General features: G+C 43.2%; 1 non-coding gene across 1 annotated transcript; it reads left to right on the top strand.

Annotated features, from left to right (window-relative positions):
- The first annotated feature begins 30,853 nt into the window (after nucleotides 1-30,853).
- LOC114816043 lies at nucleotides 30,854-30,991 on the top strand. Its single transcript, XR_003763822.1, has one exon. It is a non-coding gene; the product is annotated as a small nucleolar RNA SNORA7 (small nucleolar RNA).
- The last annotated feature ends 41,098 nt before the right edge of the window (nucleotides 30,992-72,089 follow it).

Below are 72,089 nucleotides of genomic sequence, written 5' to 3'. Positions count from 1 at the left end.
ACAAGGTTATCCGACTGGTCATTCATTCCTTCAATCATATTTATTGAGCACTTACTTCGAGCAGAACACTGTACTAAGAACTTGGGAGAGTACAATACAACAATAAACAGACACGTTCTGGGGCCATGATGAGCTTACCGAATCCCTGTCTCACACAGGGTCTACAATCTATCTTATTCCCATTTCACAAATGATAATAATAATATTGGTGTTAAAGCAGCTACTGTGTGCCAGGCACTGTACTAAGCAATGGGGTAGATACAAGATAATCGGGTTGGACATAGTCCCTGCCCCACATAAGGCTCCCAGTCTCAATCCCCATTTTACAGACGAGGTAACTGAGGCTCAGAGAAGTTAAGTGACTTGCCCAAGGTCACACAGGAGACAAGTGGTGGAGCCGGAATTGGAACCCAGGGCCTTGTGACTCCCAGCCCCGTAATCTATCCACTAGGCCACACTGCTTTTCCAGATGAGGAAAAGAGGCTCAGACGGGCAGGGAACATATCTACCGACATTATTGTTTTGTATGCTCCCAAGGGCTGAGACAGTAAGTGCTCAATAAATACCACTGGTTGATTGACTGCCCAAGGTCACTCAGTGGGCCAGTGGCAGAGCTGGAACTAAAACCCTTGTGTCCTGACACCCAAACTCCTGCTCTGTATCAGTTTCCATCTCCTTAGTGGCAAGACAATTACTACTGACTGAATGAAAGAATGAACGCAGTGGAGAGTGGGAGGTGAAGCCCCCACTGACTTTGGAGCACTTCATCACCTTACCTCCTCCTACCTCACCTTGCTTCTCTCCTACTTCAACTCAACCCACACACTTGGCTTCTCTAATGTCAACTTTCTCACTGTACCTTGATTCAATAGTATTTATTGAGCGCTTACTACGTGCAGAGCACTGTACTAGGCGCTTGGAATGTACAATTCGGCAACAGATAGAGACAATCCCTGCCCATTGTTGGGCTTACAGTCTAATCGATCTCACCTGTCTCGCCACTGACCCCTCATCCACATCCCCTCTGGAACGCCCTCCTTCCTCAAATCCGACAGCCAATTACTCTCCCCCACTTCAAAGTCTTACTGAAGGCACATCTCCTCCAGGAGGCCTTCTCATTCAATAGTATTTATTAAGCACTTACTATGTGCAGAGCACTGTACTAAACACTTGGAATGTGCAATTCGGCAACAGATAGAGACAATCCCTGCCCAATGACAGGCTAAGCCCTCCTTTTCTCTTCTCCCACTCCCCTCTATTTCACCCTGACTTGCTCCCTTTGCTCTTCCCCCCTCCCAGCCCGACAGCACTTATGTACATATCGGCAATTTATTTATTTATATTAATGTCTTTCTCTCCCTTCTAGACTGTAAGCTCATTGTGGGCAGGGAATGTGTCTGTTTATTGTTCTATTGTGCTCTCCCAAGCGCTTAGTACAGTGCTCTGCAAATAGTAAGCGCTCAATAAATACGATCGAATGAATGAGTGAACAATGGTCATATATCTGTGAATGCCTCAAGGGCGAGGCAGAAGTAGTGGCAGGGAAAATCAGTCAGTCATATCTGATGAGCGCTTACTGTATGTAGAGCACTGTACTAAACACTTGGGAGAGTACAATATACCAGTAAATAAACACATTCCCTGCCCACAACAAGTTTACAGGCTAGAGGGGGAGACAGACATTAATGTTAATAATTAATTACAGATATAAATGAGGGGTGCAGGCTATAGTGTTTCGCACATCTCGGATCAGTGTGTTCGCATGGACGACTTTTACTTGAGCAAACAGCGTAAACTTCATAAACGTTGAATGTGATTTGGAGGAGTTCCAATCAATGTTTTCTGGAGTTGCACACCGACCGCTCGACTTGGAAAAGAGCCAGTGGGCAGGCCAATGAGAGGCAGGAAATAGGGAAGGAGATGAGTCAGTTTTATGACCATTCCTCAGTGCAGAGAAACATATTTCTGCTTTTTCTTTTAGAATGAGTTATTGCTAGATGTTATCTACCGACTATAAGTATATGTATGTGTCTACCTTTATTGATTAATATCTATCAAGACATGACACTGATATATAATCAGTAGATTTGGCCTGAGATGGTAGATATCATTAATATAGAAACATATATGCCCTTTAGACTTTCGGGATATATATGTAATTACACATTATACTTTGGAGTTGTGTGTGTGTGTTTGTGTTTATAAACTTTATACATTTGGCACTGTGTCAGTTCCACATGAATAATGACCCCAGAGAGACACCCACCGATCTGACTTTCCTCACTAACATGAAGGTTTTGGCACACAAAGGGGCAGAATGCCAAGCTCCATTGTTTGCAAGGATTTCCCTTCTTTATTTAATCCAGACTCCTCAAATTCCTTGAGGTCAGTCATTATGGGATATGAATCCCTCAGGCAATGCTACTGACAGAGCTCAGCTCAAGGCAAGCCCGACACTATTGAAATTCACAGAAAACCTTCTCAATTATATCTCTAATCAAATTTAATCTCCGGTGGCAGCAGCAGCATTTGCCTAGAAAAATAATCCAGACCAATCAAATCAATGGTATTTAATGAGCACTTTCTGTGGAAAGAACCCTGTTCTAACCACTTGGGAGAGTAGAGGCAGTAGGTTTAGCAGATAGAGAATGGGCCTGGGAGTCAGAAGGACCTGGGTTCTAATCCTGGCTCCACCACTTGTCTGCCTGTGACTTTGGGCAATTCACTTCACTTCTCTGGCCCTCCGTTACCTCATCTGTAAAATGGGGATTAAGAGTGTGAACTCCATGTGGGACAGGGACTGTGTCCAGTCTGATTCTCTTGTATCATTGCCAGCGCTTACTACAGTGCCTGGTACAGAGTAAGAGCTTAACAAATACCATAATTATTACCATATACTACAGCAGGTAGACACATAATCTGACCTCAAGAAGCTCACGCTCTATAGGGGAAGACAAACATTAAAACAAATTACAGGGGAAATGACAATGTATAAGGGTAGGTAGGTAAATAGGAAGCAGCATGGCTTAGTGGAAGGAGCGTGGGCCTGGGAATCAGAAGGACGTGGGTTCTAACTCTGGCTTTGCCACTTTGCTGTGTGACCTTATGCAAGTCATTTAACTGCTCTGTGCCTCAATTCCCTCATCTGTAAAATGGGGATTAAGGCTGTGACCCCTATGTGGTACAGGGACTGTTTCCATTCTATCTTGCATCTAGTACTTAGTACAGTGCCTGGTAAATGTCACTAAAAAAAAAAAAAAGAAGGTTATGTAGGGCTATAGAGAGGGTTCAAAGGCCCCTGGATGGGAATTGATTTCAAATTGCTCTATATAACAGGTGAAGAGATACTCACATTGTTTTCCTGTGGGTTGACACCTTTTTCATTCATCATGCTAGAACTCTTTCACACCTAAAGATAAAATCCCCAGAGTTTCAGAAAACAGCAGTCTCCTCACAGAAAGGCACTGCTAATAATTTTGCCTAAGAGCAGAATTTCGTCTAATTAAGGGTGCTACTCATTCTGCCAATCTGAACTAGACAGAGCACACAGGTTTGAGTGAAAACCATGTTGTCGAATTCTTTTATTTATGGTATCTGTTAAGCGTTTACTGTGTGCCAGGCACTGTATGAAGGACTGGGGTAGATACGAAGTAATGAGGTCAGACGCAGTCCCTGTTCCTCTGGAGCTCACAGTTTTAATCTCCAGTTAACAGATGAGATAACCGAGGCCCAGAGAAGTTAAATAACTTGCCCAAGGCCACACAGCTGATAAGTGACAGAGCTGGAATTAGAACTCAGGTCCTTCTGACTCCCAGGTCAATGCTCTATCCACTAAGCAATGTTGCTTCTCATTTAATCAGTCAATCATATTTATTGATCACTTACTGTGTGCAAAGCACTGTACTCAGCCCTTGGGAGAGTACAATATAACAGAGTGGATCAACACATTACTTCTCCACAGTGAGCTCACAGTCTAAAGGGGGAGACAGAAAATAATATAAATAAATTACAAATATGTACATACGTGCTGTGGGGCTGGAGGGGGGAGGGGTGTGAATAAAGGGAGCAAATCAGGGGGACACAGAAGGGAGTAGGAAAAGAGGAAATGAGAGCTTAGTTGGGGAAGGCTTCTTGGAGGAGATGTGCCTTCAATAGGGCTTTGAAGGTGGAGAGACTAATTTTCTGTCGGCCATGAAAAGGACGTTCCAGGCCAGAGGCAGGACGTGGGCAAGAGGGGGCAAGCTAGGCGAGATCGAGGTACAGTGAATTGGTTGGCACTAGAAGAGCGAAGTGTGTGGGCTGGGTTGTAATAGGAGAGTAGCAAGGTGATTGATTGTTTTAAAGTTAGTGGCAAGGAGTTCCTGTTGATGTGAAACTAATGTGAAACTTTAAGAGAAGCCGCGTGGTTTAGTGGAAAGAGCACGGGCTTGGGAGTCAGAAGACATGGGTTCTAATTTTGGCACCGCCACTTGTCTGCTGTGTGACTTTGGGCAAGCCACTTAACTTCTCTCTGCCTCAGTTACCTCATCTGTAAAATGTAAAATGTAAAATCTGTAGAGAAGCAACGTGGCTCAGTGGAAAGAGCACGGGCTTTGGAGTCAGGGCTCATGAGTTCGAATCCCAGCTCTGCCACTTGTCGGCTGTGTGACTGTGGGCAAGTCACTTAACTTCTCTGTGCCTCAGTTCCCTCATCTGTAAAATGGGGATTAAGACTGTGAGCCCCACGTGGGACAACCTGATTCCCCTATGTCTACCCCAGCGCTTAGAACAGTGCTCAGCACATAGTAAGCGCTTAACAAATACCAACATTATTATTATTAAAATGGGAATTAATACCGTGACCCCCACGTGGGACAACCTGATCACTTTGTGTGTGTCCCAGGGCTCAGATCAGTGCTTGGCATGTAGTAAGTGCTTAACAAATACCATTATTATTATTATTATTATTTGGAGGTGGATGGGCAATCACTAAAGGTTCTTGAGGAGTGGGGAAACATGGACTGAGTGTTTTTGAAGAAAAATAATCCAGGCAGGAGAAGTAACTTTGGACTGGAGTGGGGAGAGGCAGGAGGCAGGGAGGTCAGCAAGGAGGCTGCTGTTGTTATTAAGGTGGGATAGGCTAAATGCTTGGATTAACTTGGTAGCAGTTTGGATGAAGAGGAAAAGGCTGTTTTAGTGATGTTGTGGAGATTGAACCAACAGGATTTAGTGACAGATTGAATATGTGTGTTGATGATAGAGAGATTAGTCAAGGATTATGCCAAGGTTACAGACTTGTGAGACAGGAAGGATGATGGTGCTCTCTACGGTGACAGGAAATCAGGGACAGGACTGTATTTGGTGATTTAAGGCTGATGTCTCTTCAGATCCCCAGTGAAATTTTAGTTCAAAATAGCAAGCAGTTGACTACGAGGACTGCACCTTCCCCCTCTTTTTCCTACATCCCCCTAGAAAAACCCTTCTCCCCCCCCCCCCCCCCCCGAGATTAAAGCAATCTTCCAATTTCACATCCTCCGGACGTAGTGTATGTCAAGTTCTAACTGGCATCCTCCTGTGGTTTTGAGTGTTGGGACTGTTTTTCAAGTTTTCTGAACAAGAAAACTGCTGATAGAGAACAAAGAGGTGTCTAGGGAAAAAAACTCTGAAGGTTGCAAAGTAATTTAGCAGGCCGAAGTCTGCCTTGACCACACTATTTAGCGGCAGGGACATGATGGTGAAAATGAACGGGGTCAGCTCTGCCCAGGGAGAAAACACTGGAGACTGAGTAAGCTCAAGAAGAGAATTCTAGCCAGATATAAGGGTTTAGAAGTTTGCTCCTGAAACAGCAGAGCCTCATAACCCAGGAGAAAACTATGAATTTTGCTCATTGGGGGTGATTGTTCTGTTTTAGAGAAAAAGGAGGGAGTAAATTGTTTGGCAGCAGATTAAGGGAGAAAGCTCTAGATTCCTTTGAGGTAGCTGCAGAAAGCTGGCCTAAAATGAAAGCTGCAGGGTTATATTTTGCAGATTTTTTTTTTTAAACTAACAATTTTCTACCTGCTCTCCGGCTTTAGAGAGAAAACAATTTAAGGAACAAGGAATCCAAACACTACATTTTTGCTTAGACACATCATGCAGGGAAAAATGCAAATCGAATCTCTACAGACTGAAGTTGGGGTGATTCTTGGAGCATTCATGGGGCGTGACTGTTCCCTGATGCTGACTCACCCTGAGTAATAATAATAGGGATATTTGTTAAGTGCTTACTATATGCCAGGCACCGGACTAAGCTCTGGGGTAGTTACAAGCAAATAGGGATGGGCACAGTCCCTGTCCCACATGGGGTTCACAGCCTTAATCCCCATTTTCCAGATGAGGTAACAGAGGCCCAGAGAAGTGAAATGACTTGTCTAAGATCCCACAGCAGACAAGTGGCAGAGCTGGGATTAGAACTCAGGTGCTTCTGACTCCCCAGTCTGTGCTCTATCCACTTGGCCACACTGCTTCACAATGACAATGTGGTCGGAGAAAGGGGGAAAAATGTTCCTACCAAGGGGCATCTGTTCCTTCCATGTGATGGCGAGAGGTTCAGTGATGAGGGGCAAGTGGCACTTCAGTTGCCCATTGCTTTTTTGTCCTTCGTCCACCTGCATTCTAGGGCCCAAGGAGTCAGTTGAGGCCCAACATTGCCTCAGGCTTTATCACCTGCTCAGTTCCACTTTCATTCAATCATAATTAATCAATCCTATTTATTAAGCACTTTATGTGTGCAGAACACAGTAATAAGCATTCATTCAATCGTATCTGTTGAGCGCTTAGTGCATGTAGAGCACTGCACTAAGCGCTTGGGAGAGTACATTACAGCAATAAAACAGACACATCCCCTGGCCACAACGAGATCAAGTCATTAAGAGAAATAAATGAATTACAGATCTGTATTTAAGTGCTGTGGGGCTGAGGGAGGGGTGAATAAAGGGAGCAAATCAGAGTGACACAGGAGGGAATGGGAGAAAAGGAAATTAGGGCTTAGGGAAGGCCTCTTGGAGAAGATCTACCTTCAATAAAGTTTTGAAGGTGGGGAGAGTAATTGTAGGATATGAAGAGGGAAGGCATTCCTGGGCAGAAGCAGGAAGTGCACGAGAGGTCAGGGGCGAGATAGATGAGATCAAGGAAAAGTGAGTAGGTTGGCACAAGATGAGCAAAGTGTGTGGGCTGGGTTCTAATAGTACAGCGATGTTCCACACAGCCTCAGCCTTGATAGAAAGGGCACGAATGGGGCAAGTGAAGATGCTCAGAACTCAACAAGAGCAAAAATCATTTTCCCCCTTTGCCCTGAGTTCCACCATCATCTTTGCCTAGTAGTAAAGCCCTTTTGTTCTACAACTAACTCTTGCCTTCTGCATTAAGTCATTCAAAATAATGAGCAGATATGGATGTTCCTGTGGGAGTGTTAGAAAAGAGCCTAGTCTAGACTCTTGTAGGAAAATATACTGGGAAAATTCCAAATTTTCTCATGTGTACAGCTCTTTTAAGTATCTTCAGAGTGGCGGGAAGAACTAAGTGGAAGATAAGGGGGCAAAGGAAGAAAATAGAAGGAACAAGGGCACAGAGGGAGAATTTGAAGGTTGAAGAAAAAAAGTCATCCAGAACATCCGGTGGTATTCAAATTTACAGGAAGGTAGTGTTCTCATGATCTTATTTCCTGCATGAGACTATGCTTTTTAAAAGGAGGAAAGTGATCGTGGGACCAAGTTTCTAGTATCTAAAGCACTGAGAGTTATGTTTAGCAACTCTTTGGTGCCACAAAGAACTGTCAATTTAGAAGTGCCTTGTAATTTTCTCATACCTTTCTTAAAAGGAATTTCAGTTTCTCTGTTTGGAGACAAATAAAAATGCACTTTCCTCCGTAAAGTTATCTGGTTCTGTTAATGTCTAAATATCTTACTCATACTTGCTTGCATGATCTGTGCAAAAGACCAAGTTTAGCGAAAACACTTGTCTCCCCTCATTTTCTTTGTGTTATTCGGTGTTCAACAAATTCCCTCTACTGAATCTTCTTTTCATTCTCCCTCCTCATAATATGTTTATTCTTCAGTCCTTTTTTTTGATCATCAATTAACCAAATAATTGAAGGTATTTCCTGAGGGTTTACTGTGAGCAGAGCACTATATTTAGTGCTTGGAGGGCACAATACAATAGAGTTGGTAGACGCAATCCCTGCCTTCAAGGACCCTATAGACCATCATCTAGTACTGATTAGAGAAAACAGTATTCAAGTTATTTACCTCATGCTCAGAGGAAGAATGATGCCCAAAGTGGATGAAATCTTCCTGTCCACTGTATTTGAAGAAGATGACACTGACCGTGAAAATGGAAGAAATACAGCAGGGTAGAAAAACAAGGAAAATATAACCCAAATACTCCACTTCCTGACAGAGGATAACATAGGTAGCCACATTTAAGAGCCATGGAGAAATGGAGAAATGATTAAGACCAAGCTCTTTGTGAAGGAAGTCTACGTCCATTTGCTAAGATTGGATTTTTGAAGGATCCCTCTCTCAGAGGGTAGTCGGCAAGGGTTCCAGTAAAGAACCCACAGAAGCGATATGCCATTTCCCAAGCAGTAAGTGAAGTGGCAGAGTACAACCTACCTCATTAATAATTATGGTATTTCTTCTAAGTGCTAGGGTAGATACAAGGCAATCAGGCTGTCCCACGTAGGGCTCACGGTCTTAATTCTCATTTTACAGATGAGGTAACTGAGGCACAGAGAAGTTAAGTGGCTTGCCTAAGGTCACACAGCAGACAAATGGCAGAGGTGGGATTACAACCCATGTCTTCTGACACCCAAGCCCGTGCTCTTGCCACTAAGCCACGCTGCATTACGGAATGATTTCACAGTAGCAACAGCTGGAAACCAAAAGGGTAAAAAAAAAATAATAAATACTAGGCAGATTTCAGGTAGAAGCCCTACCTTGAGAACCAAATATCATCAATACCAGACCAAGTTTTTTTTTCTTTTAATGTCTAAAATATGTCAGCCTGTTAAAGCTAGCTTTATCCTCACTTTATAGCAACCTTCATTCAGTCAGTCATATTTATTGAGTGCTCACCGTGTGCAGAGCACTGTAGTAAGCGCTTGGGAAAGTACAATATAGCAATAAAGAGAGACAATCTCTGTGAAGCAGCTTGGTGTATTGGATAGAGCATGAGCCTTGGAGTCAGACAATCACCGAGGAGAAGCGTGGCATAGTGGAGAGAGCACAGGCCTGGGAGTCAGCATGGCTTCAAAATCTATTCTGCCACTTGTCTGCTGTGTGACCTTGGGTAGGTCACTTCACTTCTCTGGGCCTCAGTTACCTCATCTGTAAAATGGGGATTGAGTCCGAGAGCCCCACATGGGACAGGGACTGTGTCCAACTTGATTTGCTTGTATCCACCCCAGCGCTTAGTACAGTGTCTGACATAGTAAGTGCTTAACAAATACCATCATTATTATTGGGGGCGGAGGGGTGGAGACAGACATCAGTACAAGTAAACAGACCTCAATAGAAATAAATATTGGGATCCTTCAAGCACTTGTGGCTTATCTTGTGCAAAATATTTATGTATTGGGAGCTTGTGTTCTTATGCATGTGTGTGTCTGTTGAAAATGTACATTTCTGGTATCTAGAAAATGATAATGCAAGAGAACTTGTTTTTTTGAATGGTATTTATTGAGCGCTTACTAAGTGCATAGCATTGTATTTCAGTGCTTGGGAGAATTCAGTACACCAGAGTTGGTACACTGGTTCCCTGCCCACAACGCGCTTACAGTCCAGTGGCGCAGAGAACTTAGACTGTAAGCCCGTCAAACGGCAGGGACTGTCTCTATCCGTTGCCGACTTGTTCATCCCAAGCGCTTAGTACAGTGCTCTGCACATAGTAAGCGCTCAGTAAATACTATTGAATGAATAGTTTTTGATAGCACAGTTTTCGATGATATAATTGAGACTTTCTCCATCCACTTTCAAGTACCAGGTGGTGACTCCCTTGGCCTCTGGTTTTCAAAGCATTGTTGAAAACTTAGTAAGGGGGGTGGCTTTCAGCCGGAAACGGAGACTTAAAATCATGATCACGACAAGTCATTTTCCTCAAAAATGTGGCCATATCATGAATACTGCACTTTGGGGAACAATGAGAAGCAGCATGGCCTAGTGGATAGAGCACGGGCCTGGGAGTCAGAAGGACCTAGGTTCTAATTCCGACACTGCCAGTTCTCTGCCGTGTGACCTTGGGCAAAATAATTCACTACTCTGTGTCTCGTCTGTAAAATGGGGATCAAGAGTTGTAGATTGTGAACCCATTGTTGGGTAGGGATTGTCTCTATTTGCTGCTGAATTGAACTTTCCCATGCGCTTAGTACAGTGCTCTGAACACAGTAAGCACTCAATAAATACTATTGAATGGATGACGGGGACTGTGTCCAACTGGATTTGCTTCTATTTCTGCAGCATGGCATAATGGACAGAGCACGGCCTAGAAGTCAGAAGGTCATGGGTTCTTACCCCAGCTCCTCCAGTTGTCTGCTGTGTGGCCTTGGGAAAGTCACTTCACTTCTCTGGGCCTCAGTTACCTCATCTGGAAAATGGGGATTAAGACTGTGATTCCCATGCGGGGCAGGGACTGTGTTCAACCCCATTTGTTTGCATCCACCCCAACACTTAGTACAGTGCCTGGCACATAGAAAGCGCTTAAGAAATATCATCATCATCATCATCAATGTCCCACATAGACTTCCATGCATTTGGTTGGATTCTTAATCAATCTATCGATGGAATTTGTTGCATCCTTGATGTTTAAAGAGGACCGTGAGGACAATACAATATAATTGGTAGTCATGATCTCTTCCCTCCTCTGGACTTCTCCTCTAGATCACTAGGTCTCTCTACTAGAATGTAAGCTCATGGCAGGCCGGGAATGTGTCTACCAACTGTGCTATACTGTACTCTCCCAAGCACTTAGTACAGTACTCGTCCCGTGGTAAATGCTCGATAAATTGTGGCCAGAGATTATCTCTCTTTACTGCCGCATTATATGTACCCAAGCACTTACTACAGTGCTCTGCACATAGTAAATGCTCAATAAATACGATTGAATGAATGATTGATTTACCAATTGATGACCCACAAGAAGCTTACAGTCTAAAGGGGGAGATAGACAAAGTAGATTAAGGATGGGGGGAATATTTATCAATGTATTGTGTGGCTGGGCTGCGTATCAAGTGCTTAAGAGGTCCACAGCCAAGTACTGCTCCAGAACCAGCCCCCACATGATGGCCAAACCTACAGGCAAGTAATAATTACCCTATAAATCTCTCCCTGCTTCACCTCCTCCATTTCCTCACCCTTATTCCTACCATCCCACCCCCCAAAACCTAGCCCTCTTCTCTTCTTCCCTTGTCTCCATCCCCAACCCTCTGCCTCCCGGCACTTTTTTTTAAATTTCAATCATAGGGATAGCTGTTGCTGCCAATGCCAATGAAGCATGTAGATTCTCCCCCCTTTCCTTCACTCTCCTGGCTCATAATCTCCCCCCACCTCCCTACAGCAGCCCCAAACTGGGAAGGCAAAAGGAAAGGGCCTGGGGGAGGGGAGAAGGGAGGAACCATCTGGACAGACAGCCATGCCCACAGCAACAGCTGTTCCCCTTATCCTGCCCCGGTCGGCACCTGTCCCCATTCGCACCCGGAGGGCCGGGCAGGGGAGGTGGGGCTAGAAGGAGGAAAGAGGAGGATGGCTGGGTGGGGGGTGCTCCTCATGGGCTTCAAGACGGTGGTATTGGAATCAGCATGGGAACAGGGTCTCATGTGTGGCTTACAGCAGCGGTCTCTGTGTCAGTGTGGTGTAGAGAAGGGAGATGGGAAACAGCTGGGAACAGGGGAGAGCAGGAAAAGAGGGAAATGAGGGCACAAGGGTTGGGGAGGGAATTGATGCCAGGGAAGCAGTGTGGGCTAGTGGAAAGAGCACAGGCTTGGGAGACAGAAGTCTTGGGTTCCAAGGCAGAGGTCCTAGGTTCTAATAATAATAATAATTATTATTGGGAAAGTGAGGAAAGTTATTATTATTAATTTTTTATTGGGAAAGTAATACATAATTATTATTGAGAAAAGAATTCTTCTTATTATTATAAATCCTATCTCTGTCACTTGTCTGCTGTGTGACCTTGGGCAAGTCACTTAATTTCTCGGTGCCTCCGTTTTCTCTTCTGTAAAATGGGGATTAAATCCTCCTCCCTCCTACCTAGATAGAGAGTCCCACGTGGGACAAGGACTCTGTCCAACCTGATTATCTTGTATCTACCTCAGCAATGGGTACGGTGCTTGGCACCTACTATCCGCTTTTAATACTAAACATGGTATTGGTTCAGTGCTTGGTGTACTAAACAATGGGGTTGGTAGAAGATGATCAGGTACGAGATCATCAGTGGAGCTCACAGTCTAAGTAAAAAGGAAAAGAGGTATTGAATCCCCATTTTACAGATGAGGGAACTGAGGCACAGAGAAGTGAAGTGACTTTCCCAAGGTCACACAGCAGACAAGTGGCAGACCCACTTGTATAATAATAATTATGACTATTATTACTATTAATAATAATTACAATTATCATTAGGGACGGGATATATGGTGCTGGGGATGATTACAAGCAGAGGAGGGCATAGCCTTGGGTCTCAAAAACTGCTTCAGGTGGCCAAAAACCACCCACACCTGTTTGTTTTCCAAAGTAGTAAAACACTATGTAGTTCCAAAAGAAAGTTTTCCAGAGATGATGACTGAGCAGAAAGTAAACATTGATTGACTAATGGCAGGTGATGACCCCACCCAGAACAATCAATTGAACATGGTATAAATAACTCATCCTCAGAATGGAAATTCTCCCTACTGAATTAATAAGGAAGTTCACTTTTCATTACTGGTGTGATGAATAAAATCTCTCATTACATTTTGGTTTGAGCCAAGATAATTATAAAGGAAGCAGATATAGAAAAGTATGCCACATCATCCATTTTATTTACATTCTGAGGTCACCAGCCTGGGCATTCATTCATTCATTCAGTTGTATTTATTGAGCCCTTACTGTGCGCAGAGCACTGTACTAAGTGCTTGCACAATAAGCAGACACATTCCCTGTCCACAACTAGTTTAAAGTCTATAGGGAGATTATTACAACAGAACAGTAAGCAGACACATTCTCTGCCCACAACGAGCTTACGTTCTAGAGTGGGAGGCGGACATTAATGTAAATAAATTACAGATATGTACATATGTTTTGGGGGCTTGGAGGCAGTTCCCCCTTTAGCCAAGTGGATACAGAGTTCCTGCCAGAACAACGTAGATCCAGGACTCAGCCTCAGATGCTCAGAGAGGGTTTTAAGGGCGGGCTAAAGAGGAGTTTTCCTGAGGCGCTGGTTCCAAGTCGCATTCACCTCCATGGGGATCAGGACCTATGGCAGTGGAGGCCCGAAGGGGATCCCAGCCTCTCACCACTTGTCTGCTGTGTGACCTTGGGCAAGTCACTTAACTTCTCTATACCTCAGTTACCTCATCTGTAAAATGAGGATTAAGAATGTGAGCCCCTTGTGGAACAGGGACTGTGTCCAACCCAGTGGGCTTGTGTCCACCGCAGAGCTTAGTACAGTGCATAGCACATAATAATAATAATAATAACAGTATTTGTTAAGTACTTAGTGTGTGCCAGGCATTTTACTAAGCACTGGGGTGGATACAAGCTAATACGGTTGGTCAGTCACTGTCCTACGTGGGGCTAACATTCTTGATCCCCAATGTACGGATGAGGTAACAGACACAGAAAAATTAAGTGACTTGCTTAAAGTCACCAGCAGATAAATGGCAGAGTTGGGAATAGAACCCAGGGCCTTCTGATGCCCAGGCCCATGCTTTATCCACTAGGCCACACTGCTTCTCTTCACTAGGCCCATGTCCTCTCCTTGTTGAATCCTTCTTTCCAGAGCAACACAACCAATTCATTTTCCAGGTGGCACAATGCCAAATTTCTGGTCTTTGAATATGGGGACTGTGCCACATTACTGGGGGGATATAAAATGGCTACCAAGAACCCCACTGGGAAGTATACATTAATCTAAAAGGAAACACAGTATATCAATGAATAAGGCAATATCCTCTCCTTCAAGTAACCTCAAAACCCAAGCTGAATTAAGCAAAAGGCAAATACTTTTTACTTCCACACCCAACAAAGTCATTCATGAGTAATAAATCTGCTAAGGTCAACCCTTCCAAAAGCTATCAGCAAAACCTGATTCATCCGCAAAATTCCTTTTCTCCCTGAATGTAGAGACAATCACATTTCATTCACAATTCCCTCTCCTCCCACCGTCATCAACACACGTACTCGTTCTTGCTCTATATTATCCGATTCAATCACATGAAAATGTTTGAGTCTATAGCTGCTGTCAGACAAACCATGTCCAGAAAGTGAATGACTGATATCTAAGTCACTCTTTTCCTAAATGTTATGCATTTGAGAAGCACTAATTGTCACAAATTCAGAAGCTGCTCAATAACTGTTTGTGATTTATCTGCTCATCATCAGAAAGCAGGGTTGTTTTGGAGGAAACACTGTTGACTTCCCACTGGTTAACCTGAGGAAACCTTAGTATTATTTATAGAATAATGTTTTTTTTCAAATATTCAATCTTGACCTTGGTTATTCACTTTGAGAAAAACCACAACCTGTTATTCTGTAGGTTTCATTACATAACTACAATTGTAGTCCCAGTCTTTGCAAGCCTCCAAACTCTCTGAAAAGAATTCAACATATTTGCTAAGTGCACTGAATGTAACCCCATATTAATCTATCAATTCTGTTATGGTAGTTTCAGGCCTCATAAAAAAAAACACAACATGCCTAGACAGAATTAATGCAATGTTTTAGCCACAAAGACACACCTCAGCAACAGTCTGGAATTGAAGTGTTCACTGATACATCTCTTATTGCTTTTGCATGGTCCAGTCATTTCTGAAATAAGGACAAACTCTCCTCACTCAGAGATGTTAGACTGAAATCTGGATGCAACTACTTTTCGGTTTTTTATAATGGTATTTGTTAAGCACTTTCTATGTGCCAGGCACTGTTCTAAACACTAGATACCAGATAATCAGCATGGACACACTCCGTGTCCCCTATGGGGCTCACAGCCATCCCCATTTTACAGATGAGGCAACTGAGGGACAGAGAAGTGAAATGACTCGCACAAGGTCACACAGCAGACAAGTGGCAGAGCCAGAGTTAGAACCCAGGTCCTTCTGACTCCCAGGCCCGTGCTCTATCCACTAGGCCACGCTGCTTCTCACTGGGCCACGCTGCTTTTCTGGAATAAGGAGATGGGAAAACTTTGGTGTTCCAACCAAGAAGAAAGTTTCCCAGTTTTGTAAACCTGTGAAGTAATTTCAAATCTTCTTTCCAGAAGAAGGCGGAGTCGGAGGCAGCACTCAGGGTGGTGGATAGAGAGAACTACTAGCAGCACTCCTGGGAAAAATGCACTTTTACTGACCTGGAAGTCCTAGACATATGATACCTTTATAGTCAATCGTATTTACTGAGCGCTTACTGTGTGCAGGGCACTGTACTAAGTGCTTGGGAGAGTACCACACGACAATATAGTAATCATAATAATAACTCTGGTATTTAAGCGCTTACTATATGTCAGGCACTGTACGAAGCGTTGGGGTACCTACGAGCAAATTGGGTTAGACACAGTCTCTGCGTGGCTCAGCGGAAAGAGCCCGGGCTTGGGAGTCAGAGGTCGTGGGTTCTAATCCTGGCTCTGCCGCTTGCCAGCTGTGTGACTTTGGGCAAGTCACTTAACTTCTCTGTGCCTCAGTTACCTCATCTGTAAAATGGGAATTAAAACTGTGAGCCCCACATGGGACAACCTGATCACCTCATATCCTCCCCAGGGCTTAGAAAAGTGCTTTGCACATAGTAAGCACTTAACAAATACCACCATTTTTTATATAGGGCTCACAGTCTCAATCCCCATTTTACAGATGAGGTAACTGAGGCACAGAGAAGTAAAGTGACTTGCCCAAAGTCATACAGCAGACAAGTGGAGTAGCCGGGATTAGAACCTTCTGATTTCCAGGCCTGGGCTCTATCCACTAAACCACGAGTTTATAATCTAGAAGGAAATTTTACTATCACACTCTACTTGAGAATCAGTATAAAGGAGATTCAAATCACCAAGTTGGGTAGAAGGTTTTTGCCAAAATGGCACCCTATCATGTTGAGCTATGCTTCAGGACATGTGCGTTATACGATTTACATAATGCGACATAATGACATTATCGGAAGTCTTTGAAGAAATCCGCAGACCTAGAGCTTGTGTCTGGCCGGATCACTGACTTCCCCACCTACGTTATCCCCGAGGCTCTGCTACGTTATTCCCGAGGCTCTGCATTGTCCTCCCTAGGTCCTGTAAAACCAAATGCCCCTCTGAGTCGTGGATCATGGTGGCAGGAACCAAAGCAGAGGAAGATTGGGCTTTCAAAATAAAAATAGTGGACAAAAAGATACTCAGTGCTGAATCCGTCAGCGCTAGACAGAAGACAGACCAGCTGAAAACTGAAATGCCTGACGTAACACCGGATCAACGGTCATCCCAATGCTGAAAGAATGAAATAGCTTGGCCTAGTGGATAGAGCATTGGCTGGGGAGTCAGAAAGACCTGGGTTCTAATCCCAGCTCCATCATTTGTCTGCTCTGTGGCCTTGGGCAAGTCACTTCACTGTTTCGTGCCTCAGTTACCTCATCTCTAAAATGGAGATTAAAACTGTGAGCCCCATGTGGGACAGGAACTATGTCCAACCCAATTTGCCTATATCCACCCCAGCATTTAGAACAGCTCTTGAAACATAGTGAGCCCTTAACAAATACCACCATTATTATTATTATCGTTATTTAGAGCCCTAAAAAGTATTGACCTGCCTCAGTAATTCTTGAAAGGGATTTGATTTCACCAACCTGTCCACAGAGAGCAGCAGAATCAGATGTATCATAGTTGAGATTAGCAAGGGATTTGGAAATAAATTCTATAGATAAATAAAATTTCCTTTCCCATTTCCACAGAGATGCTATTTCTGAGTCTTTGGTTCAGTGACCAAGTCCAAGCATATATTGCAAGAACAATCACACTAGTTTTCTTCCTGTCCAGCCTGTCTAGTTTCTCCCACATTTTTCAGTTGCTTCTCATGTTGAATTAGATGCTTCTTCAATCACACTGAACAATAAACAAGAACTCAATTTAAAGCTTCCAAAGGCTTAAGTACAATTGATGATTACCCCTCTGCTATAGAAAAGAAAAGCCGGTAAATCAGTGAAGTGTATTTACTGAGTTCTTACTGTGGAGAGAGCACTGTACTATGTGCTTGAGAGAGTAAAATATAACACATTTCCTGCCCATAGTGAATCTACAGTCTGCAGGGGAAGACAACAAAAGAAACATCCAGGTTCTCTTAATAAAATTCTACCACCACTACCTTAGGTAGTAAATCAAAGCTGACTAAAAAATGTGTCCCTCAGACATGAAGCTCTGAACATTCGCTTTGGTTTCTTACATTTAGGCTTTAAAGCGAGCATGCTGAACTAAAAGGTGTGTCCCTCAGACACGAAGCTGAACTTTTTGAAAAAGTTCACCCACTGAGCATGCTCTCTTTAAAACCTAAATGCAAGAATGACATTCATTTTTAATGGAGTTCGTTTGATGCCACACACTGGGCTAAACACTGGGGTAGATACAAGCTACTCGATTGGACACAGTCCCTGTCCCACATGGGGTAGCTGAGGCACTGAGTACTTATTGAACACTCACAGAGAGCTTGGGAGAATGCAATAAAGCAGAGTTTGGAGGTACATTCCCTGTCCACACCGGGCTTACTGTCGAATCCCGGCTCGGCCACTTGTCAGCTGTGTGACTTTGGGCAAGTCACTTAACTTCTCGGTGCCTCAGTTACCTCATCTATAAAATGGGGATTAAGACTGTGAGCCCCACGTGGGACAACCCGATTCCCCCTGTGTCTACCCCAGCGCTTAGAACAGTGCTCGGCACATAGTAAGCGCTTAAATACCAACATTATTATTATTATTAGAGAAGTTAAAATGACCTGCCCAAGGTCACACAGTTGACAAGCGGCTAGAACCCAGGTCCTTCTGACTCCTTGGCTGGTGCTCTATCCACTAGACCACGCCGCTTCTCGTGTGACATATTTCTTACAAGAAGCACTAAGGGTATTATGCACAGTATCTCAATTTATCTCCCATACTGCGGGAAACTGAGGCTCAGAGATGATAAGTGACTTATCCAGTCACACAAGGACACGATGGGGTCACATGGAGAACGAGTGAACCGCCCAGAGCTGGTTTTGCCAGGGCCACTGAACCTCTGACATTTTACATCTCTACTCCTCAAAATGCAACTAGTGTTCGAGAAAACAAGCCCTCATTTCTTTTCGGTTCTCGAGCCTGTAAATCCAAACAGGGAGCCCCCTTTGACACAAACCCCACTTTTACAGGGCAGTGGAGAGAACAGTTACCCTGATGCAGAGCTATTGTTCCTAAGCAGTCGATCTGGTCACATTCCTGCTGTCCAGATAGCAGCGAGGAAAGTGCAAGAAAAGCAGTCTGTATCAGTGACTCACAAGACAGGAAATCTTAAGCAGATCCACCCTTCCTTCCTGCCCTCTACCAGCTGAGTTGCCGAACCTCAGGCGAAAAGTAGGGTATGAGAGGGTGAGAAAACCCAAACTGCCAAGTCAGCATCAATTGGAAAATGCCCTCTTGTTTTGACTTAATAAAACCACCATTTCCCAAAGAGAGTGGCACCAAATTCTCTGAAATTCATGGGTTAGTTTACATTTTAAGAATTTTTACCGCCCCCCACTCCTCCTCAACATCGCACCATATCTCTTCAGTTTTCCAAGCTATTCTTAAGTAGGAGAAAGTAACCTTTGCTTTACCCAGCTCTTATGTAGTTTTCCCTCAAAATATTTCCAGCAAATATAAAACTGTCACTCATCGATCCAAATTGTGAAACCATGTTTTTATTGAGGATAGTGAATTAGGAAAAATGAATCTCAAACATAACTTTTCTGTTTAAAATTCCTTTTCGGTTCATTTTCTGGAACATCAATTCAATTGAAAAAGGAGAACGAGCAAAATAGCTCTCATGAGGAGGTCCCTGGAATAAACACAAATAAAAAATGAGGATAAAGTTGCTTGTTGCAGTGATTCCAAAAGTCAAATAACAAAACAACTGAAAACAACGATCTATGTGTTTCCCTCATTTGGGAAATATAAAATATCTTGAATTCAATTCTAAAGACACCAAAACTACACCCTGAATGAATTTCTCCTATTTACCCCTCCCAATTTTTTTTTTTTACGGTATTTGTTAAGTGCCTACCACTTGTCAAGCCCAATTCTAAGCTTTGGGATAATCAGACCAGATTCAGTCCCACCTCACCTGGGGCTCACCGTCTAATAGGAGGGAGAAAGGGTATTGAATTCCCATTTTGCAGTTGAGGAAACTGAGGCACAGGAAAATTAAGTGACTTGCCCAAGGTCACACCTCAGGCAAGGGTGGAGCTGGGATTAAAACCCAGGTCCTTTGGCTCCCAGGCCTGTGCTTTATCCACTAGGCCTTGTTGTACCCTTTAAGCATTTAATATTCACCCCACACACAGTCCTCCAGCACTCACATACATATTCCCATGCTCTGTATCCCCTTTCTGTAATTTTATTTTAATGATCGTCTCGCCATCTGATCCATAAACTCCTTTGAAGGCAAGGACCATGTCTACCAACTCTGTTGTATCCTCTGGATTGTAATGTTGTTGTAATAATGATAATGATACTTTTTAAATGCTTACAGTGTGCCAGACACTGTACTAAACTCTGGGTTGGATACAAACAAATCGGGTAGGACACTGTTCCTGTCTCATTTTACAGATGAGGCAAAGGAGGCACAGAGAAGTAAAATGACCTACTCAAGGTCTCACAGCAGACAGTCGAAAGAAGTCTGAGTTTCTTTATTCCAAGCAGCCTGCCTTCCCTCTAACTAAACTGGGTGGCAGTGGCACAAAGTAGCTAAAGCCTGTTTGTCCACAACAGAGGGGGAAAAACAGAAAAAACAATCATTGGCCTGCATTATGTCAGCATTCTGTCGCATTAACCAGATCTAAGCATTAGACTGAATCAAGGCATTACATTTGGCCTGTTGCTCTTTGACCCAGGCAGGCTTTTGGGATCACAGATGAACCAGAAGTCTGCAGAGAGGACACATTGTTGAGATTTCGACTCTGACTCGGCCAGGCTTACTGCTCTGGACAATGGTTTGATTGAGACCCGGGTTTCATTCAGAGCTTGATGAAGCTGTAATGCTGGATTAAAGTTCCTGAGCTCTGTGGGGCTCTTACGTAGTGAGCACACAAAGAATATTTGACATATTCTGGTCCCAAAGGAGGGGAAGGATGGGTTGTCTTCGGGTATTTATCAATCAATCAATTAATCAATCAATGATATTTATTGAGCTTTTCCTATGTGCAGTGGACTGTACTAAATGCTCGGGAGCATGGCATAGTGGATAGAGGATGGGTCTGGAAGTCGGAAGGTCATGGGTTCTAATCCCAGCTCCTCCACTTATATGTTGTGTGAATTTGAACAAGTCACTTAACTTCTTTGTGCCTCAGCTACCTCATCTGTGAAATGGGGACTTAGACTGTGAACCCAACGTGGGACAGGGACTGTATCCAACCTGATTTGCTTATATCCACCCCAGTGCTTAGGACAGTGCCTGGTACATAGACTGTTAGACTGTGAGCCCATCATTGGGCATGGATTGTCTCTATCTGTTGCCGAATTGTACATTCCAAGCGCTTCGTACAGTGCTCTGCACATAGCGCTCAATTAATACTATTGAAAGAATGAATGAACATAGTAGGCATTTAACAAGTACCATAATTATTATTACTGGGAGAGTACAATACTGCTGAATTAGCAGACAGGTTCCCTGCCCATAACGAGTTTACAGTCTAGAGGAGGAGACAGACATTAATATGAATCAATAAGTAATTTATAGTAAACAATTTAAAGATAGGAAGGGCAGGAAATGAGTCTGCCAACTCTGTTATACTGTACTCTTCCTAGCGATTTGTACAGTGGTCTGCACACGGTAACTGTTCAATAAATAGTGTTGATTGATTGATTGAAAGTGCTGTGGTGCTGAGTAGCAAATACCCAAAGGTCACAGATCCAAGGGTATAGATGATGCAGAAGGGAGAGCAAGTCAGGAAAAAGAGGGCTTAATTGGGGAAGGCCTCCTGGAGGATCTGTGACCTCAATAATTATTTGAAGGTGAGGAGAGTGGTGGTCCGGCCTGTGTGGAGCTGGAGGGAGTTCTAGGCTAGGGAGAGGAGGTGAAAAAGAGATTGGTGGTGAGATAGACAAGATTGGGACACAGTGAGCAAGGCGGATCTAGAGGAGCAGAGTGTGTGGGCTGGGCCGTAGCCAAAGATCACTGAGGTGAGGTAGGATAGGGTGGGCTGATTGAGTGTTTTAAAGCCAAGGGTAAGGAGTTTCTGTTTGATGTCAAGGCGAAGGGGCAGCTATTGGAGGCTCTTGAGGAATGGGGAGACATGCATTGGAATATCTCTACAGGTTTATGAAAGGCTGGGAGGACTTTATTGCTATTCTTCTTGTCTGTCCGTCTCCCCCGATTAGACTGTAAGCCCGTCAAAGGGCAGGGACTGTCTCTATCTGTTAATAATAATGTTGGTATTTGTTAAGCGCTTACTATGTGCAGAGCACTGTTCTAAGTGCTGGTGTAGATATATGGTAATCAGGTTGTCCCACGTGAGGCTCACAGTTAATCCCCATTTTACAGATGAGGGACCTGAGGCACAGAGAAGTTAAGTGACTTGCCCGCAGTCACACAGCTGACAAATGGCAGAGCTGGGATTCGAACCCATGACCTCTGACTCCCAAGCCCGGGCTCTTTCCACTGAGATTTGAACATTCCAAGTACTTATTACAGTGCTCTGCACATAGTAAACGCTCAATGAATACTATTGAATTCCCTGCCCACAGTAAGTTTACAAAAATGCCTGCTCCAGACTGACAATAATAATAATAATTGGGGTATTTGTTAAGTGCTTACTATGTGCCAGACACTGTACTAAGCACTGGGGCGGATACAAGTGATCCTGTCCCTCAGGGGGCTCACAGTCTTAATATCCATTTTCTAGATGATGTAACTGAGGCACAGAGAAGTGAAGTGACTCATCCAAGGCCACAAGGAAGACAAGTGGCAGAACTGGGATTAGAACCCATGACCTCCTGACTCCCAGGCCCGTGCTCTACCTACCCACTATGCCATGATAGCACCAGAGAGTTGAACGGGTACAATATTTAGCACCTTAACCTGACCCTTCCCCTCGGACTGCCGAACTGCACCTAGCTACTTTGCTGAGGGGTCCTATGGGTTTCAATCAATCAATGCAGAGCACTGTATTAAGTGCTTGGGAGAGTATAATACAGCAGAATTGGTAGACAGGTTGGCTGCCCACAAGAAGCTTAGACTCTAGAGGTTGGGTCAGCTCCTTGACCTACAGTCTAAAGAAGCAGCATGACCTAGTGGAGAAAGCACAGGCTTGGGAGTCAGAAGGACCTGGCTTCTAATCGCAACTCTGCCACTTGTCTGCTGTGTGACCTGGGGCAAGTCACTTCACTTCTCTGTGCCTCAATTACCTCATCTGGAAAACGGGGATTAAGACTGCGACCCCCCCCCCACCGTGGGACACGGTGCTTGGCACATAGTAAGTGCTTAACAAATACCACGATTATCATTATTACAATCTAGGGTTGCATCAGGCCAGATAAACTGAGGATATTGCAAGTGTCAACAGTAGGGCAGGGCAGGGCAGACACCTATGCAGATTTTGCCCCCTTTCCACCTCTCCCCCAGCTCCGGTCTTTCTCCTAGTTCATAAGCAAATGTCCCGCCATTTCTGCTACCTTCCCCTTGAAGTAGGGTGGTTCAGCTTGGGGATGAAACAGGAAGGGTGGGCCTGGAAAAGAGAGGTAGATGGGGAAAAATGGAGGAGAGGGAGATTGGCTTCCATAAGGACCATGGTACGGCCTCATCGTATTCGGGACGGCGCTAACAGCAGAGGCAGCTTCGGGCTTCCAAGGGGAGCTTACCCAGGCCTGAACCGGCACCCTAGCACTCCTGATATGACCTGAAACTCCGCTGCAGAAACCCAGGTAAACCAGCCCTCGGGTAAACCGCGGGTCTCCGGCCAGCAGCCCTAACCCCCGCTGGATCACAAAATATCCCTGAGAAAACTAGGAATTAGGGTGGAATGGTGGATCCTATGTAGGTGGCTCCAAAAGTCTCACTGCAGGCCGGCAATGATTAACATTTTAGGGCAAGTTAGGACTCCACACGGTTCAGACCGTCCTCGAATCATGACAAACTGCACCTTAGATATTGCTAAATTTATACCTGGTTTCACCCCCCTCCACATACCTTTAAGCATTCCTCCCCCCAGATTGTTTCTCTATGGCCCCAGTCCCTCTCCTCTCTCTCCCATGGCCCCCAACCCATCCCCACAGTTCCCCCTGCAAGCACCATTTCCCATCCCCCTCCCGGTGCTACTCTTTGATTTTGTTTTTGCAGTACAGCACATTCTTGTTTCACAGCCCAGCTGGCTCCAGTTGATGAGCCGTTCCACGCCTTCCCTCAAACCACGAGTACCCTCCCCACACCAAACTAGTGGGCCCCCGGCTGGGCTAGACCAGTTAGGATGGGGGATAGAACAGGGGCCTGGGAGTCTCGGGTTCTAATCCCAGCTCCACCGCTTGTCTTCTCTGATACCTTGGGCAAGTCGGTTCACTTCTCTGTGCTCCAGGTACCTCATCTGTAAAATAATAATTATTATTATGATGGTATTTGTTAAAAGCTATGTGCCAAGCACTGTTCTAACCACTGAGGTAGATACAAGGTAATCAGGTTGTCCCGTGTGGGGCTCACAGTCTTAAACCCTGTTTTACAGATGAGGCACAGAGAAGCTAAGTGACTCGCCCAAGGTCACCCAGCAGACAGGTGGCAGAGTCGGAATTAAAACCCACGTCCTCTGACTCCCAAGCCTGTGCTGTTGCCACTAAGCCACGCTGCTTGTGACTGTGAGCCCCACGTGGGACGGAGACTGTGTCCAACCCGATTCATATGTATCCACTCCAACATTTAGTACAGTGCCTGGCACATAGTAAACGCTTAATAAATATGGAAATTATTATTAGTATTAGAAGACCTAGAAGGTGATCATACCACCTTCCCCTATCCCCCTTGAAGCTCCAGAACTACAACAGCAATTGCGGAGGGAAGTAGAGGTTTTCCCCCCAAACCTCTATCAGACTCTTCTCTTAGTTCGGCCTAGTCCCACAGCTCTGATGGTGCTGGGGGCCAGAGGAGGGGATGAGGTGAGGGACGGTCTAAAGACCACCCCGACCATTAATCTAGTCTAGAAGTAATGTAGCCTAGTGGACAGAGTACAGGCCTGAGGGTCTTAATCCCAGTTTTAATCCCAGCTCTTCCACTTTTCTGCTGTGCGAACCTTGGGCAAATCACTTAACTTCTCTGGGGCTCGGTTCCCTCATCTAAAAAGAGGATTGGATACCTGTTCATCCTTCTACTTAGATTGTGAGCAACATGTGGGAGCTAACGATCTTATATCTACCCCAGCTCTTAGTACAGTGTCTGACACAGTAAGTGCTTAACAAATACATCAATTATTATAATTAGAAGAAGAAGAAAAAGAGATTAAAAAAATGGCACAGGGTCAGGAGGTGAGAAGTAGAGCCAAGAGGGGAACCACAAGAATGATGGGGCATTTTCAAGGACACAGGCAGCCATAAGAGTGCATAAGGGTTACAGGAAAAAGCAGAAACAATGTCAAAATAATAATAATGGTATTTGTTAAGCACTTATTTCCCAAGAACTGTACTAAGCTCTGGGGTAGATACAAGATCATCGAATTGGACACATCCCCTGTCCTACTTGGGATTCAGAGTTTAAGTATGAGGGAGAACAAGTATTGAATCCCCATTTTACAGATGAGGAAACTGAAGCATAGAAGAGTTAAGTGATTTGCCCAAGGTCATATATTAGGCACATGACAGAGCCGGGATTGGACCCAGATCATCTGACTCCCGGGACCACTCTCTTTCCATTACACCATGCTGCTTCCCCAGCAAGTGGAATCTCAATGTGGAGAGAAAATGGGGAGAGGGAGATGCTTATAAAGGAGGGAAAGGAATGGTAAAAGTGCTCGGCAGGGGGAGGGGTGCTGATCACCAAATAGAGTCATCGTGAAGGTTCAACACCCATTATGCTTCTAATTCTTCCCCCTTCTAGACTGTGAGCCCGTTGTTGGGTAAGGATTGTCTCGATTTGTTGCCCAAATGTATTTTCCAAGCACTTAGTACAGGCTCTGCACACAGTAAATACTCAATAAATACGATTGAACGAATGTGAATAACTACTCTATGAGGAAATCTCACCGATGCAGTAGTAATACATTAAAATGTAGCTCTACTGCACATGTATAATTGAATATGCACACGATTCTGGGTAATTCTAGGTAAAAATAGGATATCCAACCTTGGCTCATTACCCAGATCCCCAGCTAGACCACTGTCCCTGTGAGAAAATTAGTTCTGACTTAGGTTTTGATTTAAAACATGGGTTTCAGGAACTAATTGTGTGATAAATCCAAGGTCTGCCTGTACCATTGAGCAAGTTTTTCACACCTGGCTTGAACCCTCAAGTGGACAGCCCTTCCAGCTACACACCCCTGACCTGCTCACTATGAATACAAACTCCTCCCTTCAAAGCCCAAGTCAGTTAAACCAGTTATTTAAACCAGTTACCCCAGTTAGGTGTGAAGAACTTTAGTTCAAGGAGCTCAAGTCACTATGACAAATTTCTTCTTTGTCTCATTTCTTGTGAAGCGAACAACACTGTCTGATCACAGTTTGAATCTGAACATTTTGCATGGAAGAATCGTGAAGTATCTCCATAGCAATGATGCACTTGAACTCAAAAGTAGGTCATAAAATGTCTCACTTTTATCCATTTATTCCCAGGCCTACCACTTCCAGAATGAAAATTGCAGTCTCAGAATTTTCTCTTTCAGAGCTCTATGCAGTCTCCCTGAATTACGTGCCCCCCAAAGTGGCCTGTGATTGTCCCAATTAATCAGAAGCCTCTTATTCTAAGGTTGCGATCAGCTACTGCAAGTCTCTTCTCCTTTTAACCGTGTGAAGAAGATGGCTCTGTGGGAAAGGAAATTTGGCTGGAATCAGCTAAAAAATCTTCCCGCCCCTTCCTCACACACTAACTGCCAGACTAGTTATCATCCTTGAGCCAGTGATGTTTGAGAAAACCCACAAGGAAAAAAATAGAAACTGAAAGTCGGGCAGCCTTAGTCATTCAGTCATGTGCATTTATTGAGTGCTTAGTGTGTGCAGAGCACTGTATTGAGTGGTTGGGAAAGTACATTATAACAATGTCACAAACATGTTCCCTGTCCACGGCGATTTTACAGCCTTACAGTTCTCCCGACCACTTTGTCCCAATTCCGAGGTGACTTCTTGTAATATCAAACAGCAACTCCTCAACGCCAGATTCAAGGCACTCAATCAGTGCTCTTCCAACTACACCCCAGCCTGCACCCTCTGCTCCTTAATACCAACCTCCTCACTGTGCCTTCCTTTCATCTCTCCTATCCTTCACCCCTTGCTCACATCCCGCCTCCATCTTTATATCTGCCAGAGCACCACTCTCCCTATCTTCAAAACCCGACGAAAATCATAGCTCCTCCAGGAAGCCTTCCCTGACTAAGCGCTCATCTCCCTCACCCTTTTCCCTCCCTACTGCCTTACCTATGCATTTAGTTCCATCCCTTAAGCATTTAGGTATTCACCCATCCACACTTATTTTCCTGCCCTTTAACACAGTTGCTCCTTTACCTGAAATGTATTTAGAGTCCTTCATTACTGTTAAACTCCTAAGTACAGTGTTCTGTATGAAGTAAGCATTCAATAAATACCACAGATTGATTTGAACCTGGAGAATATTATCTTTTTTTATGGTATTGACTAAGTACTTATTGTGTGTCAAGAACTGTTCTAAGCACTGGTTAGGTACAAGTAAATTAGGTCAAACACAGTCCTTGTCCCACATGGGGCTCACAGTTTAAGTAGGAGGGAGTCCCGGCCTTGGATATAATTTGTATTCTCAGTTTAAAGAGGTCCCACTGTGATTAAAGTTTATAACACTGGGTTCTAGAATTTTCTTCTCATGGGCAAATAATGCCAAATAATTCCATTTGTTTTCTATGCTTTGGCCCCCTATCTCCCAGTGTTTATGGTCACATCCTGGTAGCTAGGTTGGCACTTTGGGTGAAGCAGTGTGTACCCTGGTGGTCCCGGTGGTAACCTCATGGATTGGGATGATTGAGCTCCATATCATTTAATTTTAGGCCAATCATCATTCAGCAACAGATTTAGGCTACGTAATTTAAATAATTAGCACTTACTACATATTAAACACTGGATGTTTACAAGGCTATGACACCAGTCAGTCCCTGTCCCAAATGGAACTCACGACCAATTTTACCCCCATTTCACAGGTGAGGAAATTAAGTCTCGGCAAGCCAGAGCCAGAGTTAATAATTAATTAATAATAATGCTACTTGCTAAGTAATAATAATAATAATGTTGGTATTTGTTAAGCGCTTACTATGTGCCGAGCACTGTTATAAGCGCTGGGGTAGACACAGGGGAATCAGGTTGTCCCACGTGGGGCTCACAGTCTTAATCCCCATTTTACAGATGGCGTAACTGAGGCACCGAGAAGTTAAGTGACTTGCCCAAAGTCACACAGCTGACAAGTGGCTGAGCCGGGATTTGAACCCATGACCTCTGACACCAAAGCCCGTGCTCTTTCCACTGAGCCACGCTGCTTTATACTACATGCCAGGCATGGTGCTAAACATTGGGGTGGATAAAAACAAATCAGCAACAAGAAAAACAACATGGCATAGTGGATGAGAGCTGGGGTCTGGGAGTCAGAAAAGTCAAGGGTTCTAATTCCGGCTCTGCCACTTGTCTGTTGTGTGACCTTGGGCAAGTCACTTAACTTCTCTGAGCCTCAGTTATCTCATCTGTAAAATAGGGATAGAGATTGCGAGCCACATGTGGGATAGGGACTGTGTCAAACACAATTTGCTTGTATCCACCCCAGTGCTTAGTAAGCACTTAATGAGTACCATGATTATTATTATCAAGTTGGACACAGTCCTTGTCCCACATGGGCTCACCGTTTCAATCCCCATTTTACAGATGAGGTAACTGAAGCACAGAGAAGTGAAGTGACTTGCCCAAGGTCACCCAGCTGACAAGTGGCAAAGCCAGGATTAGTACACACTACCTTCTGACTCCCAGACCCGGGCTCTATCCACTACGCAAAACTGCTTTCCAAGCTGAGACTTGAATTTGGATCTCCTGACTTCCAAGCGCACACTCTTTCCACTAAAGCACAGTGGTTATGAGAAAGAATTTGTTCTCTTTGTTGCTTCACTTTTGAAAAGATAAGTGTCTTTATTACTTAGAAAATCTTGTGTAGACCCCCCCAGGGTTTGGCTATCAAGTTTCTATCTAGTCTCCAATCAGGCCTCTTTCCTCTGGAAGATATTTCTGGAACAACTGAACTGAGGAGACTTTAAATGATTACAAAAGTGAAAATGTACACTTAGCAATGTAGAGAGAATTAAATTGACTCCCTAGTAGGAAATAACGCATTTTACGAGGTCGGGTCAGGAGATGTGCAGCTTAAAAGTGGGAGGGGACAGAGAGAGAGAGAAGGGGATGGGAAGAAAAGAGAGGAAGAAAGAAGAAAACAGGGAGAGAAAGGGGGAGAGAAAAATCAGGGAAAATGGGAGAGAAAAGCAGTTAGTCAATGATGTCTGTTCAGCGCTTGCTGTCTGCAGAGCACCGTACTAATTTCTGCAGTAGAAAATGTATGAGCCTAGGAGTCAGAGGAGGTAGATTCTAATCCCAACTCAGCCACTTATCTGCTGATTGTCCTTAGGCAAATCATTTCTTTGTGCTTTAGCTTCCTCATCTGTAAAATGGAAATTAAGACCGTGAGCCCCATGTGGGACTGTGTCCAACATGATTAGCTTGTATCTACCCCTGCTTAGTACAATGCCTGGCAGAAGCTCTTAACAAATACCATTTAAAAAAAACACACAAAAGAAGAGTTGGTAGGCACCTTCCCTGCCCACCACAAGCTTACAGTCTAGAGAATGAGTTTACAGCCTAGCAGTGACTAGCATTCCCACCTTCTTCCGCAGCCATGAACTTCCAAGCAGGAAAAACCGCATCGCCAGACCAAGATAAGGTACTGCAGCTGAGCTCACTGGTTCTGCTGCTGCAGAGCAGTGAAGGCATGTTGACACCAGAATACTTGTTTTGTTCTGTTTGTTTTGTTCTCTGTCTCCCCGTTTAGACTGTGAGACCGTCATTGGGCAGTGATTGTCTCTATCTGTTGCAGAATTGTACATTCCAAGCACTTAGTACAGTGCTCTGCACATAGTAAGTGCTCAGTAAATACAATTGAATGAATAAATGGCAGTGGACAGAAGCCCCAGCTTCTAAGGTTGAGCCCACAGAGGGCAGGTTGCAAAGGACACCTCCAGCCCACCTCACTCCTCTCTTCTTCCCTTTCCCCAGCTCCTTCCATCCTACATCCCCCAGGTGTTGAGATGCACCTGCACCGGTCAGCCAGTTCTTAAAGGACCAGGGCTCTAAAAGGGCTGGGTGGAGCAGACTCTCAAATTTGATACTATAATAAGGACACTCACCAACTTAGTTTTATTGGACTGTCCCAAGTGCTTAGTGCAGTGCTCTGTACCCAGTAAGCGTTCAATAACATGACTGAATGAATAAATGAGAGAAAAGACTAATCAGTCAGTCAGGTGTACTTGTTGAGTGCTTGCTGTGTGTAGAGCACTGTACTAAGCCCTGGGGAGAGGACAATATAACAGCATGACAGACACATTCCCTGCCCATAACAAACTTACAGTCTAGATGAGTAGACAGGCATTAATATAAATAAATGAAATTACAGATATGTACATTAGAATGACGTGGGAGCTAATCCCAGCTCTGTCACTTGCCTGCTGTGTGACCTTGGACAAGTCGCTTAATTTCTTTGTGCCTCAGTTCTCTCATCTGTAAAATGGGGATTAAGACTCCGAGCCCTATGTGGGACAGGGATTGGTCCAACCTGATTATCTTGTATCTACCCCAGAGTTTAGCACAGTGCCTGGCAAATAGTAAGCACTTAAGAAATCCCATTATTATAAATGCTGAGTGACTGGGAAATCTCAACTCTAGTCTTTCAGCCCATTGTGGGCAGGGAACATATCTACAAACTGTTATATTATCCTGTCTCAAGCACTTACTAGAGTTCTCTGCATGCAGTAAATACTCAGTAAATAGGATGGATTGATTAATTGATTAATTGCTTGGATCTGTAGAACATAGTTTGTTCTGCTTCTCCTGAGCCTCCTCCTATTCCCAGGGAGACCCTCCCTGATTTCCTTCAGACCTCAGAGGCCAGCCTGGGCCTGGAATCAGCATCCTGAAGAGTCTTTGCTCATACCCTCCCAAATGCTTAGTACAGTCCTTGCCCAAAGTAAGCTTTCAATAAATATTATTGAATAAATGAATGAATCCCCCCCTCAGGCTCGCACCTGGAGAGTTTCCAGTCCTCTACCAGTCTCGACTATGGGAGGAAGAGTCAAACAGAGGCATATCCATTCCATTCCTAACTTGGGCAGTGGCTAGCGAGTGGAAGGTAATCTGCTACAAGTCAAAAACTTGGCAGCAGCAGCATGGGAGAGAGTCGAGGCCGGAAACTCAAGTTTACCGCGTGGAAGGAGGCAATGGTAAACCACTTCCGTATTTTACCAAGAAAACTCTATGGATACACAAACCAGAAGATAAAGGAAAACCTCCTTGATCTTGGAAAGTTACATCCTGATAAGCTCATCTCTAGACTGTAAGATTGTTGTAGGAAGGGAACATCTCACCAACTCTCTTTTATTGTCCTCTTCCAAAATCTTAGTACAGTGCTCTGCACAGAGTAAGTGCTCAATAAAGGTGACTGATTGACTGATAAGAAAATTGCTGAATAGTCTACTAAATTACAGGTTTGCTGTGCTTAGTCAAACTTTCCATTTCAGTAGCTTTTCTGCGGAAACATTATTTTGCACCTGAACATGACCTTATGGGACATGCAACCATTTCTGCTGTAATATGGGGGTTATGCTCTTGCAGGCCACTGAATTAAGGAAACCTTGCTCAGTAGTACAAACTGAATCTGACTCAGTGCGCACATGCACAGACTATTCTGATGCGATGTGATTCTGTATCCAACCAAACAGGCTGGCAATGGTGGATGACTGTCCTCTGATTCTCTCTCCCTCTGCCCCGATGAGACTGTAAGCCCGTCAAAGGGCAGGGACTTTATCTGTTGCCGATTTGTACATTCCAAGTGCTTAGTACAGTGCTCTGCACATAGTAAGCACTCAATAAATACTATTGAATGAAGACCGTAGATGGAGGTGGGGTGCTCTGGGAGAGATGTGTCCATGGTGTCGCTATGGGTTGGAAACAACTCGACACCATAAGACAAGAGTGAATGAACGAATCCAGAACCAGGCAGGAGCTGTAGCCCCAGATACCGGAGAAGGGGAGGTGGCTTGTACATCCCTGTCAACAAAGCACAACTGGAGTGCTCCCAAAAGATACCAGTATCCCGCCAGTTACTGGTGCACCTCTATTGTAATACAGAAAGAATGATCCTGGGTCTCACCAAAATGCAGAAGAAATGGGAGATCCAGGAAATAGTGACCGCAAGTGGAATCCAGTGACCTCTTTTCCACTCCCAGTCATCTAAGTCCTCTGCCTCCCTTCTATCCAATTATTAAAGCTTATTCATTATTTCTCCAGGCTTATTGTTTGATCAGGTGACCTGACCCTTCCCTAATAAGCTGCTTCATCCTGCCATCTTCTTCATATTCATGTTACAGGCTGATCAAATATTCTGCTTCCAGAGGGGTCGATCCTGGGTTCTCGAGCATGAGAACTGGCATGAGGGAGATTTCAGCCATCTTAGATAGGTTCCCAGACATTTCCTGGCAGTGGCCCACGGGCTCTTTGATCACCAGAAAGGAAATTCTTTTAAAGCCGCTCCTAAGTTTTCCCAATCAGAGGAAGCCTCCCTCTGAATGAACAAGATCCAGCAGGGAAGGCCAAAGGCACCTCTTAATCCTTCCCAACTGGTCTCTCGTTGCTGCCTCTTGCCTGTTCTCCTTTCCTTTTTAACGTTTCCTCTTTAATGGTCACATTTCTTCACAGTAAGAAAACAGTAGGAGAAGGAAACTCCAGTCTGATCAATCTCAAACTCCTGTATGCCACTGCTGTCTCTTTTGATCTAAATATTTTACCCACTTGAGCTAATGCTGATCGCTCTGCACACAGTAAGCGTTCAGTAAATACAATTGAATGAATGAATGATGTTGAATTATGTGTGTGTGTGAGCGTGACTGTGTGTTTGCTCCTACTTTTCCTGGCACAACAACTAGAACTGCAAATATTACAGCCACTTAAGACTGGCTTTACAGTCACACCCAAGTAAATTTCAGTCCTTAGTGAAGTGAGTTAGCCCAAGTCACATTACTCGTTTCGAAGGGAGAAAAATCAATCAATCATATTTAGAGAACACTCACTGCATGCAGAGCACTGTACTAAGCACTTGGGAGAGAACACCATACAACAGAGTTAATAGACAAATGTTCCTGATCACAGTGAGCCCACAGTCTAAAGAGAGCGTACAAGAGGAGAGTTTTCTATCCCTGGAGATTTAACTGCCCCTTCTAGAGAGGTGGTTTGGGGAGAACACTCCAAGATCTCAATGACATTTCCCCTGAACTGGAAAAGTAATGTCCTTTATCCGACCATGCCCGAACATCAAAAGTTCGAAGATAGAATGTGGTTAGGCACTGCTGAAGCAGTCGAAGCTCAGTTTCAAAACTTTGATATGTGAAATCATTTTTAGCAACCTTTGAAGTTTGCGCTTTTAGGTTGGGCAGTTTGTGTTCCTGCTCTGAGGGGTACTGAGATGAGTTGAAAGCTTGTCCGAATCTAACATTCTAGGGCAATGCATTTGATCATTGTAACATTCAGTAAATGATCCCTGTAACTGACACAGTTACTACAACTAATAATAATAATGATGGTATCTATGAAGTGCTTACTATGTGTCAAGCACTGTTTTAAAGCACTGGGGGTAGGTACAAGTTAATCAGGATGGACACAGTCCCTGTCCCACCTGGGGCTCACAGTCTTAATCCCCATTTTCGGGTGAAGTCACTGAGACCCAGAGATGTGAGGTGACTTGCCCAAGACCACAAAGCAGACACGTGGTGGAGCGGAATTAGAACCCAGTTCTTCTGACTTCCAGGCCCTTGCTCTACCCAATAGGCCATGCTGCTTCCTTTACGACAAAGTAAGATTCCAGCATTCATCTTACTTTTCCTCTTTTGCAAGCAAAAAGGAAAAAAAAAACTGAGCAAAAATCTCAAATCAAGACTGTTTAAACAATTCTACATAGTTTTAAATAGGCAATAAAAAAAATTAGAGAAGGCAGTCATGGAATGCAAATCAATTTAGATCATCCAATTGGTCACATAGAAAAATCTATAAATGGGCCTATTAAAATGTGGGTGTGGTAACAAAACTACTATCTGTAGTTCCTGATTTTTAAATTCCCAACTTGAGTGTTGTCTCAAAGACAAGTATATTTTCTAAAATTTTACAAATGAGCATTAAGGATGCACAACACACCTTTCCATGCCAGTTATGTGTATCTATCATTGTATTTTTTCAATGGTATTCGTTAATTGCTTACTTTGTGTCCAACACTGTTTTAAGCACTGGGATAGATCCAAGTTAATCATCTGGATACAGTCCCTGTCTCACATGGAGCTCACAGGAGGAAAATAAGATATTGAATCCCCATTTTGCAGTTGAGAAAACTGAGGCATAAAGAAGTTGCCTCTGCAAATGGCAAAGTCGGCATTAGAATCCAGGTCCTTTGACCCCCAGTCACATGTTTTATCCACTAGGCTGCTAGGCCATGCTTCTGTTGGAATCAAAACATTTTTTATAATGCCCACTGCTTACTTTGGCCTGTTCCATTCTACATCCAAAGTTTTAAATCACATTGTAATAATGCCAAGACCAAGACAAAATATTTTTTTTTAAGTCCAGAGCCATACTGCCTTGATTTCTGACTTCCTGCTTCTTAGTCTAACCTTTAACCTTTTAGCCAAGTTCAGCAAATATTACTAGGCAAAACATGTCTTCCACTTCTCCCTCCTTCATGTAAAACTCTGGCAAACATGAGCTCCCGTGAGAGCGAATACATATCAGTTAGTGAAGATTTTAGAATTAGACCGAAGACAATGCTAACATCTGATTGGAAGAGAAATTCAGTTTACTAGGCTCCACCAATTAACATTTTTGAGGAGCCCCTTGAGGGAATGGGATAGGCCAATCTCAATTAGTTTCTACTGGGTAAGACCAATTCAGAAGGTTGACACCTGCTCACAGAAGTTTATGAACTGGGAAAAAGAAAATCCAATGAGAATTTGGAGATGAATTGACCACTTGGAGGAAGTTCTACTAAAAATACCCTTAAAGCAGAAAGATATCTATTTTCATTTTTTCTCAAAGTACTTATTTGGGGACTAGTCAGCAAACCCTGAAAAAACAGTGAACGTAAATGTTTCTCCTCATCACTGTTAAAATGGCACCACCCAGGTTAGGCTTTACCCAGACATTCAGACCTTAATGGGGCAGAAATGAACAGCATCTGATTCCTCAATAAGAATTTTGCACATGAAGTGGTAGGCTCTTCTACTTATGAGTAACTGTTTAAATAAACCTTAAAATTATCACAGAAACCCTTTTGTGTCACTGGCTAGGTCCAGTGGATAGTGTTTGGGCTGGTACTCAGGAAACCCAATAACTTGCAAGTTCTTTGGGCAAGGATTGTTATTACAAGTGTAGTATTAGTAGTGAAATATTACTACTAATAATATTAATAACAATTGGGGTCTACTGTACTCTTCCAATCACTTAGAGAAGCAGCGTGGCTCAGTGGAAAGAGCCAGGGCTTGGGAGTCCAAGGTCATGGGTTCGAATCCCAACTCTGCCACTTGTCAGCTGTGTGACTGTGGGCAAGTCACTTAACTTCTCTGTGCCTCAGTTACCTCATCTGTAAAATGGGGATTGAGATTGCGAGCTTCACTTGGGACAACCTGATTACCCTGTATCTACCCCAGCGCTTAGAACAGTGCTCTGCACATAGTAAGTACTTAACAAATACCAACATTATTATTAATACAGAGCACTACACAATGAGGGCACTCAATAATAATTAATCATTCAATCATATTTTACTGAGCACTTACTGTGTGCAGAGCAACGTACTAAGCACGTGGAAAGTACAATTCAGCAACAAATAGAGTCAATCCCTGCCCAAAATGGGCTCACAGTCAAGAATGGGGGAGACAGACATCAAAACAAGTAAACAGGCATTGATAGCATCAATATAAACAAATGGAATTATAGATATATACACATCATTATTAAAATAAAGAGAATAATAAATATGTACAAATACACACGAGTGCTGTGGGGCAGGGGGTTAGGTCAGAGGAACGGAGTCAGGGCGATGAGGAGGGGAGGAGGAGCAGAGGAAAAGGGGGGCTTAGTCTGGGAAGGCCTCCTGGAGGAGGTGAGCTTTCAGTAGGGCTTTGAAGGGGGGGAAAGTGTGCTAGTTTGGAGGATTTGAGGAGGGAGGGCAATCCAGGCCAGAGGCGGGATGTAGGTCAGGGGTCGACGGAGGGATAAGTGAGAACGATAATTGTATTATTGAAGCACTACTATGTGTCAAGTACTGTACTAAGTGCTTGGGTAGATTCAAGATCATGTGGTCCTACATGAGACTCAGAGTCTTATGTGGAAGGAGAATAGTTATTGAATCCTAATTTTACAGATGACACACAGAGAAGTTTGGTGACTTGCCTAAGGTCATATAGCAGGCGTGTGGTGGAGTCAGAATTAGAACCCAGGTCCTTCTCACTCCTAGGTTTGTGCTCTTTCTACTAGACCATGATGGATCCATAGTCCTGCATCGCTACCTGATTAAGTGGGTAGCCTCAGGCTGGTCATTTAATTTACCCATGTTTCAGTTTCTCCCAGAGAGGATGACAGTACCTACCATCCCTACCCCTTCAAAAGAATGTGAGGAAGATATGACTGCAAGAGAGTATGAACTAGTGGATAGAGCATGGGCCTGGGTTCCAATCCCAGCTCTGCCACTCATCTGCTGTGTGTCCTTGGGCAAGTTTCTTCCTGTCTCTGTGCCTCAGTTACCTCTTCCCTAAAATGGGGATTAAGACTGTGTGAGTCCCACATGGGACTGTGTCCAAACTGATTAGCTTGAATCTACCCCAGCATTTAGGACAATGCCTAGCACTCAGTAAGTATTTAGCAAATACCATAAAAAAAAGAGATAGCTGGTACAACTCTTCAAGCAGTGATTTAAGGGGGAGGAGTATGACTCTGAAATGGATGAAAAATGGAACTACTATGAGTGAAGAATTAAGAGATTAATATTCATATATCAATATATCTATACACCTATATATGAGACACACAAGCACACACACAAACATATATGGGAAGTGTGGGAGCAGTGTGTGTGTGTGTGTGTGTGTGTGTGTGTGTGTGTGTGTGTGTGTAAAGTGGCCTCTAAGCCCCAGGAAACAGACCCTAGAAGCTGAAGCAGATTCTTCCTGGTGTAAGCTATCACTCAAATTCCAGAACTTTGCACAGAACAGAAAAGGAGACTTCAGGGAGAAGATGATCCTAGAAATGGGAAAAACTGCTCCACACTGATTGCTTTCTGTTTTCATCTGGGTAGCGGAGACGAGGAGGTAAGCAGCTGATAAGGAGAATAGAAGATTATTTGTCTGTGAAGTGAAGACTCTGATGGGAGGATCAGCTCACCGATGGTTAGGACCATTTGTCATGAGCAGACTAGAGTGGGGGACTCTAGCAATGAAATCTTTGAGAGATTTGGCCAATGATTTGTTTGACTAGTTCAACGTAATGTTTAGAGACATTCTGGAAGTGGTACATAAGGTTGCAGGAAAGCGTTGTCAGCGATTCCACTAGGCAGACCAGAATAAAGCTATCCATGAGCAATCCACAGGAGCACTGTGGTCTAGTGAAAAGAACCCAAGCCTGGGAGTCAGAGGACCTGCGTTCTAAACCTGATACTGCCTCTTTCCGGTTGCGTGCCCTTAATTTAATTTCTCGGTGTCTCAGTTTCCTCATCTGCAAAATGGGAATTCAATTACCTGTTCTCCCAAATTTGACTGTGAGCCCCTTGTGAGACAACGACTGTGTCCTAGCTGATTAACTTGAATCTCCCACAGCATTTAGAACAGTGCCTGACACTAAGTGCTTAACAAACATAATGACACTGGTGATGATGATAAAACTGACAATAATAATGATGAAAATAATAATAAAAAAGCAGGTGGATTGGGAACTGACACTCGAAGCCTTGCCTGGACTGTGGAGATGGCAGGAAGTAGACAAGCTTGGGGATGGCAGGAGGTAGAGGAACCACTGTGAGAAGAAATATTGTACTCTCCCAAGTGCTTAGTACAGTGCTCTGCACACAGTAAGTGCTCAATAAATATGATTGACTGACTGGATGGGGTCCTGCCTTTGGGGACCTGACAGGGACCTCACAGATTCACTTAAGGACCAAGAAGTGGGGTCACCACCCTGCCATGGACATCATTTCACGTCTTGCTGTTCCAAGAGTGACGAATTAGTGATCTTCCCATTGAGGTGACTGAGGCAGAAATAAAGGCAACAATATAGAAAGAAGGAAAAGAGGATGAAAACACTGTTAGGTGAATGAAAAAATGTAGTACAAGGTCTATTAAATTTTATTGGAAATAATAATGCTAGATTGAATTAGAAATAAAGCTGAAGGAAAAAAAGAAAATAGCAAGAAGAGCAATTATAGGAGGTGTCTCCAGAGAACAGATTGAACTAATCGGTTTTAACTCGCAGTAGTTCTATACTGATGCTGCCAGCCAGATGTGTGATATGGTTAACACAATTATTTTGCAAAGACTTATGGAATAGTGAATGAAATACTATAAATAGGCAGTTTACAGCTCTAATTCCCTTAATAGGAGGGTGGGACATGGTGTATGTGGAACTCCTTCCAAGAATGTTATCTACTCATCGCTTATTTTGAATAAAGAGATGAGGAAAGATACTTGGGGCAGACAATTCAAATTTCACCTATTTCAACCGAAATTATTGTGGGGAGGGAAATCACCTTAGAAGGATGAACTCAGGAGAAAAAAAAACAAAGCACTTCAATCAATCAATAGTATTTAGTGGTCATCCATTTTGAGAAGAGCACTGTACTAATTACCTGGGGGAGTACAATAGTGTCAGTAAGCATGATACCTACCTTCAAGGAGTTTACAATCTAGTGGAGGAGACAGATACTAAAATAAATGACAGATGAGGGACAGAGTTTATAGATCTAATAATAATAACAATTTTGGTGTTTGTTAAGTGCTTACTGTGTGCCAGGCACTGTATTAAACGCTGGGGTGGATACAAGCAAATCAGGTTGGACACAGTCTTTGTCCCACGTGGGGTTCATGTACATAAATTCTACAGAGGGGTGGTGTGTGCGTGTGTTGTGGGGGTGGAGGGAGGGGGAAGTACCCAAGTGCTCAGGAAACTGCCAAAATGACAATGAGGAGAGGGGTCTGGTGAGAAAGGAAAGAGTTTAATCAGGGAGCCTCCTGAAGGAGATGAGATTTCAGAAAGCATATAAAATGAACAGATATGCAGAGCATGAAAAATATATGTGACAGTATTTTAAGGATGGGCTTACAATGATTTTTGAGGGGCACTAGAATCAGGTTAAAAAAATTACATATTTTTAAAAATCAAAAATCTTCAATAATTGAAGAGTAGGCACAGATAAAACTCAAGGCCATAAGGACAAATCATACCCCCAACAGTGTGACTAAACAACGATGGCATTTAAAAAACCTCCATTCCAGTTTGTGAAGGAACTAAAGCAGAAAAAAAAAGGGGGGGGGGGGAGAAATCATTCAGCCTTTCCTCATATTTTAACTGTATGAAACAGAGGGAGAATAAATATGACAAAGGAAAAATTATATATTAGTAATAGTAATGATATTAAGTGGGTTGATGGCAAACATTTTTTCCAAAACACTGGATTAGTGGGAGGGTTTCCAAGAAGTGCGACTTCAAAATAGCCTATCCTCCCTGATACAAGAACTCCCCAAAGGGGAGGAAACCAGAGTCACCTAGCAGTGCTGCAGCCAAGAACTGTGGACAGAAGCTGGGTTCAGAATAGTCGCTCTTCTGCCTGGAGCTACTGTATTCAAGCAAGTTGATGACGTCTCAGGAGTCCTGTCCAATTCCACAACATTTGGAGGGTCTTTTTGCAATTGGATCCCAAACAACTGAAATTGTATTCTGCTAAGCGCTTAATACAGGCTCTGCAACAATAAGCACTCCATAAATGCGATCGAATGAATGAATTAGCCCCCAAATCCAGGACTTTCCCAGTTGAATCAAGATGTAAAATCACATTATTACTACTACTACTAATAACAGTGGCATTTGTTAAGTGCTAACTATGTGCTAAGCACTATACTAGGGGTTGGGGTAGTTAAAAGCAGATCAGGTCACTCTATCTACTAAGCGTGGTTTAGTGGATAGAACACGGGTCTGGGAGTCAGATGGACCTGAGTTCTAATACCAGATGCACCACATGTCTCCTGTGTGAAATTGGGCAAGTCACTTCACTTCTCTGGGCCTCAATTACCTCATCTGTAAAATGGGGATTAAGAGTGGGAGCCCCACATGAGACAGGGACTGTGTCCAACCTGGTTAACTTGCATCCACCTCAGCGGTTAGAACAAGGCTTGGTAAGCACTTAACAAGTACTATAATAACTATTATTATTACATGGGGCTCCCAGTCTAAGTAGGAGGAAGAACGGGCACCAAATCTCTATTTTACAGGCAAAAAAACTGAAGCACAGAAAAATGAAGAGACTTGCCTAAGGTCTCATGTTCTTGCTTTTCTAAAGACTGAGTTTTCTCAATGAGAATGATGCAATGAATGACTCGCATATGCAGGATAAGTTAAAAGTGTTATCTATAAGCAAGTTGTTAACATTTTATATTACGTATTTAGTAGAATGATACCGTTTAGAATTTTTAATGCAAATCTGTGAAGCTAAATGAGGTAATGCATGTGAAAGTGCTTTGGGCTCTTTCCGAAGATGCTATATAAACCCAAACTATTATTATTATTTTAGTGGGGAAAGTGTTTTCATAGCACCATGAGGCTTCCAGAGGCTGGTTTCCAGGGAAAACCAAGGCGGCACATTCCTATAACCCAGAACAACGTTTACTTTTTTAATGAAATAGTAAGTGGTGCATTTTTAAGGTGTGTCATGTGGCCTCAGCAATCCGGTCATTGAGCAATGATTAAAAACTGGTTTCCGTCTCTTTCCCCTAAGCTGCCTTACTACTATGTTACAACACAGCCACCTCATTAAACCAGCGGGCCGCAAGGGTGGAGTTGATTGGAGGTTTAGAAAGAAATCTAAAACAACTCTCTTGAATATTTCACATCACCAGTACCAGTCTGGGGAGGAGACGCCTAAAGAAGATATAAATTTGACTCCCTGTTCTTTTAGAAAGAAATATAGAATTAACCCTACCCTTAGTTAATGTCAGTAAGAGGCTCAAACAGGATATAAATCTAACCCCTTCAGAGCCATACAAATTGGTACAGGCCAAGGCCTGGATTGTATCACTCTCTGACTAAAGGAAGTCAGGCTGTGGTAGTTTTTAAAAAAATTAGTCTATGATATTTAGTTCCAAGACGTGGGTCAGTGCCATGGTCCTAGTCATTTAGGAGGGATTGAGAAAAATATTGGGAGCCCGAAGATTTTAACATAAAAATTGTCGATATGGGGCTTTCTTTTTTTTTTTAAAAAAAAGCCATGTAGGATTCCTTTCAACCCAATCTATGGACAAGTGATTTTGTAAATGAAACATCTTAATAATAACAAAAATATTTGCTTTGGTGAAATATGTTAGTTTTGCCAACGAGCGTTTCCAATTTGGAAATGCTTGTTTAAATTGTGGAAACAAATACTTACCGGTGGGCTGTAAGAATGCCAAATGGTTGTGGAGTTTTGCAGACATTTCCACACAGCAGCAATATCCCAAGTGCGTGTGGAGTTAACCCAAACAAACATTAGCAAAAATGCATTTCTGGTCCCAATTCAGAGGCAGTGAAGACACACCCATGCAAAATTTGGGAAGGTTTTTGTGCTGTCCTCCACCTAGTGGAAAATTCTACGTGGTGTTACATTTTAAAGCAGGTCAGGGACATGGGTTCTTCATGATATAGGAAACTCAAATCTGGAGAAAGAGCATTGCAAAGTGAATAGAGCTTGGGCCTGGGAGCCAGAAGGACCTGGTTTCCAATACCAGCTCCCCCACTTGCTTGATCTGTGACCTTGGGTAAGTCACTTAACTTCTCTGGGCCTCAGTTACCTCATCTGTAAAATGGGGATTAAGACTGTGATCCCCACGTAGGACAGACACTGCATCCAACCTAATAACCTTGTATCTACCCCAGTGCTAAGAACAATACTTGGCACAAGTAAATGTTTAACAAAGTCCGCTCAACTGTATATATCTTCATCATCCTATTTATTTTGTTTATTTTGTTTAATGAGATGTACATCACCCTGATTCTATTTATTTGCCATTGTTTTTATGAGATGTTCTTCCCCTTGACTCTATTGCCATTGTTCTTGTCTGCCTGTCTCCCCCGATTAGACTGTAAGCCTGTCAAAGGGCAGGGACTGTCTCTATTTGTTGCTGATTTGTACATTCCAAGTGCTTAGTACAGTGCTCTGCACATAGTGAGCGCTCAATAAATACTATTGAATGAATGAATGAATATCATTATTATTATTACTTGCCACTTTCTTTTTTCCTTTTAATAGTTTATAAAACACCCCCCAAAATTGAGCATATTTGAGCATAATGCCTACCCTCCCTGGCCCCACCCACATATACAAAGAAACACCACTTGAGTGTCAGTTGTGCTTTAGGAAGAGGGAGAAGCAGCGTGGCTCAGTGGAAAGAGCACGGGCTTTGGAGTCAGGGCTCATGAGTTCGAATCCCAGCTCTGCCACTTGTCGGCTGTGTGACTGTGGGCAAGTCACTTAACTTCTCTGTGCCTCAGTTCCCTCATCTGTAAAATGGGGATTAAGATTGTGAGCCCCACGTGGGACAACCTGATTCCCCTATGTCTACCCCAGCGCTTAGAACAGTGCTCGGCACATAGTAAGCGCTTAACAAATACCAACATTATTATTATTATTATTAACTCTTTCTAGTCTATTAGATGTGTGGAATGTAAAAATATGAAAGGTGAAAAATATTGGGGAAATCAAAATGTTTACCATCAAACCTGTGAAGAGCAAATGATTAAAGTTTTCCCCTGTATGTTTTGCTGTCAGTTTTTTATTTTTAGTTTATTTTTAAGTATCTTACAAGGAGATAACTTGGTCCGAAAAATTGGTGTAAAAGAGAAGGGAGAAGCAGAATTACTGACCAGATAGACTCAAGGTTTTTTGTTGTTCTCCACCCATCTCCACAATTGTATTTATTGAGCACTTACTGTGAGCAGAACACTGTATTAAGCACTTGGGAAAATATGATATATCACTATTGGTAGACATACTCAATGTCCGCAACGACCTTACACACATAATTTTGGAAATGTCACTTCATCTATCCGCATATAATGTTGCATTTCTCCATTCTGAAGTCAAAGAGGCATGTCCAGGCAAGCAGTGTCAGGTGGCAATTCAGATTTCCTCAATCTCGCTTTATTTCCCTCTTTGGTTTTCATTTTTCTTCAGCGTGTAACCTCAACTTGACACTTCCGCAGAGAGGAACACATAGGTACTCTTTCCACTTAGAATAACTATATCAATATTAATGTATCAAAATATGCTTAATGTGTACACATTATATGAATTCACATTCTAGAACATATTGCAACATCCCCAGTTGCTTTCAGTGTGAAGGCAGAAAAATGCCTACAAAAACCAAAAGCACAATATTTTATTTTTAATTACCAGATGCTTCATCACTACCAAGAATTCTCTGCAGTTTCATGTATTTCCCCCCCCCCCCGCCCGCCCAAGGTTTTTGATAGTACACAAATACGATTGTTACTTTCATAGAGGGTAATGGTCTAATTCTTTTTCTTGGTGGTAGACTTAATACAATCAGACATTGTTATTCTGTCTGCTCCTCATGGAAGGGAACAATTTGGGCTGCATAAGATGTATGTTTGTTTAAGACTTGGGTTGTCCCTGGGCTTGTCCATGAGGGAAACAGCATTGCCTAGTAGATGGAGCACGGGCCTGGAGTCAAAAGGACCTGAGTTCTAAACCCACTCTGCCACGTGGCTGCTATGTGATCTTGGGCAAGTCACTTCACTTCCTCTGTGCCTCAGTCACCTCATCTATAAAATGGGGGTTAAAACCATAAGCCCTAAGTGGGACAGGAATTGTGTCCAATCCGATTAGCTTGTATCTACCCTAGAGCATAGAACAGTGCTTGACACATAGTAAGTGCTTAACAAATACAATCATCACCATCATCAAAAGGAGGTCTCATTTCTAACATTAGTTGAAGGGGAATTTCTTTTTCCTGATGCTCTTTCTCCCTATTGTCTGAAGTTCATGAATGATACTAATAATAATTGTGATCTCCTTTAAAGAGTCACTGTGTGCTAAGCATTCTGGTAGATACAAATTGTGATAGGCACAAGATAATCAGGTTCCACGTGGAGCTTACAGTTTAAGTAGGAGAGAGACCAGATACTGAATACCCATTTTGCAGATGAGGGAACTGTGGTCCAGAGAAGTGAACTGACTTGCCCTAGGTCACAAGCAGGTATGTGGCAGAGCCATGATTAGAAGTTAGGTACTCTGACTCCCAGGTCCGTGCTCTTTACACTTAGACTGTATTGCTTCCCACATAAAGCAGAAGCAGCGTGGCTCAGTGGAAAGAGCCCGGGCTTGAGAGTCAGAGATCATGGGTTCAAATCCGGGCTCTGCCACTTAATAATAATAATGTTGGTATTTGTTAAGCGCTTACTATGTGCAGAGCACTGTTCTAAGCGCTGGGGTAGATACAGGGTAATCAGGTTGTCCCACGTGAGGCTCACAGTTAATCCCCATTTTACAGATGAGGGAATTGAGGCACAGAGAAGTGAAGTGACTTGCCCACAGTCACACAGCTGCCAAGTGGTAGAGCTGGGAGTCGAACTCATGACCTCTGACTCCGAAGCCCAGGCTCTTTTCCACTGAGCCACGCTGCACTTGTCAACTGTGTGACTGTGGGCAAGTCACTTCACTTCTCGGTGCCTCAGTTACCTCATCTGTAAAATGGGGGATGAAGACTGTGAGCCCTACGTGGGACAACCTGATTACCCTGTATCTACCCCAGCGCTTAGAACAGTGCTCTGCACATAGTAAATGTTTAACAAATACCAACATTATTATTATAAAATATAGGTTGGACAGAGTCTCTCTTCCACATGGAGATCACAATCTAAAAGGCAAGGGACAATGGCTATTTAATCTCCATTTTAAGAGGAGGAAACTGAGGCCCAGAGAAGATAAGAAATTTGTCCAAGGTTATACAGTAGATGAGTGGCAGATCAGGGATTATAATAATAAAAATAATGATAAAGATAATAACTGTGGTATTTGTTAAGTGGTTACTTTGTGCCGGGCACTGTACTAAGCTCTGGGGTAGATACAAGATAATCAGTTTGGACCCAGTTCCGGTCTCACATGGGGTTCACAGTTTTAATCCCCATTTACAGATGAGGGAACTGAGGCACAGAGAGGTGAAGTGATTTGCCCAAAGTCGTACAACAGACAAGTGGTGGAACTGGGACTAGAAGCCAGGTCCTTCTGACTCCCAGACCTGTGCTCTATCCATTAGACCACACTGCTTCTCAAGATAGCCCCAGTCTCCTGACTCTGAGGCCTGTGCTTTTTCCATTAGGCTACGCTGATTACTCAGTCACGCTATCTGCCATTGATGGCAGTGGCCTTTTTAGGTAGGGGTCTTTTATGAAAATTGGTCCAAGTTGAAACTCTTAATTTTGACACTCCAGTCAGCCACCAGCAGCTGCTGATTTTTTTTTTCTTAAGTGAATTGAAGCAGCTGAATCTGTTGCTCCATCTCTCAACTTCCACCGACTTTGGCCAGATGGTCGCCACCCCCCCCCCCCGAATGGCAGCTGTTGGATGACTGAATGGACATACAAGAGGTCCCCACATGCTCATGGGTGTTTTCTAAAGGGGGGTGTGAACCTACCCCTTCAAAAAACCCCCAAAACAAGAGTTTTTCTGCTGACTTGGGAGTTGAGAAATAGTATGGCTACCAGAGTGTAACCATTCAGCAGAGTCAGGTAAGAATCTGTTAGGTCGAGGTCCCTCTAGACTGTAAACTCCTTGTGGTCAGGAAACGTGTCTACCAGATCTGTTCTACTGTACTCTCCCATGTGTTTAGTACAATGCTCTGCACATAGTGTTCAGTAAATACCACTGAGTGATTGAATGAGAGGTGAGAGATGAATGATTCAGCCAGGGTTCCATGACCCACATGTTGGCCAAAAGAGTGCTTGAATTCTTGAGTCCTCCATTCCCTTGCCTAAGAGGCAGTTACTGCTGCTGCTGCTACTTCTACTACTACTAACAATAATAATTGTGATATTTGTTAAGCGCTTACTATGTGCCAGGTACTGTACTGTGTGCTGGGGTAGATACAAGATAATCGGGTTGGACACAGTCCCTTGTTCCACATGGGGCTCCCAGTCTTAATCCCCATTTTACAAATGAGGAAACTGAGGCCCAGAGAAATGAAATGACTTGCCTAAGGTCACACAGCAGACGAGTGGCAGAGTTGGGATTAGAACTCAGGTCCTTCGGACTCCAGGCTCTTTCCACTAGGCCATGCTGCTTCTCTGAAAAGATGATGATGAAAAGATTTCAAAGGAAGTAAGGCAAGCCACCTGAAACCCAAGCCATGCCCGCCTGGAGCCCCGAAGGGCAGTTAGCTAGTAAGTGTCACGTCCGGTTGTGCTGAGCCCTCTGACACTCAATCTAGGCCCGTGAGACCCTGGGGAGGCTAAGCAGGTGTACGTACTGTTCCGAGACAGACATTAAAATAAATGTCAGATATGTATATAATTGCAGTGGGACTAGAGGAAGGGTGAATAGCAAAGAATTTAAGTGGAGCAGCTCCAAGTGCAAGGATGATGCAGAAGGGAGGTTTAAGACAGGAAAGTGAGGGCTTCGTTAGAGAAGGTCTCTTGGAGGAGAGGTGATTTCAGGAGGGCTTTGATGGTTGAGAGAATGGTTGTCTGTCAGAGATGAAAAGGAAGGGATTCCAAGACAGAGGACCGTGAGCCCGTTGTTGGGCAGCGATTGTCTCTATCTGTTGCAGAATTGTACATTCCAAGCGCTTAGTAGTGCTCTGTACATAGTAAGCGCTCAATAAATACAACTGAATGAATGTAGGTAGGCAAGGAGTCAGTCGTGAGGCAGAGGAGACTGAGATATGGTGATAAGGTTGGTGTTAGAGAAGCAAAGTGTGCAGACTGGGCTGTAGTAGGCGATCACTGAGTAAGGTGCAGCGGGCTGACTGAGGGGGATGGGCAGCCACTGGAGTTTTTGAGGAGAGGGGAAACATGGACTGAGCAATTTTTTTTATGAAAAATGATATGTGCAGCCGAGTGGAGTACACAGTGGAGAGGGGAGAAACAGGAGGCAGGGAGGTCATTAAGGAGGCTGATGCGGTAGTCACAGTGAACTTAAAGTACTTGCAGTAGCATGATAGCACTTTGGATGAAGAAGAAGGGGACAATTCTGGAAATTTTGAGAAGGTAGAACCGACAGGATTTGGTGATATACTGGATATGCAGGTTGAATGAGAGAAGTGAGTCAAGGATAAGGCCCAGATTTGGGGCTTGTTAGACAGGGAGAGTGGTGGTGTTGTCTATGGTGAGGGGAAAGTTGGTGAGAGAATAGGGTTTGGATGAGAGGATGAAGAGTTCGGTCTTAAGCATGCTAAGTTTGAGAAGGCAGGAACACATCCAAATAGAAAGGTTCCAAATTCAATTTACAGTGAGGGAGATGAATGGATCAGAGCTCACTTAACGTTTTGAAAATTAAAGGTTAACATGTATTTATACCCAATGTTGTTCCTTATTGATTGAATGCAAGCTCTTTGGAAGATAATAATAACAATAATAATAATAATGGTATTTGCTAAACACTTACTATGTGCAGATAACTGTTCTAAGCGCTGGGATAGATACAGGGTAATCAGGTTGTCCCATGTGAGGCTCACAGTTGATCCCATTTTACAGATGAGGTAACTGAGGCACAGAGAAGTTAAGTGACTTGCCCAGAGTCACACAGCTAAGTGGCAGAGCCGGGATTCGAACACATGACCTCTGACTCCCAAGCCCGGGATCTTTCCACTGAGCCACGCTGCTTCTCCAAGAGCCTTACAGCTGTAGTTAAGGATAAAGAATGCCCCATATACTGGGAAACACCTATCAGCTAGAATGGAAAACTTCTTTCAGAGTCACACCTGGAGAGTTTCCAGTACTCTACCAGTCACGACAAAAGGAGGGAGAGTCAAGCAGAGGCATAATCATTCCATGCCTAGCTTGGGCAGTGGCTAGTGAGTGGAAGGCAATCGGCTACAAGTCCAATCTCCCCTGTCCTGGGCAGTAGCGGCATGGGAGAGAGTCGAGGGCAGAAACTTATTTACTGTGTGGAAGGAGTTAATGGTAAACCACTTCTGTATTTTTACCAAGAAAACTCTATGGATACACTATCAGAATGATTGCAGATGGAAGTGAGGCGTTCTGGGAGAGAAGTGTCTATGGCATTGCTATGATTCAGACATGACTCGACAGCATAAGACAACAAGAAGAGTGGAAAATATCTTTCTTTTTAAGACATTTGTCTTTCCCAAATTAAAAAAAAAGTTTAAATATTGGCCTTTCTGTATGGAAATCCGTAACAATTTAATGAACACAAAATTGTTTCTAAAGGAGTATGGCTATTTCCTTTTTTACCTAATTTTTTCCACATTCTTTTTTTGCCCGGCACTTAGTACAGAGTGAGCACTTAAATGCCTTAAAAAAAAAGTGAGAAAATGCACACCTAAAATGCCTTTTGGCTTTTCCAAACATCTGGGAAAGGCAAGGTTGAAACTGTCCACCTGGACAGGTCAGAAAAGAAATATTCAATCCCAACAATCCCAATCCCGCTTCAGAACAGAGAGAGACTCTCTTGCTCATTAGGTTATCACCCCCAAATTCAGAATCACCCTTTATTCTTCCTCCACCACCCTGGGGACAAAATAATGAGAAACTACCTGCTTCCCAACAGGGTGTTCAGTTATGGCGTCCGGCCCTCTTCAGCACAACACAGTTTGAGCGATGGAGGACGGTCTGGTAATAGCGATGTGTTTAGCTTGGTCAGTGACCCTGTTTGCCTCCTTTTCTTAACAGTTCTGACTTTGGAACAAAGTGATTAACCTTCCAGTGTAGTAGCAGTTAGTAGTGATAGCATCTATTAAGTGCTTTCTGTGTGCAGAGCACTGTCCTAAAACTGAAACTACACAGGTGGAAATTAAACACGGCCCCTGTCTCTTGGGGAGTTAAATCTAGGAGCTTTAATGGAGAGAAGGGACTGGGATTAGACAAATCAGAAATGATGAAACTTTAAAACACAACACAGACACAAGAATTAAAACAAAAATCAGTAGGGTGCGCTGACTAGAGGCCAGAGGGATGATTTCCTCCTCTCTTAAATGAAGAAAAAACCTTTTCCTAGTGAATAAAGTTAGACAGATGCCAGACAAAACTCCTGAAGGCCAGACGATATCAGGTAGTCAGACAGTTAAGGAGTCCGTTGGACAGGCAGTGCATCCCCACCGGCAGAGCTTGGAACAATGAGACAGGTCAGGAAAGTCAGTGTGGCCGGATGGGATGGGTCATCTCCATTTAGAAGGATCTTCAAGGAGAGGAATCAGTATCTGGGGTCATCCAGGAATTCAATGCTTAGTACAATGCTCTGCACACAGTAAGCACTCAGTAAATACGATTGAATGAATTCAGTGCCTCTCCAAAGGGTTCTGGGTTTGGGGAGTTGGCAGCCTCTTCAGGAGAAGCAGAGTGGTATAGTGGAAAGAGCATAGGCCTGAGAGTCAGGGAACCTGGGTTCCAATTCTGACTCTGCCACTTGCCCGCTCTGAGACCTTGGAAGAGTCACTTAACTTCTCTGGGCCTCAGTTCCTTCATCTGTAAAATAGGGATGCAATACCTGTGGTCCCTCCTACTTGGACTGTGAACTCCATGTGGGACAGGGACTGTGTCTGACCTGATTGCCTTGTATCTATTCCAGGACTTAGTACCATACCTGGCACAGAATAGGTGCTTAACAAATATCGCAATTATTATTATTTTTCACTGGAACCCTTGGTGCTGGCTCAGAGCAGGCCAGAATAGGTTCAAACTCCCTCGGAACAAGCCAAGTGGGCCCAGACCCCTCAGAGCCAAGCCTAGGCTCTTGGGCATCGCTCATTTGGGGCAGAGAAGACTCTCTCAAGAACAGTCGGCCACCACATTAGTACATTCTCTCATCTTATCCTGTTTGTATTACTGCATCAGCTTCCTTTCTGACCTTCCAACCTCCTAACCTTCCTAACCTAACCTCCTAAGCTTCCAGGCTAACTCTCCCCACCCCGGTCCATACTTCACTCTGTTGCACGGATTATCTTTCTACAGAAATGTTCAGGGCAAGTCAACCCGCTCTTCAAAAATCTCCAGTGGTCGTCCATCCACCTCAGTATCAAACAAAAGCTCCTCACTATTGGCCTTTAAGCTCTCCATCACCTTGCTCCCTCCAACTTCACCTCCCTTCTCGTCTTCTACAGCCCAGCCCACACACTCCACTCCTAATAATAATAATAATGTTGGTATTTGTTAAGCACTTACTATGTGCAGAGCACTGTTCTAAGCGCTGGGGTAGATACAGGGTAATCAGGTTGTCCCACGTGAGGCTCACAGTTAATCCTCATTTTACAGATGAGGTAACTGAGGCACAGAGAAGTTAAGTGACTTGTCCACAGTCACACAGCTGACAAGTGGTGGAGCCAGGATTAGAACCCATGACCTCTGACTCCCAAGCCCGGGCTCTTTCCACTGAGCCACGCTACTCCTCTGGTGTTAACCTTTTCCCTGTGCCTTGATCGCTCTTGTCTCACCGCTGACCCATGGCCCACATCCTACCTCTAGTCTGGAACACCCTCCCTCCTCACATCTGCCAATCACTCTCACCCAACCCCAAAGCCCAGCTGAAGGCACATCTCTAAGAGGCCTTCTCAGACTAAGCCCCACTTTTCCTCATCTCCCACTCCCTTCCATGGCACCCTGACTCACTCCCTTTGCTCTTCCCCGTCTCCCCGCCTCACAGCACTTATGTATATATCTGTAATTTTATTCATTTATATTGATGCCTGTTTACTTGTATTGTACTGATGTTTGTCTCCCCTAGACTGTGAACTCGTTGTGGGAGTTATAGCTGTTTTGTACTTTTCTAAGCACTGAGCTCACATCCTCCAGGAGACCTTCCAAAATGAGCACCACTTTTCCTCTGCTCCTCCTCCCCTCCCCATTGCCCTTACTTCCCCCTCCCTGCCCCAGAGCACTTGTGTACATATGTACATATTTACTATTCTATTTATTTTATTAATAATGTGCATATATCTATAATTCTATTTATTTATTTTGATGTATTGATGCCTGTCTACTTGCTTTGTTTTGTTGTCTGTCTCCCCCTTCTAGACTGTGAGCCCATTATTGGGTAGGGATTGTCTCTATCTGTTGCCGAATTGTACTTTCCAAGCGCTTACTGCAGTGCTCTGCACAAAGTAAGCACTCAATAAATACAATTGAATGAATGAAAGAACTTAGTACAGTGTTCTGCACACAGAAAATGCTCAATAAATATGATTGAAAAAATAAGACAACTCATCTGCCTGTCTGTGCACAGCAATGTCAGTGCTAACAATGCAAAGCAGCAGAGCCTAGCAGATACAGCATGGGCCTGGGAGTCAGAAGGACCTGGGTCCTAATCCCGGCTCTGCCATTTGTCTGCTGCGTGACCTTGGGCAAGTCACTTCTCTGAGCACCAATTACCCCACCTGTTAAATGAAGATTGAGTCCATGAGCCCCATGTGGGACACGGACTGTGTCCAACCTGATTACCTTGATTCTACCCCAGCACTCAGGTCAGTGTTTGGCACATAGTAAGTGCTTAATAAATAGCACAATCATTTTTATTAGTATTACCTGTGATCACTCCCTCACCTTTTAGCGATTCTGGAAAGATAAATGTGGCACCAAAAGCAGCAGGGCCTAGTGGCTAGACTATACACCTGGGAGTCAGAAGATCAGGGTTCTAATCCCAGCTCCGCCACTTGTTGGCTGTGTGACCCTGGGCAAGTCACTTCACTTCTCTGGATCTCAGTTCCCTCAACTGTAAAATGGGGATTGAGACTTTGAGGCCTCTGTAGGACAGGGACTGTGTCCAACCTGATTACCTTCTAACTACCCCAGTGTTTAGAACAGTGCCTGGCACACAATGAGGGACTAACCAATACCATAATTATCCCAGAATTGTTCAATTCTTCCAGAGGACAGTATTCTAAGAAATAAAGAGAGGGTTATCCCATAGGGCTCTTTGGATAATAATTATAGTATTGGTTAAGTGCTTACTAGGTGCCAGGCAATGTACTAAGCACTGGGGTCGATACAGGCAAATAGGATGGGACACAGTCCCTGTCCCACATAGTCTCAATCCCCATTTTACCAATGAGGTAACTGAGGCATGGAGAAGTTAAGTGACTTGTCCAAGCTCACACAGAAGATGAGTGGCAGAGCCCAGATGCAGCAATAGAATGCTTGAATGCAGCAATAGGAGTGTCTACCCCAGACTGGGGAAGAAACCAATCAAACTGTCATTGCTGCAAGTCCTCTAAGCATGTGCCTGCCTGCATATCGATCAAGAAATTCTATTTATTGAGGACTGTACTAAGTGCTTTAGAGTGTATAATGTAACAATATAACCGACACACTCCCTGCCCATGATGAGTTAGGTATAAAAATAGACTTTGGCTTAAACTGTCCAGAAAATTTGGTCCAAAAGGAAAAAAAAACAAAGGCAGAAAAAATAATCTTCTGCCTGAAGTATCAAAATATCTCAGATCAAAGCATATTTTTGGACCTCAGTTCTCTAGCTAATTTGCATGCATAAGCCCAACCTCCAAGACAAATTCCTCCCTTCATCTCACTGACGCCACTCTAGCCTTCTTACATCCTGACTACATGGGCCTGTGGTGAGGGTAGTGAGAGGAGGTAAGAAAGTTTCCAACTGCTGTGTGCCCAACATGTCCTAAGGATTACTTCTAGCAAGAGCCTGGAGGCAAATTTTAAGAACACAAACTCAGTTACCCCTCGCCCATTAGTGCTTAGTACATTCAGCACATTGTGCTTAGTATAGTGCATTGCACCCAGAAGGCACTCAATTGTATCTTTTTTTAATGATATTTGCCAAACACTTACTATGTGCCAGGCACTGAACTAAGCGCTAGGGTAGATACAAGATAATTGGGTTGAACCCTCATAGGGTTCAAGCATAATTCTCATTTTACAAATGAGATAACTGAGAAACATTCAATTGTGTTTATTGAGCACCTGTGTGCAGACCACTGTACTAAGCGCTTGGAATGTACAATTCGGCAACAGGGGCAATCCCTACCCAACAATAGGAGAAGTGAAGTGACTTGCCCAAGGTCACACAGCAGACTAGTGGCACAACCGAGTTTAGAATTCAGGTCCTTCTGACACCGAGGCCCGTGCTTCTTCTTCATTCAACCTACCTTGGTGGTACAAGCTCATAATATCCCCACTGGATTATTGTATCAGCCTCCTCTCTGATCTCCCTTCCTGCTGTTTCCCCCCGCTCCAGTCTATTCTCCATTCCACTGCCTGGATCATCTTAATAATAATAATAATAATAATAATAATAATGGTATTTATTAAGCGCTTACTATGTGCCAAGCACTGTTCTAAGCCCTGGGGGAGGTACCAGGTCATCAGGTTGTCCCTTGTGGGGCTCACAGTCTTAATCCCCATTTTACAGATGAGGGAACTGAGGCCCAGAGAAGTGAAGTGACATGTCCAAAGTCACATGGCTGACAAGTGGCGGAGCCACGATTAGAACCCATGACTTCTAACTTCCAAGCCCTGGGTCTTTCCACTAAGCCATGCCGCTTCTCTACAGAAACACTCTGGGCATGTCACTCCCCTCCTTAAAAACCTCCAGTGGTTGCCTGTCAACCTCTGCAAGAAACAAAAACTCCTCACTCTTGGCTTCAAAGCTCTCCATCACCTTGCCCCCTCCTACCACACCTGCCTTCTCTCTTTCTCCTGCCCAGCCCGCATTCTCTGCTCCTCTACCGCTAACCTCCTCACGGTCCCTCATTCGCGCCTGTCCCGCCATTGACCCCTGGGCCACATCCTACCGCTGTCCTGGAATGTCCTCCCTCCTCACATCCGCCAAACTAACTCTCTTCCCCTCTTCAAAGCCCTACTGAGAGCTCACCTCCTCCAGGAGACCTTCCCCAGACTGTCCCCCCTTTCCCTCTGCTCTTCCTCCCCTCCCCATTCCCCCCCTCCCGCCCTCTGCTCTTCCCCCTTCCCCTCCACACAGCACTGTGCATATTTGTATATATTATTTATTACTCTATTTTGTTAATGATGCGTATACATCTATGAATCTATTTATCTTGATGATATCTATGCCAGACTGTTTTGTTTTGTTCTGTTCTGTTTTGCTTTGCTGTCTGTCTCCCCAGTTTAGACTGTGAGCCCGTTGTTGGGCAGGGATTGTCTCTGTTGCCGAATTGTACATTCCAAGCACTTAGTACAGTGCTCTGCGCATAGTAAGCCCTCAATAAATACAGTCGAATGAATATCGTCTAGGGCCATGCTGATTATTATTATTGTTATATGTGTTAAGCACTTACTATGTATCAAGTACTGTTCTAAGAACTGGGGTAGATACAAGATACGAATATCATAAAAACAAAAACAAACAGTTAATCATTTCAGACATGGTCCCTGGCTCACATGGGACTCACAGTCTAAGTAGGAGAAAAAAGATTTTACAGGGGAAGAAACTGAGGCACAGAGAAGTTAAGTCACTTGCCCAAGGTCACACAGGCAGACAACTGGCAGAGCAGGAATTAGAACCCAGGGCTTCTGGCTCCCAGGTCCATGCTCTTTCCACCTGGACATGTTACTTCTCTGGAAAAGCAGAGGAATCTTTGAGACCACCTTTGCTTTCTGGGCCTCCATTTATAGCTGTAAAAAAAATCCCCGTTAATTCTGCGGCTGACCTGCCTCAGGGTGATTTGGAAGGGCTATATATAAAAGAGATTACAAATCTATTTGCAAACATAAGATAGCTGGGTGAATGTAAATAAAATTATCACTTCTGTTAAACCACACAATATTGTCATTCTTACATAACGTTAAGAGAAGCCCCTATGTTAACTTCTTAATCAGAAAACAAAGAGGTGATAATTGAATACTGCCAAGTTGTGAATAAATAAAATAAATGAAACGAAATCATTTCTTCCTTTCAGGCGGAGAAATCAATGTAAGGAAACTAGAGACCATTTGAGCTCCTTGTGGTAGTACGTTACTGTATTTGTTCTCTCCTAAGTGCCTAGTACAGTGCTGGGTACAGAGTAAATGCATAATAAGTACCAGTAATTGATAGATTGACATCTGGCACTTAGGAATTTATAGCCTCAACACTCATGTACACCTTTCCACTCAACTTATTTATTTTGACCACTCAAATTGTAAATATTTAGATTTACCTTACCAATTAGAGTGTTAACCACTGGTGGGAAGGGAATATTTTCACTCTCATTTTGTACTTCTCAAGCACCTATGATAGTGCAGTGCTCCATAAATTCAGAGAAGCAGCGTGGCTCAGTGGAGAGAGAGCGGGCTTGGGAGTCAGAGGCTCTAATTCCGACTCCACCACCTGTCAGCTGTGTGACTTTGGGCAAATCACTTCACTTCTTGGTGCCTCAGTGACTTCATCTGTCAAAAGGGGATAAAGACTGCGAGCCCCGCGTGGGACAACCTGATTACCCTGTATCTACCCCAGTGATTAGAACAATGCTAGGCATATAGTAAGCGCTTAACAAATACCAACATTAAATGCTACTATTTCCCCTACTAAATCCAAACTCAGGTTGGCAGTTCTATGTTTCTATAGTCAGGAAAATTTCCCTTTTTACTGCAGCAAAAAAGAAGAGTCTGTGGAAACATTTTATGGTAGAAGTAGTAAAAGACAGGCAGGAGCAAACCTTGTAAAGGCAAACATAAAGATTAGATAAACTCACTATCCTTAGTGGGTCCCATTGTATGAAATGTTTTAAATGCTTACTAAAAAAGCACCTCCAGCTCTCCTAACTCAAAATATCTTTTGTCCACTGGAGGACACTTATGATCATCTGCTGCTGGACATTTTGTCACTTGGGCACAGAAGTTACTTGCTTAACCACCCAATTCAGTTTGTAGGTAAGAATAAGTATGACGTCTATCTCACTCACACACACACACACATAAAAAAAAATTTCAGGCCTAAAGACACACTTCAGAATTTCCAAAGCATAAATGTGGCTTGATAAAAGCAAAGCTTCTTGGCTTTTTCATGGCTCAGTGAATTGTATGGATGAAAACTGTATAAGCTTTTGGGTTTACTGACATAATATTTGGTATAGATTGCCATATCACTCTTTTTCCTGGCTATAAAGAAAGGCTCTGGAAAGTCAGCTTTGGGGGAAAAAAAAAGAGAAAGAAAATAATTAAATCCTTAAGTGATCAATCAATCAATGGTATTTATTGACCATGTACTGTGTGCAGAACATTTTATTAAGCTAAAGATACAAAGATAATGAAACTAAAGATAGAGATAAGCCATTGACATCATCCTGCAAACTATGAAAGTCCAATCGGTAAGAGCTGCAAATTCAAAACTCAGAATCCAGTATGAATAAATCTTACCAGGGAAATTATATCAGATTTTATTAGAGAACATACATTAGTTTTAGAGTCCTTTTGACCACCCAAAGATTTGAAGTACATCTGCAGAGAAACAACCAAATGTCCCCAAGGACTAGATGTAAAATGTTCTGCCTCAGGCTTAGAGTGAGTCAATGCGCTTATAATAACCACTGGAGAAAAATGCAGCTAGCAAAGTCTGCCCCTCTATCAGAACACCTGAGGCTCCCCCAAGCCAGTTAATTTGGGATAATTCATTAGCTAGCATTTTTCACCCTGAGAGCAGCAGGTAACTCCCAAGCTAAAATCTTTTATCAGGGCACTTTAGCCCCCTAGCCATGTGGCATGACTAATGAGGAATTACTGGTATCTACACTCTTCTATGCAGGTGTGCAGATACCTGGATGGGGATAAACACAAGGCAATTATTTTTGACTGTTGTTCCAGGTGACCTTTTCTTTTCTTTCCAAGAAAGCATGTCCTAGTGAAAATGTCTTGTCTCTTTGTACGTTTGTTTTTTCCTACTTCTTGTTGGAGGAAAAGCTCGGCCTAGTGGATAGAGCGCAAGCCTGGGAGTGAGAGAATACGGGTACTAATTCCGGCCCTGCCACTTGTCTGTTATGTGACTTTGGGAAAGTCACCTAATATCTCTGTGCCTCAGTTACCTCATCTGTAAAATGGGGACTAAGACTGTGAGCCCCATGGGGGACACTAACTCTGTCCAACCTGTCTACCTCAGAGCTGAGTACAATGCCTTACCATGAGTTAAGCACATACCAAATACAATAAAAAAAAAGAATTGAAGAATATATCATGCCAAAAGTTTAAGAATATGAAATGTTTTAAATAAATCAGAGGTAAGGAGAACATTTTCCTTTGCATTTTAACAGTTAAAACTTAATTTCGGTTGACATTTCCCCTCATTTCTGAACCTTGATAGTTTACTACTTCATTTGAAGGAACTATATAATTTAGAGTTCAAGCTATGTCAATATTCTGTAGAAGGCCCTCTCCTACATTAAGTGCTGCACAAAGCCCATCATCTTTGGGTAAAGTTGATTCTGCTCCAAACCCAAAAGGATATTTGAGAAAGAGTAGGCAAAAGCCATCTATCTCTTTTCTCATTGTCTCCTTCCCTTCTCCTTACTTTGTGTGCAAAAAACCCAATTCGTCAAATGGACCAATTTTAAAAATGAAACAGTAGTTTTCAGCTCTCTAGCTGTAAGCTTGTCCTCTACACCGTAAACTCCTTATGGGTAGGGAACATGTCAGCTATTTCTGTTGTACTGTACTCTCCCAACCACTTAGTACAGTGCTTTGCAAATAAAAAGTACTCAATAAATGCCATTGGCTGGTTTTAAAGCTTAAGGAGACTGAACACAGCCTTCATTAAAATGCTCCTCCAAATTAGAACCCCACGGCACATCTGTCATGGGGCAACTCCATGAGCCATTTGCATCAGCACAATCTTCTTAAATGAAATTTGACAGTATGACACCAATTATTTAAAAAACAAAAGTGCCTAGGCCTGCAGGAGAGGATATATTTCATAGGATTCATGTCCATGGATTGCTGCTTAATTCCATCTGTTTTCAGTTTAAAGTTGAATTGACTCTGGCCCCAATCTAATTCAAGTCTGATCACTTCAGATTGATTCAAAAGGGGAATAAAAGAAAAACCATAATCAAAAATTATCCCAGAGGCATCTTTCCAGACATCTACCTGAGATTGCTGCCTGCTTGACCACTTTTGGGATGAGAAGCAGTGTTGCTTAATGGATAATAATGGTATTAATTATTAATGGTAATGATGGATAGAGCAAGGGCCTGGGAATCAGAAGGACCTGGGTTCTAATCCCTGCTCCACCACTTGTCAGCCGTGTGACTTTGGACAAGTCACTTCACTTCTTTGTGCCTCAGTTCCCTCATCTGTAAAATGGGCATTAAGACTGGGAGCCCCACGTGGGACAACCTGATCACCTTGTATCCTCCCCAGCGCTTAGAATAGTGCTTTGCACATAGTAAGCGCTTAACAAATGTCATCATTATTATTATCTACTCCGGAGCTTAGAACAGTGCATGATATTTCCTAAGCGCTTAACAAGTACCATAATTTGTTTTTTTTTTAACTGTCCAAGGAACTGCACTAACGACTGGAACACTCTCCTCCCTCCCCCTTTTTTTAAGTGGTATTTGTTAAGGACTTACTATGTTCCAGGTACTGTACTAAGCGGTGGGGTGGATAAAAGGTAATCAGGTTGACCAGTCCATGTCCCACGGGGAGCTCACAGTCTTAATTCCCTTTTTAGAAATGAGGGAACTGAGGCACAGAGAACTTATGTGACTTGCCCCCAAGGTCACCCAGCTGACAAGGAGCGGAGCTGTGATTAGAACCCAAGACCTTATTCCCAGGCTTGTGCTCTATCCACTAGGCGATGCTGTTTCTTTTAAAACGGAACTTGGAACTTGCAGGAAATTGGGAGAGAATTCCACTATTGCATTAAAACTATTTCTCAATCTGCCAGTAAAATATTTACTATAGTTTAATCAAGGCTAGACAGAATAATAATACCTTACTTCCCATGCCATCTTTATGAGGTGACGAGAGGTGAGAGTTATTCCATTTTACAGGCAAAGAAACTGAAACCCAGAGAGGCTGATAGTAGATCTGGGCCTAAAACCCAGGTGCCCTGATTACCAAGTCCATGTTTTTTCCATTAGACCCTCTCAGCCTGGCTGAACTAAAATTAAAAATTAAAATGCTACTAGGCTTTTGAAATGCACCCTCCTGAAAAAGGTCATCTGCTTACCTAATTTTGGATAGAACCCAGTAGTACTCTATACCCTAATGAGTGCATCAACAATAATATTGGATTTTGAGGAGGATTGGAGCTAGTTGACTACTCTAAGTAAATAAATATTCCAAATTAAAAAGCTAAGGGAATTCCCCAAGATAAAAGCACCCTTTAAGTTTCATATCTGTCACTCAATTCTGCAAAGTTGAGGAGTAGTTGACAGTCTTGGTCCACCGAAGATCTGAACGGGAGACCATCTTCTGTGGAAACTTTATGCCCACAACAATAACTACTAGGCCATAAGAATAATTGTGGAAGCGTGTGGCCCCGCTCTGTGGAGAAGGATATCTGCATGCTCCCCAAAGCACCCTGCGGCATTTAAAAAATGTTTCAAACTGTAAGAGAAATATTCAATGCCTACCTGAAATACTTAAATGGGCAGAGATACACAGTAATGTCACAAGTGAAGCAATATGCTTTAAAACTCTTTCAAATGGGTCTGGCTAAAAGGTGGGGAAGAGAATTACTGGGGAGGAAAGAACCAGAACTACCCAAACCAGGCCCTATTTTTAACTGCACTTCCTAGAAGCTATTCTGGAAGAAGTTTGGTTTCTCTCTCAAGAGAGGAACAACTCCAAACCAATCTAGGTGAGAATCAAATTTTCTTCAGAGGGAATTCTGCAAAATGCCTTAGTTTAGTGTGGTTGGTTGCTTTGACACCTGCCTTTGATGTTCTGTTCTTCCTGCCTGGAATCCAACTACAATAAGTTTTCCACGTGGTGAAGTATTTCTGTCTAACACCTATCTAAGAAGAAGAAGAAGAAAAAGAACTGCGGCATTTGTTAAGCACTTACTAGGTGCCAGGCACTGTACTAAGTGCTGGGGTAGGTCTCAAGTTAATCAGGTTGGACACAGTCCCTGTCCGACGTGGGTCTCACAGTCTTAATCCTCATTTTACAGATGAGGTGGCTGAGGCACAGAGAGGTTAAGTGATTTACCCACACAGCAGTCAAGTGACAGAGATTAGACTGGATCAGAACACAGGTCCTCTGACCACTAAAGCACATTATGGTAAACAGGGCTGGGGCCACATAGTTTGGGGTTATTTAGGTCTGAAACCTTTTTGTCCCCTTCATTCAACAAAAGCTTAAGGTGTCCAAGTGGCCTTTATCCTCGGTGAATGACTAACAGGCAATCGAGCTTTGCATTTGCAGCTTAAACCTTAGTGACTTTAAATATCATCATGGAAGCGTCTGTCTGCATCTCTTGGCTAGTACTCTTTCCAATATGTACTATTTATTAAATCTTGGCTTTGGACACTATTCTGTTTAGAAATCAAGTCCGGCCATGATTACCAAGATCTTCACAGCATTAGCTGATGAATCTTGGCCGATATCCGTATACACACCCCATTTTTCTCCGGATTGCTGTGAATATAGAATTGACATTCTTGGCCCCACGGTGGGGTTATACAGTTAGACAGCTTCAGCCTCCCAAGTGTGAGAAGCAGCATGGCCTAGTGGAAAGAGGCTAGTCCCTCTAGACTAAGTGCTCAATAAATATGACTGAATGAATGAATGAAAAATTCATGGGCCTAGAGGACAGTGGTCCTGGGTCCTAATTCTACTCTGCCACTTTCATTCATTCATTCAATCGTATTTATTGAGCGCTGTGTGCAGAAGACTGTACTAAGCACTTGGAAAGTACAATTCGGCCACAGAGAGCGATAATCCCTACCCAACAGTGGGCTCACAGTCTAGAAGAGTGGCTCAGTGGAAAGAGCATGGGCTTTGGAGTCAGAGGTCATGGGTTCGAACCCCGGCTCTGCCACTTGTCAGCTGTGTGACTGTGGGCAAGTCACTTAACTTCTCTGGGCCTCAGTTACCTCATCTGTAAAATGGGGATTAAGATTGTGAGCCCCACATGGGACAACCTGATTCCCCTGTGTCTACCCCAGCGCTTAGAACAGTGCTCTGCACAAAGTAAGCGCTCAACAAATAACATTATTATTATTATTATTATTAGAAAGGGGATACAGACAACAAAACAAGTAGACAGGCATCAATATCATCAAAATAGATAAATAGGATCATAGATATATACACATCTTTAATAAAATAGAGTAATAAATATGTACAAATATACACAAGTGCTTTGGGGAGGGGAAGGGGGTAGAGCAGAGGGAGAGAGTAGGGGCAATTGGGAGGGGAGGGAGAGCAGACGGAAAGAGAGTGCTAAATCTGGGAAGGCCTCCTGGAGGAGGTGAGCCCTCAATAGGGCTTTGAAGAAGGGAAGAGAGTTAGTTTGGAGGATTCACATCATGGGAGGGAGGGCATTCCGGGTCAGAGGTAAGACATGGGCCAGGGGTCGACGGCGGGACAGACTAGAAAGAAGCAGAGTGAGGAGGTGAGTGGCGAAGGAGCGGAGTGTGCGGGGTGGGCTGAAGATGGAGAGAAGGGAGGTGAGGTAGGAGGGGGCAAGGTGAGAGAGAGCTTTAAAGCCAAGAGTGAAGAGTTGATAGGCAACCACTGGAGATTTTGGAGGAGGGGAGTGACATACCCAGAGTGTTTCTGTAGAAAGATAATCTGAGCAGCAGAGTAAAGTATAGACTTAAGCCAACCTTCTCCACAAGGATAAGGGTAGTGGTGTGTGTGAGAAGAAGGATAGAGGCTATATTTGGGCAGAGGCCTATTTTTTTTTAATCCAGTTCTGCTCAGATTCCTTCAGTCTTACCCCAAGCCACAGCAATGCCAAACAACCAAGGCCCATAGTTTTGCATCCTAGAAAATCCCCTCCACCCCTCTCTCCCCGCCGCCCTCTTCATACATTGTTGGTTGAGCAGGAAGGGAGAGAGTGGAGTGGAGAAATTATTCTTAATCCATCAGTGAGATTTACTGAGCCCTATGTGCGGAACACTGTGCTAAGCACTTGTAAAAGAACAATACAAAGTTGGTAGGCATGTTTCCTGTACACAAAGAGCTCACAGGCTATAGGGCGAGGCAAATAATATAAATTATGGTGATGTACATGAGTGCTATGGGGATGAGGATGGGATGAATATCAAGTGCCAAAAGGGTACAGATCCAAGAGCATAAGACATCTAGACATCCATCTATGTGCTCATCTCTTGCCTAAATACTTGGCTCTGTACCCACCTGTATCCTTTACCCACTTGATTTCCCCCCTCGACCCAACCAGTCTCATAATACTTATGTATTTATCCTTATACTCTGCCATTTTCCCTATCCATAATTTATTTTAATGTCTGCCTCGTCTAGAATGTAAGTTCCTTGCAGATAGGGTTCAGTTCTAACAACTCTACCAACTTGGGAGAGCATTGTACTCTGCCAAGTGCTTAGTACAGTGCTCTGGACCCAGTAAGTGCACAATAAATATCATTGATTGATTGATTAAGGGTTCCTGAAGCTTTGTAGACAAACAGATGCTTTAATTTTTCTCAAGACAATATAAAAATTAGCCTCTTCTTCAAGTTTGATGAAATGTCCAACCAAAGCAGCCTGGAGAAGCAGCATCTCCTAGTGAAAAGAGCACAGACCTAGGAGCCAAAGGACCTGGGTTCTAATCCTAGCTCTGCCTTGCTGTGTGACTTTGGGCAAGTCATTTGACTTCTCTGTGCCTCAGTTTCCTCAACTACTTAGACTGCGAGCCCCATGCAGAACAAGGACTGGGTCTGACCTAATTGACCTGTACCTGACCTGAGTTCGAATCCCAGCTCTGCCACTTGTCAGCTGTGTGACTGTGGGCAAGTCACTTAACTTCTCTGGGCCTCAGTTACCTCATCTGTAAAATGGGGATTAAGACTGTGAGCCCCATGTGGGACAATCTGATTCCCCTATGTCTACCCCAGCGCTTAGAACAGTGCTCTGCACATAGTAAGCGCTTAACAAATAACATTATTATTATTATTATTATTACCTATCCTAGTACTTAGAACAGTGTTTGACACATAATAAGCACTTAAATACCTTGGAAAAAAAATACCTGAAAGCCCTTAGCTAACATCCAATGTCCAGCTGGGGCTCAGTATATGACTACCTATGAGTCCTCCACAGGACAATCAGCAAAAAATTAAAAAATAATAAATAAATGTGCATGCCTGCCAGGCAAAAACGCAAGAAATAGTCTATGATTTTATGCCATATGGTTTAGTTGTATTGATTTTGAAGTCTTTAAATCTGTGTTTAGTTTGAAAAGATATCTAGCCTAAAAAACGTCCAGTGACACTGATAGAGTCTTGCTAGGGGAACATCAAATTTCTAAATGAGAAAACATCTTAAACTCTGTAGGGCAAAACCAAAAGGTTTCTTTTTTTTAGAAATTTCACAAATACTCCCAACATTTCAAGTTGCGGGGGCCTAAATTGTGCACTAAGTTTGAAACCACCTAATTTGGAATCCCTATAGTGGATTTTCTTTTCCTGGTATATTCTTACATCCTCTGCTGTCTTAACAATTGGGTTCCTCTTCCTGGAAAGAGTTTTTGCTCCGCAACAGTTTCCCAGACGTTAACCGTTTGGGTGCCAAGCTCAGATTTCTCCTACGTGGGCAGTGAAGCACTGCACTGAAGCACAAAGAAATGAAGGCGGGTAGGGGTCTGTCAGGTAAATAGCCTTGACTGCCAGACTTTAATGGCCCGGGCCCATGTGACTGCTATAACAAGGTTCGGGGGCTCCTGTGCATGGAAATATTTGTCTTTGTGTGAATCCCACCACCTCCAAAACCTAGAAACCCTACTTTCAATCAGTGGTATTTTTTGAGCACTTACTGTGTACAGATCACTGTGCAAACCACTTGGGAAAGTAAAATACAACAGAGTTGGTAGACACATTCCCTGTCTACCACAAGGAACTTTGAAATTAATTTATTTCAAATACTAAAAGAATGGACTTTACTATCAAAATATGGAATTTGTTCCCAAGCTCCAAGTTAACTCCTTCATGATAATAAAGCCTTTTTGATTGCCCTGAAAATTGTCCCTAATTAAAGTGGGGCAAGGTATCATTAGCATTTCCACCAACACTAGTAACCTCCTGGCTGGATTCCAGAAATGTTAGGGAGGAATAGTGGGGAGGCACAGACACACACACACACCATTAAAGAGTGAATGTCGCTGCCTCATTTCTTTCCACAGTAGGCTCTGAAATACCAGATCAAGCATTCAGTAGAGTGAAAAATACTATTATCCCTGGGATCTATCGTGAACTACTTCTTCTGGGTTAGGATAAAGACAATGAGTTCAGAAATTGCACAGGGGTTACAAAAAGAGCAAAAGGCTCCTTGAAGCCCTGAGGAGTCGGAAGTAGTTCAAACTTCCCAGGCAGGAGAAGAAAGCACAAGGTGTCCTGCTGGAGCGATTCTGAACAGCTGTTCTTGAATTTGCTGGGCGATTAGATGACTCTGACAAGGGAAAGTGCCTAAAATTCAACTGTGTTGGCGGGTGAATATTTTTACATCATATTTAACAGGACGGGAGGCAGGGTAGATGGAAAGACGGAAAAAACGGCTGTGGTGACTAATATTCTTGGAATAGCTAGAGGGTTCAGTGGCTGTAAAACAAAGCCTCCAGAGCTCTGAAGCCCAACAGAAGAACCTAACCCTTATTAATCGCTACACATTCCCTGGGAGGCAAATGTCAAGCACCATCATCACACAACACTGCAGAAATTAAGAAGAAAGGCTAAGGCCCTTTCAGCTGCCAGAGAAAGCCAGAATAGGATGCAAAGACGTTCACATATAAGGCCTCTATCTTTCTTAACAGACATCTGCCAAGAGTCACTCCCCAGAATAGGGCTTCTAAGACAGGGGTACTGTAGATTTTGCTAACTCCAACAATTTTCTTTTTTAAAAAAATGCTGCATGTAAATCTTAATAAGCCCCAATTTAGAGCATTTTACCAATATCATCGCAATCTTGAATTGAGGTTTCAGTATAAATCATTTTCCTTATATTGTCTTTCTTACAATGCAAGGAGATTGTTTTCATTTAAAAAAAATGACATGCAGATGTGATCAGGAATGCAAATTAAATGAATTGGAGGAATGCCTAGTTCCATAGTTTAATTACTGAACAGTACGGACATAGCAACATATCAAGTATTCTTTCTCAAATTTTTTTTTTCCTTTTTAATCTACGGACTTGGGGGATACCAGTGTGCTTCTGTTTTCAGGCATATTTCAGAAGCTCCTGAAAGAAGTGGTTGAGCTGATCAACAATCAAATAATTCACAATACATTATCTGCCATGAATTGTCTGACATTATTCTAATTCTCTCCTTTTCAAGAGTTCACTATGCTCTCTTTGTTAGCCTTACAGTCAGTCACCCGACAGAGAGGTACCGCACAGTAGATGGTTTTGTGAAATGGCCACTTTGTCCTAAAATCCCCTTGGAATCTGAAACAGTCGCCCAGAGTGTATCAGGCAGATCATAATGGGCAGTTTGAGAGCAGCCTTATGAAGGGAGAGTGAGTAATTCTAGGGTTATTTTAATCTCAGTAGACAGCAGTTCAACATGAAATGGAATGCTTGGAAATCCAGGAGTAGAACTGCACTATTTAAGTGAGGGATCAAGCTTAGAGTGCTGATTGGTTAATGAGAAACAGAAATACTCGATGTATAATATACTTGGGCCAGACAAGTTGTCTATCGAACAATCAATCAGATCTTTAAACTACAATTTTTATGAAGGTCAAATAACTCTGAAGGGGATCATCACCGACTTGTATTTAGGTAAATAGAGACTTTCTTTTGAGAACAGAGTATCATTATGTAAATATTAAGAAAATCAACATTTGCACAACCTTTGTGCGCCCTGGCACCACTTTATTCATCCATTCATTCATTCAGTCACATTTACTGAGCACTTACTGTGTGCAGAGCACTGTACTAAGCGCTTTAGCGGCCAGAAGGGTGAAGTGAGTTGTTTACAATGTTACACGAAATCGATGGAATAGAGCTGGTGCACTGAGACCAATTTTTTTTTTCCAACTGTTAACATTGTGAACCCTGGTCCTGAGATGTTCTTAAATGTAAGGTTTTAGGCAAATTGCCTTTCACACCCAGAGACTTCAAAGAAACCAACCTGCAGGGAGAAGCCATAACTTACTTTGAGAGACTTATACAGCAATCTCCTACACACAGGTACTCAGAGTGAAGGAACTTGAAGTAATTTTTTTAAAAAATACATTGAAATGAAATCCTTCTGTTTGAAATTTTACTTAAAGAAAACGTCCTCAAGTCTCAAGCTAATAACTGCATGCCCTCTTTTGATTCAACCCTGCCTTTTCCCGAGAATACCTGGTCCTTAGAGTCTGGATCTCCCAGGCTAGACAGCCATTAGTTTCAGTCTACTAACTGAGAGACACTTAGGGAGAAGTAAGCGGTGCAGACTACAAACAATGCAAACAGGCATGTGGGGCTACCAGCACTAACATTAACAGGGTACATTATGACAGCTCTGCCACTGAGATGACAGGATGTGCACAGATTGGAAAAATTCAACAACTGGACATCCAAAATTAACATAAAAGGGAAATCTGAATAGTCTTTCAAAGGAGAAATTATTCATTCATTCATTCAATAGTATTTATTGAGCGCTTATCATTTGCAGAGCACTGAACTAAGCACTTGGAATGTACAATTTGGCAACAAATTACTGTATAAGCAGACACAATTTCTTTATAAGCGGACACTACTGCATCAATGTGTATTTCATTCTCGAGTGGATCAACAGGAGAGTTCCAGAAAGGTATGGAATTGGGGGTGGGAGGGGTGGGGATGTTAATCTGCCTTTGGATTCTGAACTCTTAAGTTTCTAAAAGACTCTAAGGAGGTTAAGGCTCTATAAAGTATCAGCATTTGTCCCTAATCTTCAGTGCATTTTTAAAAAAAAAAAAAAGCTTCTGAAGGATGTAACTTTTCACTAAATATCTGATTACCCACTGCATCATAAATGCACATATACACCCGAGTACATTCCCTCTTTGTGGATCAAAAGGAAATCCTAGTAATGCCACATTATGCCTGAGGCTTTTCAGCAGCCTCCCCTGATGTTTCTGCACAATATGCATTGTCCTCCACCTTAAAATCCCAGCCCCCCCCCAAAACACACACACACACACACACACCCCACTCCTTCCCAGGGCCCACCCCTCCCACCCCCCCCACACCCCACCAGGGGAAGATCAGAGAGGTAATTACAGCTATGCTGCTTGTATTTAACACCACATGATGTAATAGAAAACTATATATGTGCAAGTGAGAGGGAGTTACGGTTACCGTGGGAACTGCAATTTTGTATTTCTTGACAGATGCCTTGAAAATCTTCTTGTCAACTCTGGTGAAATCTACTTAAGGAGATCCCCTCACTGAAAAGTGGTCATTTTGACAGATGGACTCAGAAAGTGAGTGGTATCTTACAATTATTTTCTTTAAACTTTTACAAGAGACCACCCCCTGCAAGCTTGATTGTTTAAAATTATCTAATGCACAGTGCCACCGCTTGGCATTCACCCAAGGACTTGTGTAAATGCCAATTCCCACAACTGTTTTAAAGCCTACTGCTTTCATTTTGTAATAAGCAACACAGCCCCATTTTTTAATAGTATTTGTTAAATGCTTACTATGCATCCAACACTGTTCTAATCACTGGGATAGGTATGTGTCGATTAGGTTGGACACATTCCCTGTCCCACATGGGGCTCACAGTCTAAGTACAAGGGAGAACAGGTATTGAATCCCCATTTTACAGTCGAGGCACAGAGAAGTCAAGTGACTTGCCCAAGACCATTCAACCAAGTTGAGTTTTTATGAACCTGAACAAGAGAAAAGGTCCAATTTTTCATCCTGCAGAAGTGGAATGGCACTGGCAATAAAAATAAATAGAAGTTCCTCCAATAAGAGTAACTTTCTTTCCTTCCTTCCTTTCCGGGTAGGTTGTAAACTCTTTGAGGGCAAAGATTGTGTCCATTAATGATATAGGAGACTACACTCTCCTAAGTGCTTAGTACAATAGCAGCTCATATAATAGGAGTTCAATAAATGTTACTGATTGATTTGCCACAACTCCTAGAAGCTATAGATGCCAAGTTTCTTCTGGAGCTCCTATGGTCTATTTCAGTGCTCTGGGTAAGTCTATAATAACCAGAGGGATTGATCAAGTACTGCTTATACCACAGAGATTGAGTGGTATGGTATGAGAAGCAACACCAGGGATTTTGGTGGTACAGTATTTTCTGCACTAATCTGAAAGACTGTTCTGGTCATCCCTATTGCAGGAATACAGATTTCAGTCCATCACTGGGGCCCTGTCCCGCAGAAAACTGGAACCTTGGTTCTAATTACAAAACTTCAGAATTGTCTATTTACTCAAAATTCCACAGAAATCCCAACAGGTAATCTGCATACTGCAGATGATTTGTGATCAACAATTTAAATTAAATGTCTACACCCACTAATTCACATCAGCCTAGTTGCTCCCAACAGCCATGGCACCAGAGTCAAGGGCTTTCAAGATCAAGCTGTTTCATCACTCTTCATGTTACATACGCATTCTGGAAACAAGGCTACTTGCTTTTCAAAAGAAAGAATACTTGCCTGTGGCAGAAACATTCAGAATCAAAATGGCAAAAACATGATAGTGTGAAGACCCTATTTTCACTAGGGTTCAGAATTCCCCCTTGTCTGCTTTTCAGCCCAGAGATTTGGGGTGGCTGAGGAATAGGTTGAGAAAATCCTTTCTGCGTTTCTGAAGAAAATGAGAACTAATTCCCCAGGCCCAGTGAGGTGACAACGTACTCTGTTTTACCAGTGAAGAAACTGAAACATGAAGATGTGGCTGGAGTTCTTGTCAAATGCATTGGAACAGCGTGGATGGCACAAGACCTTAAATCTCCCAATTTCTAACCCAGAGTGAAAATATAACTGGTGGGGCTTCACTTCTAAAAAACCCTGTGAAAATGCCAGGCTTTGGAGCCTTACCCATCCACTTAAACAGAAACAACACCCAAGTCTGCAGCTTAAGAAGAGACTGTTTGACTCCTCTAGTGACAGCTGTTTTTGCCTACTTGGGCCACCAGAATAAATCACAGCAAAGAATTCCAGGACACAGACTAAGGTCCACCGGAAGACCTAGGTTGGTCCCACGGCCCGAATGAAAGGGTGGGGCAGTGTATTCCCCAACTCTGCTGTCTCCATCATCATCGGAATAGTAGCACTGGTTAAGCCCTCTGTGTCAAGCACTGTATTTAGCACTCAGGTAATAATAATAATAATTATGGTATTTGTTAAGTGCTTACTATGTGCCAAGCACTGTTCTAAGCGCTGGGGTAGATACAAGGTCAGCAGGTTGTTCTACTTGGGGCTCACAGTCTTAATCCCCATTTAATAGATGAGGTAAATGAGGCCCAGAGAAGTTAAGTAACTTACCCAAAGTCACACAGCTGACAAGTGGTGGAGCCGGGGTTAGAACCCCCGACCTCTGACTTCCAAGCCCAGGCTCTTTCCACTAAGCCACGGTGCTTCTAGAAATCTGAGAGAGGCACAGTCTCAGATGGGACACAGTCCTTGTCCCTCAAAGAGTTCACAGCCCAAGAGGGAGAACAGATATTGAATCCCCATTTTACAGATGAGGAAATTGTGGCTCAGAGAAGTGACTTGCTCCAGGTCACAGTCTACGTTCTTTCTGCCCTCCCGATTCTGATGCACCTGCAGTTTTCTTGTCCTATCTAAACGGTTTTAGATTTAAAATGCAATCCTTAACAGAGAAATGCCTTAATAACCCCGATAAGTTGTAAGACACAGTCCAAAGCAAACTGCAAAGAGACTGCCTCCAATGATTTCTGACACACAGGGTATTTGACGGTCAATGGAAGCAGACATCCTTTGTGATTTTACCAATTCAATGTTGAAAAGACTTTCCAAATTTCCTCAAAGTGTCCCGGGAGGGTCAGAGATGGTGTCTGTTCTGATTATCTTGAATCTATCCTACAATGTATAGCAAGGATTTAATGCTGTCAACTAATATTGTTAGTCATGCTCCCCTCTAGGAATTTTCAGGAATTCACCTGTACTTCCTCTCTAACACTGCTCAAAATAAACCTTTTACTCAATCAATGAAATTTATTGAGTGCTTACTGTGTGCCAACCTCTGTTGCAAACACTTGGGAGAGTAATAATAATGTTGGTAGTTAAGCGCTTACTATGTGCCGAGCACTGTTCTAAGCACTGGTGTAGATACAGGGTAAGTAGTTTCTCCCACGTGAGGCTCTTAATCCCCATTTTACAGATCAGATAACTGAGGCACCGAGAAGTTAAATGACTTGCCCAAAGTCACACAGCTGAGAGTTGGGATTAGAACCCATGACCTCTAGCCCATGCTCTTTCCACTGAGCCACGCTGCTTCTCTATAACACTACAGCTACACTACACTAAAGAGTTGGTAGACATAATCCCAGCCCACAAGGAGCTCAGACTAAAGAGGAGATAAATATTAAAATAAATTATAGATATGGGAAATGGCAGAGTATAGGGATATGTGCATAAATGCTCCGGGGCTGTGGTGAATATTAAAATACTTGAGGGGCAGTTCATTCAACTATATTTATTGAGCACTTACTGCGTGCAGAACACTGTACTAAGCACTTGGGAGAGTACAATATAACAATAAACAGATACAGTCCCTGTCCACAATGAGCTTACAGCAGACCCAAGGGCAAAGGCAGAGAAGTGAGGGCAAAAAGGAGAGAGTAAGGGTCTAAGGAAGGTCTCCGGGAAATATAATTTTAGGATGACTTTGAAGGTAGGAGTGGTGGTCCATCAGATGTGAAGGGGGAGGGAGTTCCTGGCCAGAGGCAGGACATGGGCAAAGAGTTGGGGATGAGATAGACAAGATCGAGGTACAGTAAGTCAGCTGGAGTTAAAGTGGTTCATAGGAGCAGCTCATAGTTCTCTATCCATTCTGATCGGCTATGTCTCAAAAATGGCAACTCTTCCCATTTGATGAGCACACGAAGGTTAACTGAAATACCAAAGTGAAATGCCTCAAACAATGAGTTTCAAATACAACTGAAATATATACAGTAAATATAACTCAGGAGTCAAGACACCAACTCCTTCAACCTTCATTCAAAAATATTACCATTCTGAGGCAGACAGTCCCTACTATGGCAAGTAAAATAAACTAGACTACCGTAAATTTCCGAAAAATTTAGGGACCCAAAGGCTTATAAAGACCCTTTTTAGGGTGGTTCTGCTGCCTTTGATACGCTCACTGTATTCAGATAATACAGTTAAAGGCACTCTTTCTTCAATAAAATATACCATTTGCAATAAAACCTGTTTTGACAAACCATCTAGAACAAGTGTAAAACATTAAACTACTACAATGTATGGTTAGAAATTGCCTCTCAAACCTTTTCTGAAATGGTCACGAACTGTACAAAGCATGGCATTTTAACACCTTCATTCAAAGGCGGCAGCAAATTCACATTTTCTCTCTCAAACTAGGGAATCTAACCTTCTCTTGGACTATTCACACCCTCTTTGAATCTGTAATTATTATTGCATCAGTAAAACAACTACATCAAATAATCCATACAAATATAGGTTTCTCCACATGCAGGTCAGTCAGTAATGACAACTCCACCCTCATTTGAA

This window comes from Ornithorhynchus anatinus, chromosome 1 (genome assembly GCF_004115215.2).
Source record: "Ornithorhynchus anatinus isolate Pmale09 chromosome 1, mOrnAna1.pri.v4, whole genome shotgun sequence".
Taxonomy (NCBI): Eukaryota; Metazoa; Chordata; class Mammalia; order Monotremata; family Ornithorhynchidae; genus Ornithorhynchus; species Ornithorhynchus anatinus.
Note: the sequence above shows the minus strand (reverse complement) of the source record. Positions and strands in the feature narration are given on the sequence as shown.